This window comes from Hydra vulgaris, chromosome 03 (assembly GCF_038396675.1).
Source record: "Hydra vulgaris chromosome 03, alternate assembly HydraT2T_AEP".
NCBI classification, from domain to species: Eukaryota; Metazoa; Cnidaria; class Hydrozoa; order Anthoathecata; family Hydridae; genus Hydra; species Hydra vulgaris.
The window spans coordinates 48,853,010-48,925,098 of NC_088922.1; the positions used below are offsets into that span (position 1 = coordinate 48,853,010).

The window sequence follows — 72,089 nt, forward strand, 5'->3', positions numbered from 1 at the left end:
ACCAAACCAATTCAATTACATAGGTATTATTAAATGATAAATTTGATATTTAAATTTATAATCCAAGGTCAACTAGAGGTATTGATATGTAACTTTTAAAGTGAAAAAGCCTTGAACTGTAACTTTTAAAGAAAAAGCCGTGAATATGTAACTTTTAAAGTGAAAAAGCGGTTTGAGCAGACGCGGCGCAGTGGTTAGAGTTCTGGCTCAGAACCCAGAGGTTCCAGGTTCGATGCCAGCTCCAGCCCGACAAACGACATTGGCACGGAAGGAGGCGTGAACTTCTTGTTTAATGCTCTCCCGCGGTGCTCTGTGAGAAGACCGTAAGGACTTCTGGGAGCACCTAAAATATTTTCAAAAAAAAAACAAAAAAAACATAGCGGACATCTTAACAAAGATAAAGAGGAATATGATTTCAAAAAATGGACTTTAAATAATATTGTATAAAATGTACTTTTAAAAGTATATTTCATTACCGTTTTTATAAGAAAAAATGTTCTTCAAGTCCATCTTTATATTAATTTAAAAAAAATAATAATTTTCAGGGAACAGGACATTTTTGAACAGGGACAGAGATGGAACATTTTTTTATGTGTTAGAGATCTCCAAACATCTATATGTTTATACTAATGTCAAATAAAGATACTGTACAAAAAGTTGAAATGATTGGAGCCCGAGAACAAAAAAATAACCTAAATTTTCTCCCCTTGCCCTAAATGTGAGAGCAACAAGTTGATAAAATTTTTTTTTAATTCTCGACTAAATTTATACTCATTGATAAATTTTAAATTTCTTTATATGGTCATTATTACTTTATATTACATATAAAGTAATAATGACCATATAAAGTTTAAACCCCCCTCAAATGAGGGGTTATAAATGTTAGCGCAACTTTTATAAACATGAAGATATTTAAATATCAATTATTTCATATCAAACGTCCTATAAATAATCATTGATAGGATGTTACTATCATTTGTTAGAATTTATATTGATATAACGACCTCTTGATGCGAAACTACTTATTTTTACCAGAGTTTACTTTAAAATCATAACCTTTTAAAACCATAACTTTAAAATCATAACCTTTTAAAACCATAACTTTAAAACCATAACCTTTTAAAACCATAACTTTGAAATCATAACCTTTTAAAACCATAACTTTAAAATCATAACATTTTAAAACCATAACTTTAAAATCATAACCTTTTAAAACCATAACTTTAAAATCATAACCTTTTAAAACCATAACTTTAAAATCATAACCTTTTAAAACCATAACTTTAAAATCATAACCTTTTAAAACCATAACTTTAAAATCATAACCTTTTAAAACCATAACTTTAAAATCATAACCTTTTAAAACCATAACTTTAAAATCATAACCTTTTAAAAAAATTTTAACCTTCAAACAAAAAAATGTAACTAAAGTTAACTGTGTTTTGTTTTGATCTTATTAAAACTTTTTCTTTCATGTCTTTAGCATATTTCAAAAAAAAAACACAGTAAAACTGGAATATTTTTGAAGCAGATGTCAAAATATAAAACGCATTTAAAATGGAAATTTATAAAGGTACCTAGTTATATCTAACAGTTTTCTTTTTCTTGCTGACACTTATTCTTTTTTTCTTTGTTTTTCGTCTCTTCTTGTAACTTGGCCAGAACATATTTAATGCATTTCAAAATATTTGAAATATTAGAAATATTCCAAGATATTTATAAATGATTATGTTTATAGAAAATCTAAAATCTGCAAAAAATGTTAATAAATATCAAATATACTTGTAATCTTATTAAAGAAAAAACAATGAAATAAAGAAACTTTATTATTACTTTCTACTGCAATGAGAAAGTTAAAAACTCAACAAATTGCTACAATTGATTTGTTTAAAATACATTCATGAATATAAACCAATAAATATTGAACCAATGTAAACCATACTGCAAACCAAACCAAAAAAAACATAAATTTAATTTTAGCACTACACAGTTTCCTGTTTTATTCATGTAACAGATGTACCGCACCCATATAACCTATTCCAGTCCACATATACTTGCAAATCGTTAATTGAAACGCTTGGACGAATCTGTTTAAGCGCACTCTCAAAATCATCAATATTAATCGGGCGAACCTAAACAAATTTATATATATATATATATATATATATATATATATATATATATATATATATATATATATATATATATATATATATATATATATATATATATATATCAGGGTGTTCACTCAAATTTTAAAAAAATTCCAGCACTTATTACTTCATTTGGATTTTGTTTTTTCATTTTTGTTTTTCCAGGATTTTGGTACTTAAAACCATATCTTTTTCCAGCATCAGTATTAAAAAAGTACTTAAATTCCAGCACTAATGATATTTCCGAAGTGATACAAAAATTATATTAAAGACAACTACTGTACTTATAAAACAAAAGCAAGGACTTAAATAACACATTTTTTTAAATTTTACTAATTTCAGAATTACTAACAAATTAAACTTAATGAAACTCTGAAGAGTCAGTCATAACAATGACTGAGGCACAAATTTAAGCAATTAACATGAAAAAAGCTAAAAACAAAAACAAAATATTCATGACAGCTAACAAAAAACTATTTAAAATAAAGAACTACTTGTAGGCTTACCAAGTTTCTAGTTATTATATCAAAAAAACTCTTATGGAAGAAACAATCCATTTAAAGCATTTTTTTATCTTAGTTAAGAATAATAAATTGCAAGATTTCTCAATAAATCACAAAATCAGAAAACTTTAAAGGAGAAAAACTTAAGATATTAATAACAATAGGATATACTGAAACAAAATAAGACAGTCATTTGTTAATAAAAACTAACTTAACCATTCTTTTTATTTTTAAGTTTTTTAATTTGTTTTTCTATAAACTCAACCTCTTGTTTGGTTTCAATACTTTTTCTTTTTAATCCATTCCCTTTCTTAACATAACTCAGGTCACTTTTTTTTCTCTGCAAGTTCCATACACTCGTTTTTAATCATTAAAATAGCTTTTCTTGCAAACTTTTTTCTTGCAAACTTTTTGATTTAATTTTTTGATGTCGGCTGTGATATGCATTGCTTTTTGTTCTTGCTCTGTTTCCTCTTTCTCTTTTTTAGCATTATCCAACTCAATTATAAATTTTTGATGGGCTGATCAAAAACCTTTGACCAATGGTGCTATGATTTGGACTGTGTGTGATTTTAAATCATTGGCAATTAGACGATTAGATTGACTATTCTCAGGGAGATTATATTTGAAGGTATCATGTTTGTTTTAACAGAAGAGTTGTTTATGCTAAAACCACATTCAACAGCAGCCTCCTCATGACTAAGTGTTAAAATTAATTTAATGACAAAAGATGATTTGATGTAATTGCTGACACAAGCATGTTAGAAATAAAAATCAACAAGACAATCCTTTGGGTGAAAATGCTTAAAAGATTTTTTGCTTTTTTGCTTTGTCATCATTATCCATAAAATCTTTAAACTGAAAAACACCAAGTCACATTGCTGTGGTGAAAAAATCCTCAAACTCATGAATCATCTAGATAAGGTTTTCAAACGATCAACCAATTTTAGTTTTGTCAACTCAATCAAGACATTAGGGTCAAAGATACTGGATGTTCTTATCAATAAATAATTCAATGAAGATTTGTCACAAAAGCTTTTCACCATTGAAACAACAAATTTCTTGGCCACCTTAAAGAACTTTTTGCTTTGAGACAATGTTATCAAATCATTCTTTTTCAGATGATGTAGTTCTTCAGAAACAGAAAATCCTGCGTTAAGCTTTTCATCAGGTAACAGATTATTAGTAAAAGAAAGATCCAGATCTTTCGACGTTTTCCAGCCTCTGCATTTTTCAAGGACATCTGGTTTTGCAATAACTTCAAGCAACTTTATTATTATTTCCTTTACATCAAAGTATAAAAATGGAACTATTGAACAGTCTGTCTGGTATTTGTTCAGAAAAGGTTCTATATTATTTCTGAAATCTCTATGAAATTCTGGTTCTTTTTTAAGACACAGGTTGATATACTTTTGAAGAAAAAAAAATCACTGATATATGGGAGCCAGTGTGTAATCAAGGGTCACGGTGGGTGACCTTTTTCAAAAATTAAATAAAACTAATGGCTTTTCACTTACTTTCAAACCAAAGTTCATCTGTTTTTTATAGAGGAAACTGGAGATACCAAAAATTTACCAAAAAGTCAACACCCTAATCTATATAGATTAGAATTAAATGAAATTAAATTGGAGATAGCCGGTTTAATTATTATGAAAATAATAGACAAAAAATATACAAGTTTCTGTGCGTGATTTTGAAATGCCCTGCTTCTGGTCAGATGACACCAAAATTGTGAAATTTTTTTGTGTACAACCTAGTTTACATATCCCAACGGTAAACTTTAATCCCAAACTAAAATTGAAGGCTGTTTTTAAAAAACACACAGGAAAAACTGGAGAATTAATGATTTAAGCAACATTTATGCTGGAAAAACTCGAATTTTTTTTTTAATTGTTGTTTAGTAGCTTAATTTGTGTTTAGTTATTGATTTTTGAAAGTTATTTTAATTCTTACTAACAATATTTATTCCTTTTAAAGTTTTATATTTTTAATTTAGATTAGTATTGTTATTTTAGTTAGCATAAATATAAAATGAGTTTAAAAAATGAAGCATCAATGGTGATTTAAAGATGACTGGTTGAGCAATCACTACTTTAAAAATTGACTAAGGAAAGATTTTGAAGATGATACTAAAGTAAGATGTGTGGTTTGCCACCAGTCAATAAAACTCTCTTAAAGTGGGAGCTCTGCCATGACAGATCACGCAAAAGGAGCAAAGCACACTATAGAATTAAGAAAAGTGAAAGGATTTTTTGCAAAACCAAAAGAAAGTTTTTTACCATCTTTTCTGCCTCTAATGAGTCAATTACAGAAAAACAAAAGTCATTAGACTCGTGTGTCAAAAAACTAGATGTTACTAAGGCTAAAATTATTTTGATGCTTAAAATGTGGATAGTGGTTTTTCTCTACGCTCAAATCATGATTTAAGCTATATTTTTACAGCTATGTTTCCGGACAATGCCATAGCTTCACAATTTCAGATAGGTCAAAGCAAAACTTTATACAAGTTAAATAATGGTTTAGCTCCTTATTTTAAATCAGTTTTGTTGAAAATTTTAAAATTGTCAGACATCCATGTCTATTCTTTTGATGAGAGTTTAAATGAGGTCACTCTAAATTCTGAAATAAATATTTATATTAGATTCTGGGATGTTAATAGAAATCGTGTAAATGTCCATTATTTTAGATCAAATTTCTTAGGTCACAACATACCAAGACTTGTTAACTTATTTCATGGATATTGTTAAAAATTTGGAAATAAAAAAGCTATACTAAATATCAATGGATGGTCCAACTGTCAATCTAAAATTTTTTGATAAATTCAGTACAAAATATTAATTTAAATTGTTTTAGTGCACGATGACACAGAGTGTCACAACAAAGTGTAAAGCCAAACATAACAAAGTGTTGCAATAAAGAGAAACACGAAACCCAGTAACTGTGTAGATATCTACAGATATGCTTGTTTTTTTTAAAAAAAAGGTACCAAAAAAAACTGAAAATTTTATAAAAATATTTAAAATATCAATATTAAACCTCGTTTGCATTAATACTTCTAATATCCCTGATAATTCTTATAGGACCAAGAGCAGCTTCTCTACACAAGTTAGCCATATCTGCACCTGAGAATCCTAAATAATTGTAATAAAATAATTCTGTATTTATGCTCTTTAGACTTCATTACAAATGCTTTACTTCTTTGCTTCAACTATTATTTGCATTTTCTTTATTTTAATTATTATTTATATACTCTTTATCGGGTTTCATAACTTAACAGTAGGGTGGCTCTTAAAACAACATTTTTGAAAAAAACCTGTTCTGACCCCTTTACTTTGTTCTACATAATACTAAAACACTGGGTTTAAAATTTTTTTGAACAAAAAATTATTTTAGGGGTAGCTCAAGACCCTTAAAAATTTGACTGGTCCCTAAAATTTTGAAAATAAAAGTTCTTCTAAAGTATGTCAACCTGGTACTCAAAAGAAGCGAAATTATATAAAAACTTCAAAAACAGTAATCACTTTACAAAAAAAGCATGTTTAAAAAAACTATTTTTTTAAAACTTGAAAATAATGACTTTTTTTATTTTCAGCTTAAAAACAATAGTTTTTATGAATTTATTTAAGAAAAAAGTTATTTTTTTGTAAATTGATTATTATTTTTAAAATTTTTATATAATTTCGCTTCTTTTGAGTACCAGGTTGACATACTTTAGAAGAACTTTTATTTTCAAAATTTTAGGGACCAGTCAAATTTTTAAGGGTCTTGAGCTACCCCTAAAATAATTTTTTGTTCAAAAAAATTTTAAACCTAGTGTTTTAGTATTATATAGAACAAAGTAAAGGGGTCAGAACAGGTTTTTTTCAAAAATGTTGTTTTAAGAGCCACCCTACTTAACAGTTTTAACATTAATCTGTAAAAACAAAAACAAACAAAAATTTCATACACGGTAAAAATATGAAAAAATACCATTTGTTTTTTCACGTATTAAATCATAATCAGAAGATGTAAGCTGATGAGCGTGGTTATTCATAAGATTCTCTACAATTTGCTGTCTTGCACAGCCTTCTGGGAGAGGAATATATAAACGTTTTACAAGTCGTCGCCGAGCAGCTTCATCTAATTCTTGGGGTCTAAAATGGTGCCAAAAATAAAAAATAAAAAAACAAAAAAAAATTAAACACGAGAAAAAAAAATTACTAATAATAATTAAATAAGACATGAAAAGTTAAAAAAATGAAAATGAAACAAATTTTTTTATAAAGCATTAGTAATACTTTCCTGAAAATATCTCATATTAGTAGATAGATGTTTAGGATATTTTTGTTAATAATATAGGCAAACCTGTTAGTAGCACCTACAACAAGTATTCGATCATTGTTTGAGCATGTTGTTCCATCTAACTGAACAAGAAACTCTGTTTTAATACGTCTTGATGATTCATGCTCACCATCAGAACGACGAGTAAGTAAGGAATCTATTTCATCAATAAATATAACGGCTGGTTGGTGAACACGAGCAACGCCGAACAAAGCACGAACCATTTTTTCTCCTTCACCAACCTTTAAAAAAATTTTATTACCTTATGTGAGTAATATGAGATAAAAAGTAATCTAGGGATAAAAGTTATGGCCTCACCCACTTTGAAGTTAGGGAAGATGCACTAATACTGAAAAATGTTGCATTAGATTGACTGGCTATGCATTTTCCTAAAAATTTATAACAGTTTATAAATGAGAATTGAATTATTAAAAATATAAAAGAATAAAGAATAAAAAAATAAATAATATAGAAGAAACTAGAATAATTATTATTATAGACATTTTTTTATTTTTCTCAATATTCTAATTTTCAAATTATGAAATGCTTATATTTAAACCAGTATAAACTTTATTTCTATTTAAATAAATGTTTGAAGAAATTTAATTTAGAAAATAAGCACAACAAAACAAGTATTTAGGTTCATTCTTATCATATTTAGGTTGATTACCATATTTAGGTTCATTCTTATCATATTTCAGTTTATTGTTACCATATTTAGGTTCATTCTTACCATATTGGTTCATTTTTACCATATTAGGTTCATTTTTACCATTTTTACATTCAATCTTCCATTTTTACATTCATTCTCATCATATTTATGTTCATTCATACCTTATTTAGGTTTATTTTTTATCATAATTAGGTTTATTTATACCTTATTTAGGTTCATTCTTACCATATTTACATTCATTTTTACCATATTTAGGTTCATTCTTACTATATTTAGTTTTATTTTTACAATATTTAGGTTCATTCTTACTAAATTAGGGTCATTTTTGCCATATTTATGCTCATTCTTACCATACTTAGGTTCATTCATTTTTCCCTGAAAACTTACATTATTTTGTTTTGTAAAAACAATTTTGGCAACAACATAATTATAACAACATAATTATATTATTGACATAATTAGATTTTGCTAATTATTTAAAGGCCAGCAAATTTATTTTGATCAAACAAAATACAGAAAGAAAGTAACTATCAATAAAAATAAAAATTTATTTTGATCAAACAAAATACATAAAGAAAGTAACTATCAATAAAAGTAAAAATTTATTTCGATCAAACAAAATACATAAAGTAACTATCAATAAAAATAAAAACTAAAAAAGACATAGACATGAAAGAATTAAAACATAACACAATTTAATTTTAAAATAATCATAATTTAAATAAAAAGTTTTCACATACCTATTAAAGTTTTGCCAGTTCCAGGGGGACCAAACAACAACAAACCTTTTGGCGGTCCTCGCAACCCAGTAAAAATATCTCTAAAATTAAAGTCTCTCATTGTACAACTTTGAACTTAGTGCTCCTATTCTTAAAACAATGAAGCAATGAAGAATGATAAAATACTTTACGGCCTAAGCATCGGCCATATAACAATTTCTTGAATAGTTGCTTTTGCAAACTCAAGACCAGCAATATCTTCCCAATGAACTTCTTGACCATGATCCATGATCTATCGAAAAAAGAAAAAAAAAAGATTTTTTGTTTATTACTTCATTCTTATTTACTCTAACAGTTTTTTTCCAGTTAAGGTAAAAACCTCCTTTTATATAAATATATATATAACCTCCTCAGTTCTCATTTATAACCTTTTCAGTTCTCATTTATAACCTCCTCCATTCTCATTTATCAAACCCTCTGTTCTTTGCTAAAATTACATATAACCAAAATAACAATTTCATTTTAACATAAACTATATCTACAACTTTTTTTTACCTCATTTTCAATGAGTTCAATTATTTTTGGATCAATGTTCTTCAACCAGTCACACATCTCATATTTTGGATCTAAATGTGTTTCCTTGGTTGAACTATAATTGTTTCTAAACCGACAAAAAAAATGTTTATGTTGTAATGTTTAGCTGATAGTTATCATAAGCAAGATTTTTAAATGCTCCTTTTTATAAATTTAAAAACGGCAGAAAATTATTTGAATATTGAATATTATAACATTATACATTATGTAGCGTTTGTATATAAATTTGTTTGTTATATGCTTATTTGTTTGATAAAATTTTTTGTTCTCATAATAAAAAATAATTTGTGCACTTTTTGATAGTATTTCTTATTTTATTTTATATTAATTTTTGTTCTTTTTTTGCTTTTATTTCTTAAAATTATTTCATTATTTGAAACCGATATTTTGTTATTGGTTTAATTTAATGTACATAATTATCAGATTTTACTTGAATTCTTCATCTGACAAATATTTATATAAAAACCAACAACTGTCAAACTAATATTTAAAAAAGAAATTTTCTAGACTATCTTTTAAAAATGAACTCACTTTTCTTGATCTTGGTTGATTGGAGGAACAAACCTGCTATTTGCACTTCTCCTAAACATTTATAATACATTATATAATAATAATACATAAACACAATATAAAACTTGTATAAATTCTGTAATTTGAAGCAAATATAAAAATAATTTTTTTTTGTATACTTCAAAATGAATAGAAAACAGTATGTATAAGGTGTATGTTAGGGTGTTTCAAAAACAGGACTTAGCAAAATTTCAACTAACATTACTTCTCATATAGCGCCCCACTGTAGATATTACTATACAAACTTTTTTATATCACATTTAGACCACTCTATTCATCCCTTCAATTTTTGAGCCTTTTTTCAGTCAAATCACAAGGGACCCTTCCTATGAACCAATTTTGAAAAATTTTCTTTTTGTGGGTAATTTTATGGATAAGAATTAAATTGAAATGTAATTTTAAGCTTCCTTTGTTTAAATAATGGGTCAATCAAATAACTACATTTTCAGAAATGTAAATTTTTTTCCTCTTTTCACTCTTTAATATGGTCTAAACTTTTTCCATATCTCCGATGTTTACAGTCAAATTGTAAGGTTTAAAGCGGCTACAGAATTGTCTCAAAAAATGAGCATTAAACTAGTTACAGGCCTCTTATTACCATGCAGACATCATGTGTATAAAAGACTAAGCATTAAACTAGTTACAGGCCTCTTATTACCATGCAGACATCATGTGTATAAAAGTCACATTTTTCACTGATGGAACATCTATCCAAGCAGTAACACAAATGGACCAGACAATCCTCTGTTTAAAACCTTACACTTGTGTGGAATTATGTATTAAACAGAATGACGATTGAGGACATCACTGACAGCTGGTTGCAGGGTCAATTCAAGAAAGCTTTGGAGTTCTCTGGAAACATTATAAAGATGGAAACGATGATGAAGATCAGTACTTTAAACTATAAATTAATTTTAATGCAGTTTAAACAGCTGTAAAACAACAATAAGTTCATTATCTTTAAATAGCAGTTTATAATTACAATAACATGTTAAATGTATGTAGCTCCTAGTACCATACACTTCTGGAGTCATGGTAACACAATAAGCAAATGATTAGTAACATAAATCAAACTGAACTGTAAAGAATGAATCTTAATTTTTTGTGACAATTTTAAGTGTTGCGAAATATGAAAACATTATGTAAAAGTTAAGTTTAATTAATTACTTTTTATTAAAGTAAATATTTATATTTTGAATTGATTCAGGTCTGATTATCTTAAGTTGGCCAAACTCACAGTATTGGTGCTGTCTGGAGAAATGCACTTTAGACTCTGAAAGCCTGGTCCTGCATGTCATACTAGATTTTCGATAAAAGGAATATACTTTAAGAAAAATGTTCCTCTTAATGTATAATATCACCAATTTCAGGGCCTAAGAGAAAAAAAAAATCAAAAACATGGCTTTGCAGTGCACAACACTGCATTGTTTTTACACTGAAATGGTTTGTTTTTACACTGAATGGATTGCTTCTCCTTAGATTTTTTTACTGTAATTTTTAATTCCTTATTATTCGAAATGTTTTAAAGTTTAAATAAAAATAATGCTTTTTAATATTTTGCTATTTAAAGTTTATTTCTTAGGATATGAAAGCTATATGGCAGATGACAAGGTACTATGATATCAAACCTGAGCAGGTAAAACCTGTTGTCAACTCACTGAAGAGACTCTCTTGGTACATTGAAACTACCACTGTTTTTATGGCTCTAGTTGATGAAAAGGTCCATGACCATGGTGAGATTGCCAAGAAGCTGCCATGTTAAGGTCCAAGAAGTATGTTGTACAAAGGCAGAAGGTGGATATTGAAAAGCTGAGCAACCTGGATTTTCATTAGGATAATCCTCCTAGCTTGGTTTTACTGGTAACTAAACAGAGTTTGTTTATACTTCATCTCTTGAATAATGGGACAGCAAAGTTGCAGTGTTAAAAGACACACGTTGTGACATGGAACCTAAATGATTATTACCTGGAGTTTTTGTTAAAATCTGGCGGTAGTTAATGATTGCAGCGAGAGGACTGCAAAACTTGTTTAGACATATTTTCAAAAAATTTATTAAATTTAATTGGAAATACAGTTTGTTGAAATAAAGTTACTTTCAACAAATAAATTACATAACTTATTTTTTACTTTCAACAAACATATTACATAACTAGAAGCTGACCAACAAATCCCAAAAGAAAAGAAAAAGACAGGACACTTTTCTTGCAGACAAAAAGTTCATGAAGAAAGAGACAGAAGAAAACTGATTTTGAAAATGTTTCTTATTAATCTAAAACTATTTTTTTATGCTCTGGCATTATTGAAAGATAATAAATGCTGCTAAACATCAAATATTTTAGAAAAACAACCTTATGCAGTCACAGTAAAGATAGACAACCCAAATGCATTTTTGGAGACAATTCTGTAGCCTCTTTAAACATTAAAATACAATCTTAAACACCAGAGTAATGGAAAAAAGACTGTTTAGACCTTACCAAGAGTGAGAGGCAAAAAAAATTTTCATAAAATGTAGTTGTTTGATTGACCCATTATTTAAACAAATAAAGCTTTACATTGGATTTCAATTTAATTCTTATGCATAAAATTGCTTAAAACATTTAATTTTCAAAATTGGTTCACGGGAAGGGTCCCAGCAAATTGACTGAAAAACGGCTTTAAAATGAATTTTAGGCTCATAACAAGGACTGATAGAGATCTAAATGTGATATAAAACATATTTGTATAGTAATATAAAAAGGTAAGCACCATATGACAAGCAATCATAGATGAAATTTTGAAAAGACCTTTTTTGGAACACACTAATATATATATATATATATATATATATATATATATATATATATATATATATATATATATATATATATATATACATATATACACATATATATATATATTTATATATAAATATATATATATATATACAAATATAAATATATAAATATAGTTATATTTATATATAATATAAATATATAAACCTAGAAACGAGGTTGGCAATTTTTTGCCGACCTCAAATATTTTAAAGTTGGCAGTTAGGTCGACATTGCCGAATTCAATTCCAAGGGTTGATATATATATATACATATATATATATATATATAAATATATATATATATATAAATATATATATATAAATATATATATATATAAATATATATATATATATAAATATATATATATATATAAATATATATATATAAATATATATATATATAAATATATATATATATATAAATATATAAATATATATATATAAATATATATATATATAATTATATATATATAAAAATATATTTATATATCTACTATAGCGTATTTATAATCAATACAGCCTTTTTAGAAAAAGAAGAAAAAAACAAAGAATAATGAATTAAAAGATTGCTGCCCCATGCCAAACCTTCAGTTGATGTAGTAGCACTGCTGCAAGTCAGGCTATTTGTCAGCCAATATATGTACTAAAGCCCCCGGCAGCATGCTATTTCAGTATAACGTCAGACTGCTCACCTAAATCAGCAGTATAAGATATATATGTATATATGTGTATATATATATATATATATATATATATATATATATATATATATATATATAAATCAATCTCATGCTTGAGCAGGGTCTTGCTTATCTGCAACAAACTTGTCTGTCACATTTTTTCATGCACAGAAAGCAGACAGTTCGTTATCGTTAACTTATACTGTTTTGAAAGTTGTGATGTTCTTTTTAACATTTTAAAGACAATTAAAAAAAAAATTGACAAAACTTTTAAAATCATTTGTTTCAATTTAGGTGTCAAACTTTTTTGGCATAAATATCATTTTTTTATGGAGTAATCAATGTCAATGCATATTAGCGTTGATTTCTGCATTAACATTGGTCAACAATTTTTTTAAAACAACTTTATATAAATCAAACAGAAAACGTTTTTGTCCTTTGTTAGTACATTAACTAAATCAATGACACATTAAGGAAAAATCTTTTTGCAATATTTTTAAAAATGTGACTATATACAGGACTAAATAGGTAAACTTTAAAAACTAAAAACTTTAAAAACTAAGCTTTTATGACTAATTTTGATTTTATAAGAAAATATTTTATGGTATTCTAAAAAAAAAAAAAAAAAAGAATCAAGTTGCATTAAGTACCGTAAAAACCCTTAATTCCGGATGGTTTAGGACTTAAATTGTCATAACTAGCTCAATATAAAGAATTTTGAAATAATTTTTTTAAATAAATAAACTTCATAACAAGACAAATCAAACGATATAAAAAAATATTATTTTTGCAATATAAATCTTTCTTTTATTTTATTTTTAAAAAATATTGTTTTTATCCGGAATTAGGTGTTTATGTCCCTAATTCCGGATGCGTATAAAATGCAGAAAAACACATACACAAATAATACTAACATTAAAATAATTATTTTAATCCATTAAAAAAATGAAATCGTTTAATAAAAAAAGAATATATATTATTTTATACACATTCGATACAAATAAATTCCATGGTTGGACGATAATCAAAGACACATTCAATGCATGACCAATTTGAACACTGCTCACACGCAAGCCATTGGTTATCTAAGTTATTTGTCCAATTAATTTCGCAAGAATAACATAGAAAATCATCAGATACTAAAATGTTATTTGAAGCTTGAGGAAAATGAGGGTCTTCTAATTGATTCTTTGTCTTTATACCTTTTTTACCTGGTATTTTAGACAACTGACTTTGTCTCAACTTTTTTTTTCTTCTCTTTTCTGTGCATTTTTCGCTTTTTGAGTAGCAGTGGAAATCTTTTTTTGTTCTCTAGTAAATTTCTTTGCAGCTTGTTTATCTAATTTTTGTTTTTTTGATGCTTGTTCAGCTTCATCGTAACCTATGGCATCCGTCAAAGACATATTATAATTAGCTGGTCGCTTTATTCTCTCACTTTTTTGAACGGTGTGTTAGGTGTATTGGTAGTATTTTAATAATGCGGTAGTGGTGTAGTGGTAAAGCACTCACTTCATAAGCGAGGGGTTCCGAGTTCGATCCCCACCACGTCCCTGGTAGTACTGCGCTCAACTTGTTTCTCCATGCAGCGGCCTTGTTTGTCAAGGTTCATGTTTCGGAGTTATAGAGTTGAGAGAGGGTTATAACCACTATAAAGTAGCCTCCTCATCTGTAGTGGCCTTCTCGGCCTTGAGGAGGTGAATAACAAAAAAAAAAAAAAAAAAAAAAAAAAAAAAAATTTCCTATAACTAATGGACTAGATACTGTTGAAGAATCAAATAAATTTTCAATATTGTTGTTTTCGACAGCTTGAAACACAGCACCAATGGAAGTTTTTTTACCACTATTTTTGAAACCACTCCGTGCATTTTCAGGTTTAAACCCACCATTTTGGATGAGATCCTTAAACATGGCCGGAAAATGTCGATTAGTCAGGCTTTGAAAGTGATTTTTAGTCAAATAACTTTCGACAATTCTCTTCTATGCACCTTTTACTGTTTTAAAAACGCCAACATCTAGTGGCTGTAAAAAATTGGTGGTATGAACATTTTACTATAAAATTTAATTTTCTAAAGTTTTTTTTTTCAACTCTAAGCTCATATGTGAAGCATGGCCATCAAGTATTAGAACTTTAAATTCTGAAAGTTTGTTTGTGTGAGGCAAAAAAACTGTTTTAAACCACGACAAAAAATGTTTGGATTCCATCCAGCCTGAACTACTACTGTTATAATAAACATTCTGGGCACCGCCTTTGCACCAGTCTTACATAACATGTTTGCCTTTACAAATTATTTGATGAGGAAAATAATTACCGAATGTGTCACAACAAGTCAAGATCGTCGTCATTTGCTTTTTATTCGATGGTGCTAGCTTTTTAGGGTTTTTTGTTCCTTTTCTACAAATAATTTTGACTTTGCCTTGATCAAATTGCAAACCAGACTCATCACAGTTAAATATTTGAAACAGCTTATCGCCTAAATTATGTTCATTATATGCTACTGCTAATTGCTCAAAGCAATTGTCAATTATAGCTGGTTGTGTGGCCACAGCTCTAATAGTTTGCATACCGCTTACTTTTCTTGGGCAAATTTCTTTACGATATTTATTCATAAAACCGGAGTACCATTTTCTAGTCCGTTTGCCGTCTTTAAATAGACTACATTGGTTTGATTCTTTTAAATAGTTTTCAACAACAATAAATACGTCTTTTCTATTCAAGCTGAAGCCTATATCACTCATAAATTTTAATAAATCAACAATAATAGCATCAGTGATGTTGCTCATCTTTCTTGGCGCTCCTCGATTATTAGATGATCCTTTTGTTTTGTCAAAAAGTGTAGATTTTGCCACATTATAACACTTAGCAGCTTGTACGTATGACTTTTTTTTTTCAGTAATAGCTTGAATAACTAGCTGGATTTGACTCTCTCGCTCTTCTTTTTGTTTAAAATTATCCATATTCTTTAATACAGTAATACAATTAACACAAATGTGTTAACTTTATGGATGCTAAAAAAAATAGCTGTATCTGGATTAGTGTCAATTATTTTTTCCCTGGTGGCTATTTTATTTTTTATTACTTTCATGAACATAATATATTATATTATGTGCATGAAAGTGATAAAAAATAAAATAGCCAATTGTAATTAACTGTATCCGGGACTCAAAAGTGTATTTGTTTATTGCTGCTGGCTAATTTGTTTATTATTTTTTTTAGGTACATAAAATAATAATTACCTCTATCCGGAATTAGGTGCCTTTTTTTTTTGGCTGGTAGCAAATTTGTTTTTCATTTTTTTCAATTATTTCAAAAGGTAATTTAATTTTTTTTTGGCTAAAATAATCAGCATAAAATTCTGCACAAAATAGTGTTTTTACTTTTTTAATTTTTTTGTTGCAAGTCAAAGTTATTTTTTTCCTTTTTTTTGTTTTTTTAGTGATGAGAGATTTCAAATTGAAATCTTTCATGATTGCATTAGTTTATATAATTTTTTTATATTTTCGATTTGTCTGGTAAAGACGTGTATTAATTAAAAAAAATTATTCATAAATTCATTATATTAAGGGAGTTATGAAACTTTTTACTAAAACCATCTGGAATTAGGTTACATCCGGAATTAAGGGTTTTTACGGTAAGTATAATTCAAAATAAAAAACAACCTTGTTCCGAGACATTTCTTTGAGTTTCCATATCCTATTGAGCTACTTTGTACATTATCACTTTTTTGTTGGTCAAGAAACTGTTAAAATAAATACTAAAATACAATATATTATTATAACAAAAAAATAATTTTAATTAAAAATAATGAACTTCAATTGTAGACCCAGAGGTGTATCTAATTTACTCTAAGAAGTTTTTAATGAATTAATTATCACTTTTATTAATTAAATTTATTTAACTTTTAACATTGCAGTATGCAATCCCAATATATATCACCCCAATAGACATTTATCACCCCAATAGATATATATCACCCCAATAGACATATATCACCCCAATAGATATATATCACCCCAATAGACATATATCACCCCAATAGACATATATCACCCCAATAGACATATATCACCCCAATAGACATATATCACCCCAATAGACATATATCACCCCAATAGATATATATCACCCCAATAGACATATGTCACCCCAATAGACATATATCACCCCAATAGACATATATCACCCCAATAGATATATATCACCCCAATAGACATATATCACCCCAATAGATATATATCACCATAATAGACATATATCACCCCAATAGACATATATCACCCCAATGGACATATATCACCCCAATAGAGATATATTACCCCAAAAAAACTTAAACTTGTTGCTTTCACTGTTTTTAGTTAAAGCCGAAACTGAAACTCTTTAAATTTTCCTATTACTATTTGCATCTGCATACTACCTACTGTTGGTAGGTGTTGGTCATTATTATACTCTCATATTATACTGTTACAAATATTCTTAAAGATGCTGTTTGAGCTTTTCGAAATCTTAGAGTAATTTCTGAAATTTTAAGGAGCCAATAGATACAATTGAAAATGCAGATAAAAAGGACTACATGAGCTACAAAAATTGCTACATGATCCACAAAAAAATACTTGGGTGTGGTCCATAAAAAACTACATGAGTGTGGTCCAAAAAAAACTACACGAGTGTGGTCCATAAAAAACTATTTGGGTGTGATTGACAACCTGGCATTCTAGTTAGACAATTTTTGGATACCTCCATCATGTCTTTACATTTTCTTGTCAATTCTTTTGTACAACCTATGTATATGTCTCTATTTTGTCATGCATTAATTAAATATCTTTATGTTATTGATATAGCATCTGAAAGAAGCATCAAGTAAAGAAAAAGAAACAGAACAATCTCTGAATGATTGCACCAATATTATCCAAAGAGTGGTGAGTAGTGAGTTTAAGAAGTATATTACTGAAGATTCCAGTTGCAATAAGAGTACTGTTAGTTGTGTAAGCATTTTCGAGAAAATAAAACAGTCCATTGCTTACCTGGTAATTGGAGATTACCAGAAACTTTGGTCTACAGACAAGTATATTATCTTTCAGTTCAAAAATCAGCCATATATTAATCAAATAGATGTTGCCAATGATTTGAAGGTTTCATGCACCTTTATCTCTAGATCTTCTGTAAGTAGATGCCTCAAAAAAAAAAGAAGACTCAAGTGCAACAACTCCAGTACCCTCACTTATGGAAACCAAATATCCTTAGGCATTGCCGTTAGGCAAAAGCCTGTCAACACTGAGGACTTTTTTTTAACTTTAGAGGATTCGTCCAAGTATATAAGAAACTAAGAGTTGCCTGTAAAGACCTGTCAACATGTAAAGAAGACTTGTTTCCGACCATACAATATTTAATATAAAAAAATTTATATCTGTGGTACTGTCAAGCATCAAAAAGATATTATGATTTGAAGATTTTTTCCAGAAGTGGCATATGTCGATTATATAAAATTGAAAATATTTATTAATTGTACAATTGTACAAAAAAACCCTTCCATCAGGTTGCATGTTGTTTGGTGGTCAACCCTATATTTTTAAACAGAACAATGATCTTAAACACAAAGAGAATGTTGTTGTCAAATACTTTGAGAATAAGTTTCCTAGTTGCCCAAGGCTTAGGTCAGGACTTTAGGGAGTTAAGGTAAAATTTTGGCTTGAGGGTATACTTACGCATTATTTCACATATTTGTCAAGAAATCAGGCTTAAATCCCTTGATCATTCTTTTATGTGCTTCCGCTTGGTACCTCTTCGCTCTATCAACTTTCTCTTTGTTCTTAATCATTCTCCTTTTTCTCAAGACTGCACTCTTTTATATGTAATTTCTGATCAAATTCATTGTGCCCTTCCTCTTTACCACTCTGCAAATATTGTTGTTATTGGTGACTTTAATGTCCATCACACTGAATAGCTTGGCTCTAACACTAGTGACCCTGCTGGCACTAAAGCCTTTACCTTCTGGATTTCTTAATCTCTTACTCCAATAATTAACTTTGTGACTCATTTTCCAGATAAACTAATCACTTACCTTGATTTGTGTCTTGTCTCTGTCCCTTGCTTGTGTTCAGTTTCTCCTTTTTCTACCTAATGTGCAATGATCTCTAAATCTTTCATTGTGTATTTCTTCTTTGAACTCACCCTATCATCACACTACTTAAGACTACCCTAAAGCTGACTGGGATTCTTTTCCGTTATATTCTTTGTGACAGCCCTTGGGCTGATGTCTTTTCCCTTTCAGCTAAAAAATGCGCCTCCTACATAACCTCCTGAATACAGGCAAGAATGAAAGCTTTTATTCCTTCTTGTTGAATCCAAGTCAAGCCTCAGTCTATTACATGGTTTTCCCCTTCTTGTACAGCTGCTATATTTCATCATTTTTTGAGCTCTATCTGCCAAGCTTGAGCCTCTCTTCCATCGCTGTAAAGTTGCATTTTTATCTCTTTTCTACAAAAACTATTATGGTTGTTGCTTAAAGAAGCTATTATCTCTAGTTCAACCAATTAAAACTCATTCTGATTCATAATTGAGCAAAGTCTCATTCTTTACGGTATTTGTTTCTGCATCCTCTAAAAACTTTTATCTGTCTAGTTTTTTTTCCTGCACTTCAATCCTTTGAAACTCTCTCCCAACTTTATGTTTTCCTGAGCCATACAACCTACAACTTTTCAAGTCTTCTGTCAACTGCTCTTTAAGTTGAATCTTTGATTTCTAGTAACTCCCAACTTAATAGTTGCTGCTTTCTTTGTTCTTTGTCTAAATTCTTGTTGTGAGTGAATTAGAATAAATTAAAAAAAAAATAATTGAGAATCTATGAGCATATCAGAAGCGCCAAATAAGGAAACATTAACCTAAAATACATAATTTAATATGGTGAACCATAATTTTAAAGATTGCATCAAAAATGTTTTTTTATGAACAAATTGTTAAACCTATGAATTTTAAACAATAAATTAATTTGTAAATAAAATTGGCAGCAAAAAAATTACTAGCACAATAGCAGAATTGAATATATAAATATATTTTTTCAGCAAAAAGCCATCAGGAAAACAATTTTTGTTTCCATCAACAATTTGGTTCATTTGAAAAATCAAGATGAAATTTACCACATTGCCGTAAATTGTTAAGAAACACTATCTGATGGAAACTATTGTTGGTGAGGCTAAATTTTTTAACTAAGGTTATGACCAAATGAGTTCCAACTGAGAATAAAAAAACTTTCTACTTTTATAAATATTACTAATTTTTAAAAAATTTGCTTATTTTTTGGTCAAAAATGTGTTAGTAGGTTGAGAGAGTTGCAAATAAAAAATTAATTTGAAAAAATAAAAAAATGAGTAGCCTCCTTGGCTGTAGTATGTTGGGTAGGTCTGATGTTTTTGAGTTTTTATAGTCACTCAAGTCTTTAATTTCAAATTCTGATGGGTTAAACATTGGCCAGATTGGCATACCCTCTTGTTCGTCCATCCAGCCATCAAGAATTTTAAACGGATCAGGTATCTGCATATTGTCTAATTTCTGTTGTTTTTATTGGTAGAACATTGTTTTCTGTTGCAGCAAATACACCTGCAGGCTTTGTAATAACTATGAGTTAGTATTATGCAGCGGACATATGTATACTTATTTTTAACTTATTATGTATATCAACTTATGTCCTAGAAACAATAAAAAACGATTAAAACTAATAAAAAGCATCAACTAATTCTTTCCGCGATTGCACAGGCTGTCCTACTAGTATATATATATATATATAGTATATATATATATATATATATATACACATACTTAAACCAATAGAATAATATTCTCTTCAATAAAAGGGTATGAGTATTGTTCTAAAAATTCAGTCAAGTCCTCATTCAATTATCCTTTTCAGGATAACTCCTCTAACAAGATACTCATATACAATATTCGGTCTTGACATCAAAGTAATGGCAGAGAACTCAACAATTACTCACTGTACCAGATGGGAACAAGCTAAACTTTTCCTGTCAAGGGTAACTTTTTTTTATGAGAAAACCCATATTCCAACAATTACAGAATGTAAGGTATGCAAACAATTAGCTAAACTGCTTGATAACAATGCTAAAGTGAGAGCAATTCCTTCAACCATTGACCAGCCCCAAACTTCCTGAACAAGCTAAAAAAGATGGATGTTCAGACATTCCTATTGCGGCCTGCAAATGCAGAGCAACTCATCAAAAATCTAGATGATGTCTATTTCCAGCAGTCAATGAAAACCAACCATTTGGCAACATTTAGATCAAGTTCAGCATCGCAAATGAAAAAGAGTCACAAAAACATGGAAGCAAGGCAGCGCAATTTTTTTTCAATTTTACTAAAAAATTCCATAACAGCAACATTAGCAACAGTGATAAAGATGTTGTTACTGATGGAGATGTTCACTCTTATTGTTGGAGATTTTCTAACATTTTAGTCTAAAAATAATTAAAATGCAATTTTATAAACTGGAAATTAAAAAATAATATCAAATTTAATTCAGCTATATAAAATATTTACTAAATTAATTTATTAATCCAATATATTATATTAACTTCAACAAAATTATGCTTTGATGACAAAAGAACAGTCAAATTTTATTTACAAATTTTTTACTATATACGATTGCTGATCTAACTGTGGGGTTTCTCTCATCATGAAAATGTACTGAATGTGTTGTGAATTTGACATTTGATGAAACATTAACTAATGCAGGTCACATAACTGTAGCCAGTGTGACAGTCCAGATGCAGCGTAGATGATCTCTCTTTTGGTCACTTTTTGTTACCATGTTGGTAAGGTTAACATGCCATATGTTTTCAATGATCTGAAGATTGAGGCATCCAAGTCTTCAGACATCAACTAGTTTACACAAATTTAAAGAACAAAGCCACTAACTTAAGTTTCTATCAAATAACTACCCTTGACTTTTAAACATTGTTGAATGTAGAATGCATTTAAATATATTTAACAATTAAAACATTGAACAGCTCATTCAGAATTGTTACTCTCTATTAATTCATTTAAAGAGAGAGAAACTTTTGTCTCTGATAAGTTGAAACATATTAAAAGATTTTTTATAATAATAATATAATATAATCCAACACCCATTGTGTAAAGTTAACAATAACATCATACATTGAATAAAATCAAATCAAAAACTGATTATGCATTTTCAAAATATTACGATATCTACTATCAGCTCTGCATGCAATATATTACAGGAGAACATGTTTAAAACTAGTGGGAAATCTGTAAATATTTGTTGAATGGCAAGTTTTGATATTGAAAAAAAATTCTATTGATTAGCACTCATGTAAATGTACTTCAATATATATACATACATATATATATATATATATATATATATATATATATATATATATATATATATATATATATATATATATATATATATATATATATATATATATATATATATATATATATATATATATATGTATATATATATATATATATATATATATATATATATATATATGTATGTCTGTATGTATGTATGTATGTGTGTATGTATTTATGTATGTATGTATGTATGTATGTATGTATGTATGTATGTATGTATGTATGTATGTATGTATGTATGTATGTATGTATATACAAAAATAACTTTAAATGTATTCTACAAAATAGATTGCTCAATGTTCTTAAATAAACAGAGCAATAATATCAAACTTTTTTCATTTTACATTATGTTTTATCTATGAAGACTCATCAGAAAATAATGATCAAACTAATCAAACTTCAATTTATACCAAAAATTAAATTTCAGAAAGTCATAAATGTCTTTACTACTGTAATATATCACACATTTGTGGAATATGATATGTTGACACTTTAATAAAAAGAATTAATAAGAATTGTTTACTTCTGCTTTTTTTTTTTTTTAATTTATATTTAAAGGAGAATTTATTATAATTATTTTTTGAGCTCATTTATTCTTTTTTAAGAAAAACTTATTTTCATGCCTGCATTTAGAAATCAATTTTGATTTTTTATTTAATAAATACTCTTGGTTCACACGTGTAATTATTTCAAACTTTTTTTATTGACATAATATGCATTTGTTGAAAATATTATTTAATGCAGGTGCTGTTTACTTTTTTTTTGAAAACAACAACTTTAAATAACTTCAATAAAACATGCTGTCTCTTTATAAAAATTTCCTATAAAATCAAGTATTAACATACCAATTGATCTCGAGCTGTCCTGAATGGATTCACTTGTGATTCGTTTTCTTCTGGTAAACTCTAAATTCAAAGGAAAACCATATATAAGTAGTTGAAGTTTGAAATCAGTTAAAAAGATAAAATGTTGAAACTTGTTTGATGCATAAATCATCTTTAAAAGTGAAAACTTTAAAGTGAAAATTTTAAAAATTTTTTCAAAATATTTAAATCTTAAGCTATTCTACACATTTTTATAATTTCAATATTGTATAAAAGTTATTTATTGCAAGTAAAAAACAAAAGCAACCTGTTTTATCATTTGTAGAAAAATACCCAGAAAAAACACAACTATGGTATTTTAAATCACACATTTCAGAACCACCTTATTAAATACCAACCAATTAGACAGCTTTAAGACATTACCAATATCTTGTCAGCTTTATATCAAATCAATTTAAAAGCATATTTAAAAACTTGGTGTATGCAAAAGGAAAAGGTTTTGATATAGTATCAAAAAACAATATCATAATACAATGCAAAAGTCAGCAAAAAATGGTATGTTTCATTCATTGCATGGTGTTTGCAAGTGATGGATGTGTCTATCTAACACTTGATAACAAGAGAAAAAAAAAGAAATTATTTAAATAATTTATCAATATAGTAGTGATACAATTTTTCTGGTAAAATTTTCCGGTAAACTTTACTTTCACTACAGTACAATATAGCAGTCAACAAAGGTTGCAAATAAAAATCAAAAAAAAACTTTTGTCTGAAATAATATTAAATAAAGTGATAAGGATTGAATGCAGTGGAATATATCTACTTACAGATAAGGATTGAATGCAGCGGAATATATCTACTTACAGATAAAAAAGAAACAAAAAGTAACAAAGAAATTCGAATTCAGACAAAGAACTTTAGAATTCAGACAAAAAATGACATTTAATGAATACTTGAAGAAGTTTAAGAACCATTAAAAAAGATTTAACCATTTATATTTGTATTTACTTTAACTGTTTTTACTTTTTTTCTTTATAACTATTTAATTTTTTAACTTTTTTTTACATATTTATTTTATAATATTATAAATTATTTTATTATTAGCTTTATTGCTGTATATTTTATTATTGAGTGTTAACCATATTTATTGTATTGAGTGTTAAACATATTTATTGTATTGAGTGTTAACCATATTTATTGTATTGAGTGTTAACCATATTTATTGTATTGATGTTAACCATATTTATTGTATTGAGTGTTAACCATATTTATTGTATTGAGTGTTAACCATATTTATTGTATTGAGTGTTAACCATATTTATTGTATTGAGTGTTAACCATATTTATTGTATTGAGTGTTAACCATATTTATTGTATTGAGTGTTAACCATATTTATTGTATTGAGTGTTAACCATATTTATTGTATTGAGTGTTAACCATATTTATTGTATTGAGTGTTAACCATATTTATTGTATTGAGTGTTAACCATATTTATTGTATTTTTAATTTTACTACTACTATATATTGCTACTATTACTATTGTTATTGTCTCTTTTGCTGTATTATTGCTATTGGTGTTGTATTATTGGTATTGTTGTGAACGTTATTATTAGCATTGTTATTATAATTATTATTGTTAATATTATTAACTTCGTCATTATTATAGTATAATTACTACTAATATTATTATTGTTTCTGTTGTAATAATCTTATTAGTATCAATAACTTTATTTATAAACTAAACTATTAAGTCTCAACTCTGCAAAATTTATTAATTATATTTATTATATTCATAGTTTTTCCCTTTAAACTTTTTTGTAAGTTCAACCCATAATAAATGTAGTTTTTTGAATAATATTGATTTTAGATTATCAAAAAACTCTTCCATCACTTTTTGGCTCTGTATTACATGCAATAATATCTAACTGATAATATATAACACCTCAATGAACTCCCAAAGGAGTTCATTCATTTATAGCTCTCGAGAATCTTATACTTTTAATTAACTCAATAATTTCTTTATATATCAGCTAAATGATAACAATATGATAATGATATGAACATAGTTCCAAATCAATTAAAAATATATAGACATGAAAAGGTTTTACTCTTCAAAAATCAATAATAATTGTTTTTTCTCTGTTTTATTTGAACATTCCTTCAATAATTCATAAGTTCGGAATAACAGAAAGGTGAAATATCCAATAAATCTTAGTGGATATGTAAATGAACATACTCTAACAAAAACTTCATTCGCAAGACTCTACTATATATTTCTGATAAACTAATTTATAAATCTAGAAATGATTTACTTATGCATCTTAGATACATAATAATGATATCTTATGTTCTTAGAGTCTGTGTTTGTTGGATTTGGTTTCCCTAAAATAGATATTAATGAATTTAATTTTTCATATCTAACTATTCTATTTGAAAAATTTGCTGTTAAAAAGAATAAAAATATTTATTTGAATGGATGATTTTATTATAGATCTTATAAAAGCAGACAATTTAATATCAGAGTATTTAAACACGATTGCTTCAAACAACTTTTTCCCTTTTATATTCTTACTGAAAAGATTTACAAACCACTTAAATAAAAATAGTAATAGTTTTGGAGCTACGTGAAAAGGTATTAGAAGTCTTTTGAATATACACTAGGAAGTTCTCATATCCATTTTCTGTATTTTCAAAAAAACACTACTATACATGATCCAGTAAATAATTTGGAAATTTTTAACTTGTTCTTTATTTTAATCCTTGAAGAACTGCAAAATTTCAATCATCCAATACTTTTATAAGTACATAAAAAGCATTTTAATGTTTATTCTTAAACTTTGTGCTTATGATATTTCTTCAATACTTTCTTAACTACTTAATTTTGCATTGATTATTAGTATATTCCATAGTATTTTAAAAACAGCATCTGTTAACCATTCTGTGAAAAGAACTCAAAACTTGCAATAACTAAAGACTAATATCATTTTCAAGTATAAATAAATTCTTGCAAACCTCATGTCGTATCTAATACTTTTTTGATAATACTAAGTGTTTCTATAGCTGGCAGTTAAGTTTAGATATCACTCTACTTCCCACACTCTTGTTAGCATTACTGAAATGATTTATGGTGCAATTGATAGTAGTTCTTTTGCTTTTGGCATCTATATTGATTTCCAAAAAGCTTTAAGCCTGACAGTGTTGATGGCTTTGGTCTGCAAAGACTCCAATAGTCACATGTTTGGCCTGGGCATATACACTACTGACCATAATTATTCAAATGGTTTTTATAAGAAATGCTTTAGTTTAATAATTTTTTAATGTTTACTCTTAAAATGCTTTGATAAAAATGATAAAAATAATAAAAATGCTACACTGGGCAAAACTACATAAACAAAGTAAAACTTTGATATCTGATATTAAAAGTATGACTATTCAAATAATTGTTTAAGGATTACGTATGTAACTTATCTATTTGCTGTAAAACCTTTGTCTATAATTTTTGTTTGAATCCTTTGTCTATTATTTTATATATTTCTGTTTAACACCTCTTCCCTCAATCACCTTTACTTGTTGTGTATCATTCTCCTTCTTCATAAAACTGCACTCTCTTCTTGTTATTTCCAATCAAACTGCCCATTCCCTTTACCCCACTTTTCTTTTTATCTGTAAGCTGATTTTCTGTCTTTTCCCTCTTTTCTTTTCGATGGCACTATAGCTCATAACTTTTGTATTTCTTAATCTCTTACTTAGATAGTGAGCTTTCCAGACAACCCTAATCACTTACCTTAACTCTTTGATTTGTATCTTATTTCTGATCATTTAGTTTTTTTAGCTTATATTTAGTTTCTCCTAGCTCTTCTTTAAGTCATTTGGAATATGCTATGATCTCTCTAAATCTTTCATCTCTTACTTCTTCTTCTTTCACCCTACCATTGCACTGCTTACCTTAAAGCTGACTGGGATTCTTTTTACGATTTTCTATGCAATGGTCCTTAGACTGATGTCTTTAAGTGATAATTGCGTCTTCAACATAATATCCTGTATTCAGACAGGCATGGAAGCTTTAATTCCTTCTTGACAGTTTTAAGCAAAGCTTTACTCTGCCCCATGGTTTCATGTTTCCATGGTTTCCATATAGTTTAACCTTCTTGTGTAGCTGCTATTTCTAATTGTTAAAATTTTTTTCACAAGAACAACTCTCTTGAGAATAAATGCCTTTTTATTATTGCATGAAATCGATGTAAAAAAGTGCTAAGCTCTAATGCTTTTTAGAGACTTTTGGAAAGTCTTCAACAGTGTCATTAACAAGGATAAGTCTAACATTCCATCTCTAATACAGGCCTCAGCAGGAATGGCGACCCATTGCCTGTAAACGCGTCTACACCTGTATAATTCAGTTAACAAGGGCATAATAACACTCATGCAAAATACAATTATTATTTTTTAACAACAAAATTTATAAAACTTTTGTTAAATCTAATATTTTTATTAACTTAATGTTTTTTTGGTTGAGTTGTATTTTACTTACAAAAACAAAAATATAGCTTTAGTACAATGTAATTACGCATTAAAAAAAAAAAGCAAAAAAATGATTGTTTCTTATTACTTTTTTGCAAACATCGTTAAAGTAAAAAAGTTCAATATTGAAGATTTTTTTTAAATGTTTGACATAATTACTTTTAAATCAACTTAACAAGCCCATACGGCCAGTATAATAATTTCATTAAAAACAAAACATTAAAAAAAAAAAAAAAAAAATATAGAGATTTAATAGTTTTTTAAATGCTATTTAAATTTTTAATTTTATATTTTCAATTAAAAACATTTTAAAAAGTATAAAGTGTTAACTATTTAATCTAAAAACAAAAAAAATTTTATTATGCAATACTTTTATAGTTGCATTTTTAACTTAGTATGTAAAATACGACTCTAGGTGAAAATAATAGATATAATAATAAAATAATAAATATACACGCATATTTAATAACTTAAATAAAATCTTTTTCATAAACAGTTATAAAAATAGTTCATTTAAATTTCAAATAAATAACACAAAAACAATTTAAAAAAAAAATGAACTCATTCATTTAAGTTTTAATTACAAAGTCCTTTTCTTATAATTACTCGCTCTCTAGCTTTCTTATAATTACTCGCTCTTTTTCAGTGCGATTTTTAAAAAAAATAATATTTATAAAATAATGAACTGTATTAATAAAAAAGCAAGCTAAATATATACAAAAACAGTGCTTAAAAAATTTGGTCAAATGCAATGTTCTTTTAGACAATTTTTCTAAAAAAACATCACAATGCTTGAATAAACAAATATCATAAAAGCAACTGTTACTGACATAGTCATTTTATTATCTCCATGAACTAATAATAATTTTTACAACAATTTTTTTTTTTTTACTACTATTATATTTATATAAAAAAATTTTTTAATGATAAACTATGCTATAATTATTTCTACTATTATTTCTTTCATCCTTCATAATTTATTATATAGTTATTATACAATGTTATTTTTTATCATTAAAACTTATATTATCATTATATATTATACTATTTTTCACCTCTTCAAATTTTTTTTTAAATTATTCTTGCTTTTAATTCTTTTTTGTTTTCTTTAATGTGTTTTTTTTAATCCTTACTCCATTGACTAGTTTTCAACAATATAAGTTTTTAACAAAATAAGTTTTTAGCAATACAAGTTTTTAACAATATACGTTTTTAGCAATATAAGTGGATCTCAAACCAAACTGATGTATATAACTTCATATTTTTATGGTTAAATAAATGATTTTTAAACAAACAAAAAAAATTTTAATTCTGGGATTTGTTGCCTAAAACTCCTAATCCTAGATATTATTATGTAAAGTGAGTGAGGCCAATGTATAGTAAGTGAAGCCAATTAAATAATAAACATGAACAACTTAATTTTTAATTTTGCTATCAAAAAAAACATGACAACAATTATAAATACACAACTTACACTTCTCTCTCTTCTTGACTCTTTTGGATTTTCTATAAAATTATTTCCATTGTGCATTACATTTTTTGTTTTAGGAGAGTAAAATGTTTTCTTATGAAATGGTTTACTGCTCTCATCCTGTTCATCAAAAGACTTATGTTTACCAGATTTGTAAATAGTAATTTGTTTGTTTTTTAAAGGTTTATTATTTTCATAGCAAGATAAATCATTAGGCTTTGTGTTAACAGTTGTACTGCAAGACTGCTGATAAGGTCTTAATTTTGCACTAACTGCTGTAATATCACTGGAAGATATATTACAAGGTCCTAACTTGGTATCAAGTGATCCATTTGAGCTCAAACTTGTGTTAGTCTAAATGAAAAAAAAATTATAAAAGTAATAGAAAAATCACTAAACAACTTTTCTTTTTTTTCCAATTTTTTTCTATTCCAATAATATATTACCAAAGAGGTTTTAAACATTATTAATGGAATAATTTTTTGGTCTTAAAAAAAGATGAAATGTTCATTTTATGAAATGTCCACACTTCATTATAAGAGGACAAAGTTTGTTTGTACTATATCTTACTCTATCTTAATTACTTTTTAACAATAATTTAATTATCTAACATTGCCAGCTCACTTAAAACAATTTACTTTATAAGTAGAAGATTTTTTCAACAAAATATTTTTTTAAATAAATGGTTGTTTTTTTTTCAATTGTTTTTTTTACTAATTTGCTCCCAACAAAGCTGCAAGCAACCACTATCAAGTTAGGAGTTACTGAAAATCAAAGAATAGTCTTAGAAAGCAAGAAAACGAAAAAATACTTAAAAAACTGTATGAGTCATAAAAACATGAAGATGAGTTCCATAGCATTCATGTAAAAATCTAAAAAACTAATAAAATCTTTTAGAGAATCATGGGAAAGATACAGTAAAGGAATGCAACTTTGCTGAATGACGAATCAAGCAAGAATGAGTTTTGCTTGATGGAACTAGAGGTTGAAATAAAAGTTAGAATAAGTCCAACTACATTTACAATGCGTTTTTGAACCTTGTCTAGAGTACTCTAAACAAGGACGAATAAAAGATTTGTAGAGGTAGAGAATAAAATAAGCAGTAAGAAAATGGCAAGCACAATAAAGAGAACCTTAGCAGATGCAAACTTTGCAATGGATTGTATATATGGTTTCTATGAGAGATCAGTATTGAATGATGATCCAAGATGATGTAAAGTAGATGACTTGGTGAGAGGGTTGTTATTCATCAATAAAGGAATTTCAACAATGCTGCAATAGTTGTTTGCAGTAAATAACTGAGTTTTGTCAATTCACAAACCACTGCAAGCCCTAAGCTGTTACAGAAGAAAGATCAAAATCTTAAGACTGACTGCCTGCTCTAAGTGATCAAAAAGTTAAAATTTTTTGTCAAGACAGGAGTAAAAAGTTGAGTAATAAGCAAATATAGGTACTTGAGATATAAGATTGTAAGGAAGATCATTAATGTAGATAAGAAACAATACAGGACCAAAGATAGAACCTTGCGGTAACCCTGAAGTTATTGGAAATGAAGAAGTGTTGAACTTCGAAGATGACTTTAATACTGTGGTTAAAAAGTAATGATTTCTAACCGCAGTAAAATCATTCAGTAAGATAATATCTCAAAATAATCCATATGAAGATAATCTCTAAAAACTTTTCCAGACCATATGAAGCAAGCTTATGGAAAAGACCAGCATGTCAAACTTTATTGAAATAAACAAGAAAAATATACAAAAAATATTTAAATATAAAAATATAATAATAACAAATATTAATATATAATAAATATAATAATAAAAATAATGTTCAGTTTTCTCTAAAAGAATCAGATATAGATAGAAAAAAACAACTATATTTAAAAATTAAAATAATCACTTTAAAACTTGTCTGATTGTTGTTGTTGGTTATATTTGTTTTATAGTTGTTAATATTGTTTGTTCCATTGCTGCTGATGTTATTGGCATTTAATCCAATATGGCCTATCCCAGATTGACAAACTTTAGTCCTCTTTGATAAGTTAATTCTCATTTGTACAGGTTCACTCTAAAAAAAATGTTATTATTTTGTTGAAAATTAATAAACAGTAAAAATACAAAAAATATTCTCTTATTTTTGAATTTTATAAAGTGTAAAATCTATATTATATTATTTTTTTAATATGTACAACTTTACAAATGATGTATATTAAAAATGGCATGTATGCCTTTTTCTTACTTTCATAAAAAAATCTTTGTCCTTTTCAAGTCTTTTGTCTTTACCTATCTGTATTTTTATTATTGGTGACTTTAATGCTCATCAATAAATTTGCTACAGTTTCTACTGAAACTGATATTTGTCTCTTACTAAGAACTTTGTAACTCATTTTTGACAATCCAAATCATTAAACTTCCTTGATCTGTATCTCGTCTCTTTTATCCTAACTTGTGTTTGATCAATTCTATATATCAAGTAATACCAGTAAGTTTTGATCAAGTGAGCATAACTTGTGCTTATTCTCTCTTTGCCTTCCTTTAGAATCTCATTACTGTTTAGAGCTCACTAAAAATGTTATCTTATACTTTTTCCACATCAGATTCACTTACATCACACATCTTATAATTATCTCAAGACGAACTGGGATTCTTTTTTCAATTTACTTTTTATTTTTTGTAAAATACTTTCACGATTTTGAATTTTGAGAGGCATGAAGTTTTTATTCAGAAAATCAAACCAATAAGGTATTGTATAACACTATAAGATATTGTAAACACTATAAGGTATTGTATAACATTAAATAAGGTATTGTATAACACTAAATAAGGTATTGTATAACACTAGAATCAGACTCAGATTAATAGATCTTGCACTTTTATCTCAGAAGAAAATTATAATAGCGTTATTAACAAAGGAAATTCTAACACTGCATTTCTTATACATAGATCTAATCTAATTAACTCTTCTAAGGATTAACCTAAAATATTTTTAAAAGAAATATTCTTCTAATTTATCTCTTGAATCTACTGATCACAGTCAGTGCGATCAGTAGATTCATAAAACTTGTTAATCAATTATTAGACTTTCTAATTATTCCAACTTCTAATTGTAAATCCTAACTTAAACTTTTACTGGCTGTGGTTGTGTATTCTCAGAAACTCACTAAACTTTTCAAGAGTAAACTATTTACTTTTTAAACTATTTAACAAGTAAACTTCACTAGTTCTTTGAATTTTAATAAATTTCTAATATCTCATATAGACTAACATAACAATTTTAATAAATTTCTAATATCTCATATAGACTAACATACTCTCTGAAGATCAATATAGATTTTAAACTGGGTGTTTTACTACTTGTTTGTTATTTGTAATAAAAAATGTGTTTTATGAAAGCAGCAAGTAAAGCACAGGACATATTGGTCTTGACATATTGAAGACTTTTAATAAAGTCTGACAAGATGGTTTTCTCAATAAGCTCTTACCATTTGATGTATGTAGAAAATTTAAAATTATTGAACTATTCCTTGTTAATCACAAAGTTATATTAGAATTGTCCTCAATAGAAGACGTTCTTCATTTTCGCTTTCCAGAAACTCTTATATGGGTAATACAAATTTTTAAAACTTGGTCCCATATTACATCTCACCTATATTATTGATCTTCATGAATATATCACCTCTAGAGATATGCAATCTTGAATCAGATCTCTTTTCTGTGACAACTTGGGGCTTGCAGTTGTTGGTAAATTTTTCTAATTCTAAATTTTCTGTTTCTTTATAACAACTACTAATAATACAATAAATGTTGCTGCCTAATCTTAATCTCATCTCTCCTTATCTTTTAATCCACCTAGTAAAATGTTGCATTTTGATAAAACACACACAGATGTGTATGTATATATATATATATATATATATATATATATATATATATATATATATATATATATATATATATATATATATATATATATATATATATATATATATATATATATATATATATATATATATATATATATATATATATATATATATATATATATATATATATATATATATATATATACAGTGGGTTGCCAAATTATTAGGGACAATTTACTTTTTAAGTAATTTTAAAGTTTAAATGATTTTTGCAAGCAAACAAATTGTTTTTAAATAATTAAAAAATAATTTTTTTTTTGTGTATTTTAGTTACCAATATAACTATAATTGTTTTTAAACTGTGGCAATTGTGTCAGTCCACACTACCTGTCAAAAAGTTAGTTTATTACTCAATTAGCTGTCAATTGCTGAAAAGTGTGGTTGGAGTAAGTTCAAAATTGATTTCAATTATTTATTTTTGGAACAATTTTCTGCAAGCTTTTGGAGTTTAGAACTATTGAAACCCAAGTATTGGTTAATAGTTCAATTATTTATAGTTAAAAATTTATTATTTTTGTTAATTTTAATGCATAAGGCCTGACTTGTAACCATTCTCACCTCTCATTGATTTTTTTAGTATGGGCAAGTCTCCAGACTTAACCCCAAGAAAAAGTAGGGAAGTAAAAACCTTATTTCTTCATTCTACACATTTTCAGAGAGAGGTATCAACAAATGCAAGTGTTTCAAAATCATTAGTGAGCCAAATTAAAAGAAAAATGGATACAAATGTGCCTCTAGAACCAGACCGTGTCGGCAAAAGTGGCAGAAAAAGAATCACTACTCCACATTGTGACAGTAAAATTAGAGACGCCTGACTTTAAAACAGAAAAAAAAGTGTGGCTCAACTAGCTACAATGATAAACAATGAAGGAATTAACATTTCCAAAAGGACAGTTCAAAGAAGGTTGGCTGAAGAGAATTTAATGGGTCGTCATCCAACCGAAAATCCACGTTTAACTGAAGCCATGAAAAAAAAGACTGGAATGGGCTAGAAAACACCAGCATGACTATTGAAGACTGGAGTAGAGTAAATATAATTTATAATATTGTTAGAAACCAGAAAAATTTAAGGTTAATAATTTTACAATATCTTTGAAATGTTTTACAGGTCTGCTTCTCGGACGAACCAACATTTCAAATTTTGATGGACAAAATTTCATTTGTTATATATATATATATATATATATATATATATATATATATATATATATATATATATATATATATATATATATATATATATATATATATATATATATATATATATATATATATATATGATATATATATATATATATATATATATATATATATATATATATATATATATATATATATATATATATATATATTAAAAATAGAGTGCTCAATGTTCTTAAAGAACAGAGCAATAATAAATTAGAAAAAAACACTTTTCTAACTTTTATCTTCCTGATGATCCAGCAATGGTGAAACTTAAAGTAGAACTGACTTAAAGTATCTTAAAGTATCTTCTGACCATCTTTATTAAACTTAAAGTATCTTCTGACCATCATTATGGATTTCGATCTTCTCATTCTACAGCTGATTTGCTAACAGTAATAACTGACAGGTTTTATCGTGCATTAGATGAAGGTGGAGAGGTTAAGGCCATCGCTCTTGACATTTCAAAAGCGTTTGATAAAGTTTGGCATGCTGGTCTTCTCCATAAGCTTTCTTCTTATGGTGTATCCGGCAACATCTTTAAGATCATTGAATCCTTCCTTTCCAATCGTAGCATAAAAGTTGTCCTCGATGGACAACACTCTTCTTCTTATTCTGTAACTTCAGGGGTTCCTCAAGGTTCTATCCTTGGCCCTATACTCTTTTTAATTTACATTAACGATCTTCCAGATATTCTCACATCTAAGGTGGCATTGTTTGCTGATGATACTACCATTTATTCTTGTCGTGATAAGAAACCAACACCCTCTGATTGCCTGGAGGGGGCATTTGAGCTTGAAAAGGATCTCACTTCTGCTACAGCATGGGGCTCACAGTGGCTGGTGAACTTTAATTCAGATAAAACTCAATTTTTTTCAGCCAATCGTTATCGCAATAATTTAGATCTTCCTATATTTATGAACGGTGATGTACTCGATGAGTCACCTACTCTTCATCTTCTAGGATTAACTCTTACTTCCAATCTTTCTTGGAAACCATATATCAAATCGGTTGCAAAATTAGCATCTGCTAAGGTTGCATCTCTTTATCGAGCTCGCCACTTTCTTACTCTGGATTCTATTCTCTACCTCTATAAATCTCAAATCCGGCCTTGTATGGAATACTGTTGCCATATCTGGGGCGGATCTTCTAATGATGCCCTTTCTCTTTTAGACAAGGTGCAAAAACGCATTGTAAACATAGTTGGACCTGCTCTTGCAGCCAACCTTCAACCATTATCACATCGTCGTAATGTTGCTTCTCTTTCTCTTTTCTACAAATACTATAATGGGCACTGCTCTAAAGAGCTAGCGTCTCTTGTGCCATCTACTAAAATTCATTCTCGTGTTACTCGTCATTCAATTAAGTGTCATCCTTTTTCTGTGACTGTTCCTAAGTGCTCCAAAAACGCTTATTCGTCTAGTTTTTTTCCTCGAACATCAGCTCTTTGGAATTCGCTTCCTTCATTTTGCTTTCCTGATTCATATAATTTGCAATCTTTTAAATCGTCCGTCAATCGTTATCTTGCTCTACAATCTTCATCTTTTCTCTTACAGTAACTTCCAACTTTAATTAGTGGCTGCTTGCAGCCTTGTTGGAAGCGAAGATGTATAAAAAAAAAAAAAAAAAAAAAAAAAGAAGATAAAAGTTAGATAAATGTTTTTTTCTAATTTATATATATATATATAAATATATGTTATATATATATATGTTATATATATATATGTTATATATATATATGTTATATATATATATGTTATATATATATATGTTATATATGTATATATATGTTATATATGTATATATATATATATATATATATATATAAACATAATACCAATGTAACGAAAAACAAAAATATTAAATAACAATTCTAAAAAAAATATGTAAAAAAATAAAAAACTAATAAATATGTTTCTCATTCTCTATAACTTATTTATTATGTGATAGAATAAGATGGCTTATGAACTGTATAGTAAAATATAATACTGTTAACAATCTCTTTAAATAGTAACTGTTCCTTCATGTTCAAAACTTAAATCTTTTTTTTTTGTTGTGAATACTGCTTTTTGTCAAAGTACTGCTGGTCGTTATGCAATATTTTAGGATTCTCTCCCATTATTATGTTTTCTTGCCTACCAACTTTTTTCTTGTTCATTATCACTTTTCTTTTTTTTTCTAATGACTAGTAATGTACACATAAAATGTCCAAATAACAATCTTAAAATTCAGCACATAATGTAATTTAAAAATAATTTTTTTTTTTTTTTTTTGTCTGTTGGTATAAAAAGTAATATAAAAAAAAAATGAAAAAATAAAAAAAAACTAATTTCAAATTTAAATTTAAAGTAAAATCATTTACTTTCTTTAGCATTTTATCATGACACAACTTCTGTAGGTCTGTTGCTTCTACTTTCCAATCTTTGCTATCTGAACAAAAAAACAAATAAGATATGCTTAATTGTGTTATTTAACTCAGTAAAATTTATTTTATTTGTTTCATTATATTTTAACATTAGTTTTAATGAAATATTTTTAACATTTTTCTTTGCTTCCTTAAACATTTTTCTTTTTCATATCTTTTTCACTAAATGTTTTTAAAATTTTTCTTCAAATATTGTAAGGCATAACTTTCTCTCTCTTTTTTTTTATATATACTATTTATGTGTTTTACTGCAAAAATGAGCAATTTATTTTATCATTTTTGCTTTTTTTAGTTGAATTTTCCTAAATATCTTTCAATTTTTTTGTGCAATCAAATAAAAAAAGATTTAAAGCCTACCATTTGAAACTACTTAAATGTCAAAGTAAGGCATATTTGTTTGTACCCTGGCCACATTTCCTTAAACAGAAAGCAATCAATTTTTTAAATGACAATAATTCTCTTTTCGTGACTTAGCTCATGACTTAAGAAAATCTTTTGTTCAGTTTTAGTTTTTTTAAACTTTTGCTTTACTTATAATGAAGTGAATTTTTGAATTTTTTTTTTTTTTTTTGAATAGTAAACTACTTGTTATGCTACTTTTCACTAATGTTTTATTGTTCAACATTATTTATAAGAAATAGTAATTTAACATTTTTTGTAGATAGCTAATACAATAATAAATTTTATTTTTATGTTTTAAATTATAATAAATAAATTATTTACCATTCTATTTATTTTGTGATTTCCTTTGTTAAATATATTTTAATTTTAATACATATTTAAATTTGTATTTCAGAAATTATTTTGGAAATCCGAAAAAACTAAAAGTTAAAAGAAATATTCGGTATCACGGGTATATACAGAAAAAGATAATCCCTGTCTCTAATCCATCACTACTGAAAAGTATAAACTTTGATTTATTAATGTAAAGGACTTTTGACCAATCAGGGTAAAGGACTTTTTACCAATCATTTCTTTTTGTTCTATTATAATAAAATATACTTTGATAACTATATTGATTTCATACTGCATAATTCCACTGAAGATTTGGGTTTGAGCAGGCAATATAAACAAGCATATACTAATAAAAGATTTATTGTTTAAAAATGTCTTTTATATATAGATGCTTCCTGCCCTAACTTTCAGTTAATGAGCTAAAGTTTATGTCTAAGACTATTTTGGTATGTCGTCAAAAATATTTTATGCACAATTATACATGCATGGGATGATATATATCAATAAATGCTGCATTAAATGTACACTGATGTCATCATACTTAAATAGTCATCTGCTGGAGGTTCACTACATACATCAACTTAGGGTTTTAGAAATTTACGAATTTAAAAATACTAAATTAAATTTTTTGTTAAAATCAATTTAATAAAAACTGACATTTTTCTTTAACTTGAAAATTAAATTCTTAACTTAATCAAAAACGTCAATGAAAAAAAATGATCAAAGTTTTTTTTGATCAAAAATTGTTTTTTCATTGACAACCATTTAAATTTATTCCAGAAGCTCCAGAATTTTTAAAAACCGTTTTAAGAAATAGAAAAACTTTTAAAACAGAAATAAATATCACGAGAAAAAAATATGCATAAACAAAATAAGAAAATTAGGCACTTTTTTTGCCTAATTTTTTTTTTTTGATTTACTTTTGATGGAATTTTAAAAAGATTTACTTTTGATGGAATTTTAAACCAATATTAATTTTTAACCAACTTTAAGCCAAAACTAAAAAGAATAAATGGAACTCATTTAGTTTACTAACCTACCAAAACTTTGGTTGCAACCACAATTGAAAAAAATCTTAACCAATTGTTATATGCCTTTTACCCATATTATATTTACCTAAAATTCTCCATGGCCACATTTTTTTTTAAGTTCAAAGTCTTTGACAACTTTCCATAAGCTGTTTTGCAGATCAAGATTGATTTATCTTATATTGATACTAACACAAAAATCCAAGGTTTATAAGCTCTTCTTCCTCTAACACACAATTGGGATTTTTATGTCAGAACTTTCCTTCTCTTAGGTAAGTTACCTCAACACAGTTAAAAACCATTACCTGCCTCATACAAAGCAAGTTGTATTGAATTATATGTTACCAGTTGCAAGACTGACCATTTAAACCTAACCTCTAAACCATTAATAAGGTTTCAAACAAAATAATAAAAATTACAATAATACTCTTATAACTATCAAAAAATACAATAATTGCAATTGTTGTTTAATTTCTTCCAAAAATTGTTGTCATTTTTTTAAATTTCTTCCAAAACGGCTGCAAACAACAAAGCTACAATTATAGGACAGGGCTCTGTGTTTTTTTTATAAAAATATTTAATAAAAAAAAAAATTTAATAAAAGTGAAAAAGAGCAAAATCGAAAACACATATTGAAATCACATATTTTGATATTTGGCCCTTCTTTTTTTATAAACATACATAACTGCTACATATTTAATGATTTTATTATCTAAATTTAAACTTTTCTATTGGTAAAAGAAAGAGTGGGGGATGAGCGAATTGTGAACAAAGTTTAGAATTCTTTAAAAAAGCTATAATATATAAACAAAATAATAAACATGTCAATTTTCTCTCTCTATTTTATCTGCACTACATACCATTTCGTTTTCCAGATATTAAAACATTGATCATATCACCATAGTTATTTAGACCTAAAACAACAAACAAAACATATCATCATAAATAAACACCTCCACCAAATACCACAAACAAAAAAAAATTGTTTTTTAAAGGTTAAATTTTTTTCCATACAAAAATATATATATATATATATATGTAAATATATTTTTTTATAAATCACCTCCCCAAGGCTGAGAAGGCCACTACAGATGAGGAGGCTACTTGTGGTTATAACCCTCTCTCAACTCTATAACTCTGAAACAAAAACCTTGACGAACAAAGTTGCTGCGTGGAGAAACAAGTTGAGCGCGGTACTACCAGGGTTGTGGTGGGAATTGAACTCGGAACCTCTTGCTTATGAATCAAGGGCTCTACCACTACACCACTACTGCAGTATATATATATATATATATATATATATATATATATATTTATATATATATATATATATATATATATATATATATATATATATATATATATATATATATATATATATATATATATATATATATATATAAATATATAAACATAAATGTATACATAAATCGATACATACATGCTTGCATACATACATTCATACACACATACATTCATACATACATGGGCAAAACTAAAATAATAAAATTCCAATACTTTTGTAGGCTTTTATTTAATTTTTAAAAATGGTAAATAAAAAAAGTATTTTTTAACAGGCAGGAATTTTATTCCTCTAAAAAAAATTGTTTTGAATAAAAATAACAAAGCGAAAATATACAAGTTTAGCTGTCAAAGAAGCGCTATTGCATGCAGTTGAAGAAGACAGACAAGAGACATAGCAGATCAATTTGATATAGAAAAATCGACAGTTGCAGATGTATATAAAAGATAAAAGGAAAGAAATAGCAATAGAATCTCACTAAAGTCAGGTAGAATTACATCTAAAATCAAAATAAAATTTGAATTCCTGCTACAAAAAATGATCCATGCAAAAATCCTGTCTTGTTGAATGCTGAAATGAAAGAATTTTATAATGTAAAATGTAGTGTTGACACAACCAAATGCATCTGAGGTCTGCAAATCTATTTGGAAGATGTCCTGCAAAGAAACCTTTTTCATTCTATCAAGAAAACACGCTTGAGATTTGCTAATGAATGTTTGAATTGGGCTAAAGAACAGTGGTCGAAAATACTTTTTAGTGATGAATCTAAGTTTATGTTATTTGGATCTGATGGTATTTTCATTTAATTGATTTCTATTCATTTAATTGATGGCATAATGGACAAAAATATGTACAAAGATATCATTGAGGATTTTATGCAACCAAATACTAAAGCAGAATGCCTGAGGATGGATATTTTAGCAGGACAATGACCCAGCGCACACTTCAACTCCGAAAAAATCATGCGTTCAGATACTTTTGCACACGAAAGAACCTGGGCATGAAAAAATTCAATAAGATGTACACTTAAGATTAGATGGCTTTGATTTAATAAAAAATCATTTGTTTTTAGATTTGTATCTCAAGTTATGCAGTTGTTCAGTTACTTTTGCACATACATACTAGGGTGCATCACAAAATTTTTTTTTTTTAATTTCAGTTGTCTGCTATTTTATTTTGTTTTACCAGCTGACATAAGCATTATGTTGAAAAAAAAAAATTTGGACAATATTTAGAGGTTCCCCAGGCCCTTGATAGTTTTGCAGATTTTAATTAACAGAATAAGCCCTAAATAAATTATTATAATATTTAGTCTTTGGTTTCTATGTTTTTAATCTTTGGTAGCCATGTTTAATTTTGATGTTTTTGTTTTTCTTTCATAGTTTCACGAAATGGATTTGAATGATAATGCAATATTAGACAAAGCAGTAACACCTCCTAAATCTAATAAACTCAACAATTTAATTCTTTCTTCACCGGTGGCAGTCAGTCATCAAAAAACTCCAGAATCCGGGTCAAAAACTAAATGACAAACTCGACTAGCCACGGACATCTTTGGGTTAGGAACCTCAGTTTGTGTTGATGATAGAACAATAACTGGCATTCGGCTGCAAACATGTATGCAGGTTTTGAGGTGTATGATGTACCACACAAATGTTGCTACAAAATCTCAGCGACCAGGGTCTGTCGGTGCTCCTGCTAGATTCACAACTGCAAAGATCGTGCTAGACCAAATTAAAAAATTCTATGAAAAAGCCAACATTCCAATGGTTACAGATCGTAGAGCCTGCGAAAAAATTGTCAAACTGCTTGATGATAACAACAAACTTCGTTCGATAGAAAAAAGTCGACGTGACACTCCATCCATGAAACAAAAACTGGAGGAAATGCAGACTATGTTGGCATCAACTTTTCAGCTCTGGCCTCCAAATGTGGAAAGTCTCATTAAGAATGCAGAGGATCTGGCATTTCTTGACTCAATGAAAGGTGACAGAACTGCCAGTTTTGGGGCTTTTGACAAGACACTTGCAAAAAAAATATCCAGACGCCATTGTCGAAATGTCGCAGAAATTGAGCGTATGAAGCGAGCACATCGTGAGATTGAAACATCATCAGCCATGGTATCATCTGAAGTCAGGTTAAGCAATGGGGGCAGTAGTATCCGATCTAACAGTTCCGCTTCGGAAGACGATGTAGATTTCGAAGCTGCAACAAAAGAAAAAATTTCAAAACGGCAAAAACTTCTACTGGAAACAACAGCATTCATACCTACAAATGTGCTTAGCTGACCAAGTCTTGTGTCACTGGCAACTTGATTGAAGATGACGCCAACACAACAAGCAGCATTAACACAAGGATTGATAAATGAGTCCGGAGGTGATGTTTCTATGGTTGCTGCTTCTTATGCAACTGCGGATCATTCACGACGCAAGGTAGTAAGTGCACTATCAAATAAAATCCACGATGATTGGGTACCACCTAAACTGTGTTCCTTGCATTGGGATGGAAACATAACTTCAACTCTTAGGAATCATCGTATTACAGAAGAACGCATGACTGTGATTGTGGGCAATGCTAAGCAGATTAAGTTGCTGGGGGTTCCAAGTTATTTCAAAGCCACAGACCAAACATGCGGACAAGTCATAGCTGAATTAACAATGAAGCTGATGACCGAGTGGAATTGTAATGATAGAATTGTGAATATGACATTTGACACAACAAGCTCAAACACTGGCCACTTGACAGCTGCTTGTATTGCCATACAAGATAAATTGCAACGTGCTGTCCTGGTCAGGCTGTCGCCATCATATTGGTGAAGTAATTCTTTCACATGTTTTCACGGATCTAAAGATTGAAGCATCAAAATCACCAGATGTCACATTATTTACAAGACTTCGCAGTAATTGTGATTTGGTATCACATAATTCCTCTCAAGTACTTCCATTCCGTCCAGCTGATCATGGCATGCAGACTCAAGAGCTCCTGGCAATGATAAAAGATGAGGTGATTGCTCTAGTCAACGAACAGGTTGAATTTCTACGTAATGACTACCGAGAATTTTCCGAGCTATCACTAGTCTACCTGTCTGCTTCCAATGGTGAAGTGAATTTTAGAAGACCTGGTGCTCTGCATAAGGCTCGCTGGATGGCCAAGCTTATCTACAGCCTCAAAATTGCACTTTTAGAATCACAAATTGCAGAACTTTCACTGGGAACAATTACCAGTTGCCACCAAGTTACAAAAATACGTGCATTTACAACATTCGTTACTCATATTTACATCACGTGGCGGCTCACATGCAAGAAAACCGTAGATGCGCCTTGGAATGATCTACAGCTCTACAAGCGCTTACTGGAATATGAGGTTGTTGACAAAGTTATTTCTCAATCAGCAGTTCGAGCATTAAATTGCCATCATTGGTATCTAACTGCAGAAATGGTTCCTCTCGCACTGTTCAGTGATCATGTACCTTTGTTGGAACGACAAGCTCTAGCAGATGCTATACTCAAAGTCAAACTGTTGGCTGATCTGCAAGCACCACTCAATCGATTTAGTAATGGATGGGGCAAACCACAATTTTCATTGTCCATTGAACCTTGTTCAGGTTGATTCATGGTTCACAATTTATCGTCTTCATTTGGATACCAATTTTTTACAACTTCCTGTAAATGAATGGAACAAGTCTGCTACTTATATATTGAGTAATGAAAATGATGCAGCAGTGAATGTTGTAAATGATGGTGTCGAGAGAGGTGTCAAACTAGCATCGGACTTTGTCAAAACTGCTTGATCGGATGAACATTTTCAAAACGTTCTTCAGGTAGTCGAAAAAAATCGCAAAGACATTCCAAATCTGCGCCTCAAAAGAAAAAATGTCACAACAAAACAAAACTAACTGGCATTCTGATAACTGCATTATATGCAAAAATGTTAATCACAGTCAAACTATTTCAGATTTCAATAATTTTAACTTTTACATTTTAAAGTTTATATTTAGACTAGAGATTTAACAAAATTATTGGATAATTTCAAGTAAAATTGCAGATTTTTTTAATGTGGCTTTAAAACATTGAATTTTGAGGTTTAACATTTTTATAGTCAAAATAGAAATAATTATACAAAATTTTCTGTGACTGTTTCTGTGATTTATTCAGAGTCGCACATTGGTGGTTATTTGAATAAATGCTTTTCTTCAGGGACCTCTAAATGTACTTAGATTTTCAAAATCTTTTGCCTAAGTTATCTAAGTTAACAAAATAAAAATATTGACAGCTCTGAATTAGACATTTTTTTTCCATGCTGTTGTGATGCACCCTAATACATACATACATACATACATACATACATACATACATACATACATACATACATACATACATACATACATACATACATACATACAAACATACATACATACATACATACATACATACATACATACATACATACATACATACATACATACATACATACATACATACATACATACATACATACATACATACATACATACATACATACATACACACATACATACATGCATGCATGCATTTATTCATTCATAAATACATACATACATTCATTCATACATATATACATACATACATACATTCATACATTCATACATACATACATACATACATACATACATACATACATACATACATACATACATACATACATACATTCATACATACATACATACATACATACATACATACATACATACATACATACATACATACATACATACATACATACATACATACATACATACATACATACATACATACATACATACATACATACATACATACATACATACATACATACATACATACATACATACATGCATACATATAAGTCGTAGTCAAATCGTCAAAACAAAGTATTTTTTGTATGGTCATATAATGGAGTGCGATCGTACACCTTCCTGTGAAACACTACATACATACATTAGAAAGGAGTGGGGAAAATATTTCTCAATATATCTCAGTTGGATAGCTATAAAAACTTGCTAACGCATGCAGCTAGTAATGTGGCAAATATTAGACAAATTATCTTGAGGTTCTTGATTGATATATTTGAGAAAAAAACAAGCAACATATTTGTTATGGTTTAACTTTTAACACTCTACAAATAATACAAGTAGTAAAAACCATATCTTTAAATTGGAAACATATACAAACTGTCTAATGTATTTTAATAGCTACAAACGGTGTTAGACTAAATATGCTAAATCTCTAAATATGCTCTAATGAATTTGTTTGTTTTTTTCTGGACCACACACCACTTCAGATGCTTCTGTAACTATCTTGATACATCATTTTACTGCCTAGGTGTGACAAGGATAACAGACAAAAGCCAGTCTTGGAGTTTCTTCTTCCCATGGTTAACAAAATATCATTATCAATGTCTATTATGATAAGAGGCTCTGTGATCGGAGTTTGACTATTGGCACACAGAAAGTTCTAACTGAACTTGTATGTTTCTGCTTTCTAGATTTCAGTATATGTTCAGATCTAACTAGCATATAAATGAATTTTTTTCAGTAAGCATTACAAGCAACAGGTTTTCTGGATGATTGAAGAATTAGTTGCATGGAATTAGTATTAGGAGTATTCTTTATTTCAAAAAATGCTAGTGCATAAGCTGCCATGATGAAGGCAACAAGTGCCTTTAGTTCATCTAATGGGCTTTCTTGTGGCAACATACAAAGTAGAATGCGATTAGCCATTGTTAACCACCTTAAATGGTTAATAAGACCAGAATTGCAAAATGAATGTTCGTTAGGACAAATGCCAATGCTTAAAGCAGTACACAATTTGAGATATATCCAATCTGTACATAAATTGTCATTATTTAGAGTTAACGGTAGAACACAGTTTTTCTGTATTTAGTCAACAATGGTGAGCTTCTCATAACTTTAACTGTTTTTGTTTGCATGTAACTGACATACAAAACATTGCAACAGTCTGTGCATAGCATTCTCTACTACAGGCCTATTCATCGCGCAACCGGATTTTTTTGTGGAGGCCTACTTTTTTACGGCAAAAAAAAATTTTGATGGCTATGTTGTTACAATATCTTTACAATATTTTAATGAAATACCTTTTTTTGTACTTAAAATTTATGAAAATCTTACTTTTGAAACATTTCATTATGGGATTAAGTGTCACATTTCTAGCTTAACAGTGAATCGAATAATAACTGTTGACACCTGATCTAAGTTTGATGAGATACTTTTTTTTTTAGGGTCCTTGAAAATGGACAACAAAAAAGAAGTAATTATGCAACATATTTCAGTTATGGGACCAAAAACAGTTGGAGATAAACTTTATACTGAAATAGTTATACGCTTTTTTGTATATTTTTCTACATCAAGGGCATTTTATAATCGCTTAAGAAATGACTATCAACTTCCATCTATTTCAACACTCACTCGAATTACTTCAAAAATTTCTAATATTAATAAAAACAAATTTATTTATTTAACTTTTAACTCTCTTCCAGATAAGCAGAAATTATGTATCATACTACATGATAAAATATATGTTAAAAAAGCTTGCTTTACCATGGTGGAACTAATTTTGGTAGATCAGAGGATAACCCAGTGGAATTGTCCTAAACATTGTTAGGGATTATGGCTGTTTGTTTAAACGGGGTCCAAAGGTGTTTATTAAAATGATAGCAATACCAAAATTACAATCTGATTTTTTGTTTGAACAGATTAATTTAACCAATCAAATAATTGATTCAGTCAGTGCAAATGTAAAAGCTATTATATGTGATGGGAATCGTGTCAATCAGGCTTTTTTTTAAATGTACACACTCGTTCCGGGAAAACCATGATTAACAGTAAATGAAAAGTATTTACTTTATGATTTTGTACACCTCATAAAAAATATTTGTAATCTTTGGTTAACTGAAAAAACTCAGGAATTAATATTTGATGATAACGGAGTAACCAGAATTGCAAAATAGACTCATTTAAAGCACCTTTACAATGCAGAATCCAGAAGCTTTATAAAGTTATCTGACCTGAATGAAACTTCTATTTCTCCTAAACCTGTTGAACAACAGTGTGTATTCGCAGTTTTAAGAGTATTTTCTGAAAAACTTACGCTGCTCTTTTGCAACATCCGGACATGATTCATAGTGATGTTAACGACACTGCTATATTTATCAATAAAGTTATTATTGGGTGGAAAATTTTAAATGTCAAAGCTATTGGTGCTGATACAAGACATAATGATCCTTTGCAGGCTGTTATCAATAATCCTGATGACAACTGTTTAAATTTAATACTACAACTTAGTGATATGGCACTTAAAATGGCAGGTTTCAAAGGTAAATGAATTAAACAGCTTTCTAAAGATACTGCAACTTGTATACATCAAACTTGTTATGGACTAGTAGATTTATGTAGATATTTACTTAACACTATGCAAAACTATGAACTTCTTGGTCAATTTGCATCAGATCATCTGAAAAAAGAATATAGTATACTTCGTCAAGGTTCTGGTGGTACATATTTTTTTAGTGTTCAACAAGTTATTGAAAAATTACGTATCAAACATGCATCTTTACTTTTGAAATTAAATGTAGATATTGACATATGTGAGGTCTGGTCATCAATAAGTGTTATGTCATTACAAATTGTCTAAAGACTGCTGCAAAATTCTTGATAACTTGCAAGATCTTCTATGTCATCTTCTATGTTGATGATGTCAAGAGGTCACTTATTCACATTGCTGGTTATGTTACACGAAATTTATAAAGAACAAACTGATTATGAACTTTTAGATCAAACAACATTCTATTATCAGAAATATGGTCAGTTTTCTAAACTTTTGGATCGTGGTGGATTAAAAATTCCAACTGATAATTCGTGCCAATGGATATTTTTTTGTTTTGTAATTTTTCATATAATTAAAGATCATGTTTGCAGAAAATCTTTAAGTAGTATTTTTATGACTATATCAGACTATTATTTATTGGATATGGAAGAACATCATTGTCAAATATTGAGCAACATTTTTTTTATAAATCTATGTACCACTGTCACTCCAAAATCTGGCAAAGAACCTGCACTAAAAGTATTAAAAATCTCTTAGAAGTCTACTTAGTTGTCTACCATTTATAATATATATATAGTATACTTTTTTATAAAAAATTTATAAAAGTTTCATATAGTAGTTTTTTTTTTTTTTTTCTGATTTTGTTAACAATTTTAATCAAAATTTATCTAATATTCTTCGTTTGGTTTAATAATATTTCTACTCAATATAAGAAAATATCAATTTTGTATTTAGATGTTAAAGCCAAAACTAAAGGTGAAATTATATAATTGATAAAAATGTGTGAATTTTTGATTTAAAAAAAATTTCTTTGCGTTTTATTTACATTGTTTATTACTTAAGATTATTTTTTCTTTCTTTTTTTTTCATCAAAAAAATTATTAGGCTATACAGAGAATTAAAAATACTTTTTAGTTTTAAAATTACAAATTTATCTCTTTTGCCGTAAAAAAGTAGACCTCCACAAAAAAATCTGGTTGCGCAATGAATAGGCCTGTAGTAGAGAATACTATGGGTTTGTGTAATGAAACTTCAAGTAATCAAAAGATGTCTCTTCAAATGTATTAGTGTCTATCCCAACACAACCAATCTATTATATTGAATATATTAGTGGGTATCCCTGTTCTACTAAAGTTGGTGAATTAAATATGATACGTATACGTGGTAAAAGTCACGTAGATAAAAGTGATGAAAGTCACACATTCATTTATGGTTTTTAATGACTATTGTAGTTTTATAATTGTCATGGGAATTATAACTTTGTATTTATATACGACTTTATGTAATAGAAGAGGAGGTTGAAAAACGCGCAGATAGTTGTATTTGATATATATATAAACGAATACGAGAATGCAACAACCTATTTCGACCATTATGCCACCAGTATTTGATGGCAACCATCAACGGTTTATCCGTCAACTGCGAACATATATTGCAGCAATGGACATTGACGAGGCAAAGAAAAAAACGATAACATTAACATGTTTTCCACCACAGATTTATTCTGCGTTAGAAGATCTATGCTTGCCGGCATACCTAGAAGACAATTCAGTGACTTACAAAGAGATTGAGGAAAATATTATGAAGCTTTTTAAACCAAAGTCATCGTTAATACTACGCTTTGAATTTGCAACAAATAAAAAAGCAAGTAACGAGAGTGTGTCAGAATTTTCACGACGGGTTGCAAGAGCTGCTGAAGGATGCAAATTTACAGATAGAGATGACAGGATGCTCAACCAATTTATCACTGGCTTTAACGATGGAGCTACGATCAAACAGCTATTACTGGAACCTGAAGAACTTACATTTGCAAAGGCTGTTGAGGTTGCTGTTACATTGGAACAAGTGACGCAAGAAGCCCAACATCACATTATCGGATGGTTCCGATAATGTGATGGTTGCAGCAACATCGCTACTTCCCCAAACAACTGGTTTTGCCGGAACAAATAAAATAACATGTTTTAATTGTGTGAAATTTGGACATTATGCACGGGACTGCGAGATAAAATGCAAGAACTGTTCATACAATCATCGAGCCAAAGACTGCATCAAACGATTGCAAGGTTTAAAAGGAAAAGGGAGAATTTGGAAATAATAGCATCCAGTATTCTCCCTGAAACAGCGTTGCCATCATTAAAAGTTAAAATAAACGGAATGTTCCAAACAGCATTAATTGATTCTGAATGTTCAATTACAGTAGTTCATGCTAAATCTACACGTGGACTTGTTTCAAAAAGTGAAATTTGATTTTTGGAATGGATGCTATTGAAAAATTCGGAGGAGCAGTAATATATGGTGATAAGACGGCAAAATGTGGTGCAAATTATATAAGAAGTAAAGAAAACAAAAAGAACGAAATAAACGAAGAGAACGAAGTAAACGAAGAGAACGAAATAAACGAAGAGAAAGAAATAAACATGGCAAAATGTGGTGCAAATTATATAAGAAGTAAAGAGAACGAAATAAACGAAAAGAACGAAATAAACGAAGAGAACGAAGTAAATGAAGAGAACGAAGTAAACAAAGAAAACGAAATAAGCGAAGAGAAAGAAATAAACAAAAACAACGAAATAAAACATCAGAATTTTACGGCAAAGTTTGACGGAAAAAAGTGGACGGCATCATGGAACCGGAATAAAGAGCCCGCTATCAATAATACGATCCGCGAATACAAGATGAGCGAAGAGCATGAACGTAGTTACTGAAAAGAAATAAATGAATGGATCAACTCTGGCATTCTTGTGCCGTATAAGGAGCAAGCATTGGGACCACCTAAAGTATTGATACCGCTGATGTGTGTCGTGCAAGAAAATAAAGGTAGAAAAATACGCCCCGTGGGAGACTTTCGAGCTCTCAACAAATTTGTAAATTGTCACACAGCAAATGTCGACGTCTGTCAAGGGAAACTGCGTCGTTGGAGGAAAATTGAAAGTGGAAAAATTCTTGATCTTAAGAAAGCCTACCTTCAAATTCGCATCAACAAAAAACTGTGGCCATATCAAACTGTGATTATAAATGGGGAACAGTATTGTTTCACCAGAATGTGTTTTGACATCAACGTGGCTCCAACAATAATGACTACAATTCTTCGTCACGTGCTCAATATGAATTCTACTGTGAAGAAAGCATGTGATAATTACATTGATGATATATTTGTCAATGAAAGTGTAGAAACAGCTAAAAATGTAGCGAAGGGTCTTGAGAAATTTGGGTTGCAGTGTAAACCTCCAGAAAACCTAGAAAAAAGACGTGTTTTAGGTTTGAGAGGCAAACGAAATAAAAAATGGGGAACTGATATGGAAGTGGGACAATGTAGTACAATTTGAATCTTCAAATGCAGTCACACGATCACAGCTTTTTAGCAATTTAGGTAAACTTATTGGACATTACCCGGTGGCAGGAAGTTTGCGTTTACAAGCTTCATACATCAAACGATTAGCTGGAAATATTCCATGGAATGAGTATGTTTCTGAAGATTGCAAAGAAAAAATGAATGAGTTGCTTCACCGTTTGGAAAAAGAGGACTTGGTTGGTGGAAAATGGCTGGTACCAGTGAATGGAAAAGCTGAGCTTTACTGTGATGCATCATCCATAGGATTGGGTGTAGTTCTTCTAATTGGAGGAGTAGTTATTGAAGATGCAGCATGGCTACAACCAACGAGTGATATGCACCATATTAGTATAAGTGAACTAGATTCGATACTTCGAGGGTTAAATTTAGCCAGTAAATGGAATATAAAAGAACTCACAGTATACAGCGATAGCAAGAGCACCGTGGGATGGTTAAACGCAGTTTTAAAAGGAGAATATCGCGTAAAGACTCGGGAAATTTCTCAATTGTTAGTACAACGATGGCTGAATACGATAAAGGAAATAACAAAAGATATTAAGATTATTGTACAATGGATTCCATCTGAACTAAATCTGGCCAATCGACTTTCACGAATCCCTCAAAAATGGTGCAGAACAGTGTGTGCAACCGGATTAATCCAACAGAAAGACATATGGAAAGTTCACTCAATTGGTCATTTTGGTGTCGATCAAACATTGCAACTTTGTTTACAAAACAACCAGAATGTATCACGTAAGGAGGTTTCAGCAGTAATTGCAAGTTGTAACCAGTGCAACTCCATTGATCCTTATTCCGTAAAATGGAAGCATGGTCAGCTGAGTGTAGAGCAGAATTGGAATCGGGTTGCCCTCGATGTAATGCATGTAGGTGCAGAACTATACTTATCAATGATTGATTGTGGCCCATCACGGCATACAGTGTGGCGTAAACTGGTAACCAAAACAGCGGCTGAAATTATTGGAAAGCTGGAAGAAATATTTTCTTTATTCGGACCACCAGTTTGCCTTCTAATGGACAATGAATTTCGTTCACACACGCTAACAAGGCCGTATTCCAGACTCTCATAATAAAAATGACTCATTTAACGATGGTCTTGATATACCAAAAGATGAAGTTGGTAACGGTAAAGGAAGATATAACAAGGATGCCGTTCAAGTTCGAAATGATTCTCAAGAATGCAACGAACAAACGATAACGCGCTCCGGATGAATAATAAGAGCCCCACAACAATTAGACTTATGAGTTAATTCACCAAGAGGGCATGTTCTATTAAAGTTGGTGAATTAAATATATTACGTATACGTAGTAAAAGTCACGTAGATAAACGTGATGAAAGTCACGCATTCATTCATAGTTTTTAATGACTATTGTAGTTTTATAATTGTCATGGGAATTACAACTTTGTATATACGATTTTATGTAATAGAAGAGAAGGTTGAAAAACGCGCAGATAGTTGTATTTGATATATATATATAAACAAATACGAGAATGCAACAATCTTATCACAACCGAATGTAATATGTTGAATGTATTAATGCATATTCCATCACAACCTATAGTTTTATGCCACTGGTGTCAACCGGTTTTAATTCAAACATGCAATAAACTCAGTTTAACTTTGCTTGACCTTGCAGTTGGTGTAATGTGACCAAAATGTGTAAATTCTGGTTTGGCTACAAGGAGCCAATTAACTCAAGTTTACCAGATCATGAAAATTTTTGCAGAAAAAGCAACAAATTTACTGCTATTATGCTTTAAATATTATTTGTATAGAACAGATGTTAATTCAGGTAATACAAAAACAAGATATAAGTACTTATTGTTATATGCGGAAACTAAAAAAAAAATAGAAATGAGGTAAATAAAAGCTTGTTACTACTTAAACCAACTTTAAAAGCATATACAAACATATGAAGTTAAAAGACAAGCATTTCTTGGTGATACTTGAAGTGCAAAAAGTACACACGTTAATTTTAAAATTAGCTTCGCCTGAGCTGAGGAAAAAATAACCAAAAGAAATATTTGTCTGACTTTTAAGAGTGCTAAATGGTTTTGTCCTATTGCAACTAGCGATTCCTTATCGCTTGAGGTATAACCAATATATGTTCAAATATTATTTTTCAATAAAATTTACCATTGCATTTTTAGTTGGGGTCATTGTATTGACTTTTTTGACATCAAAATATAACCCAATGATTGTGTTACTGACTTTGGCACAATGCTCTAAGTCTTTTACAATGTTCTTGTTGTCTATCACTTTAGGAACATAATCTTTGTTTTTCAATTCTGCTTATTAATTCCATCTTATTATTCGCATCAGATACATCATGTCGATTACAACAACAGTAGCTTAACTCTTATCTGCTTGTTATTAGATTTCCTGTTGTTTATTAGGATCTATACAATGGTTATTAGAGTCGCCATTGCTGGTATCAATTTCCTTATGCGTAGAAGAAATCTTGTTACAAACATCCAACTATTTGTCACCAATGTCATCTATGGCAGATTTGCAACACAAATATGCCATAGATGACATTGGTGTGTCAACTCCTTACAGATATATCGCTTTTGTAGTCTAATGAGCTTGACCTCATTAACTCCAGTTTTGATCATACAGTATGAGACCATATGGTCTTCTAGAAAGTCACGCTCAATTGTGGCAGAGATGTCAACAAGGCCAAAAATAGCTAGGGCAAGGACAAAACCAAGGCCAAAAGTTTCAAGACCAAGAGTTTTAAGATTAAGGACAACAGTTTTAAAGCCAAGGTCTACGCAAATATTTTTAAAGCCAAAGACTTAAATTTTGACCTTACATTAAAGCCATTGTTTACAAAACTGCAAGTAGCAAGAGCTGTGGCAATAAAACCACAAGTTATGAAATTATATGTTATGGACAGAATTTGATGAAGGTTATGCAATGAATTTGCTTTAATTACCACTATATACTCTACAAGTCTTTGTTACATTTAATAAACATCAAAATTTCAAGCACATACATGCTCTATGAGAATGCATTATGAATCCACTTTGACAAAAGATACACTTGACAGGAGCTGACATTGCAAGGGCACAGAAATGTTTGTCAAATCTAATACCTAATTTTTGAATATTTTTTCATTGAGTACAAATTTTTTAAACAAAAACTCTTTTTGATTAAACTCTAGTGATTTATTCGTTCAAGATAGTTTGTCAAAACTATTTTGTTTGTAAAACATGATTTTTTTATAATTTGCAAAAAGGCTTTTTTTTATGGTAAAAAGCTTTTAAATCTGATGTGTAATACTATTTTTAGTAGATGTCAAAGCAATTTCTGGTGTTGTTCTTAAGCAAATCTTTGATCGTTAATTGACCTAACTATCAAAAAAGGATAGTTAAACTATTGCTTATTGGTTCAAAGTTGGATTTTATAAATAAAATCATTTTTAAAAATATATTAAAAATGAATTACTAACAACTTTTTTGAACAGATTTAGATAAGTTGAATTAAAAAAATATAAATTCAGGCTTTTTGGTTAGGAAGGCGTGCGATTTCACGTCATAATATGACGACACAAATACTATTTGATTTTACTTAACTTGACCACTGCTGTTAATAAGTTTTAAAAATTTGTATGCGTTTTAAAAATGTGCTATAAAAATCTTAACTCAACTATAAAGAAACTTAAAAAAAACTTATCGTTAAAGAAGCAAATAAATTTTCGTAAAAAAAATAGCGAAAAACAAAATAAAAATAACTTTACTAAAACTAAAATAGCAAAAATAAAATTAAGACTTAACTAAAATAAATAATAAATTATAACGATAAGATTATCTAAATTAGGTTTGGAATAAATAACTTTGAATAGTTGTTTATCTTTACTAATGTTTTAATAACTTTATTTTATGCGAAACCCTTTTTAAATAAAGTAACAACTTACAACTGACTATTGTTTAATAAACGCGAACATTTAAAAGTTTAAAAAAAGATTCTTAACAATTCTTCACACAAAAAGTAAAAAAAGTAAAAATAATTAAATTGTTTATTTACAAAATTGTTATAATTTTTTTTTATTTAAAAACATTTATAATAAAAAATAAATGTTTAAATAAATATAAAAATACATATATTACTCATTAATGTTTTTATAAAAAATCATTAGCAGTGATTTGTTACTTTATTTAAATGTGTTTCAATAATATAAAAAACTAAGTGAAGATAAAAGTTATTTAATTCAAACGGCTTTCAAAAAAGATACTTTAATTAAAATCATATTGATTTTAATACTTTAATATTATAATTTCAATGATATTTTAATTAAAATCATTAGCTACTTTATTTAAAAGCATTTCGCTAATAAAAAAACATTAGTAAAGATAAACGTGTTGAAATTATTTATTTTCAAAGTAATTAAAAACTAATTATTTCAGCGCATTTGTTTAAAACCGCAGTTAAATCATCAGAACAAAATATTATTTGCGTGGTCATATAAAGACTTGAAATCACACGTCTTCCTGACCAAGCCTGAAATTATAATTTAGATACAATAAAAATTATTTTAATTCAAAAAGCCTTTACAATTCTGTTTTTAATTTTAAGAAAAATTCACATGTTTAAATCTTATTTAAATTTCAAAATGTTTTAACTAATAAAAAATGTTAAAATAATCATGTGGTTTAATATGTGAATGTAATAAATTCCCATTAACCAATCATGCCATTATTTGTTGTTTAAAAATGGCAATTTAAACTGTCAAATATAAGTTCAAGTCAAAATGTAGTTCTAGTCAAAATATAAATTCTAGTAAATATTAAAAATATAAGTTCGAGTCAAAGTAAATTCTAGTAAATATAACAAAATATAAGTTCTAGTTAAAAATGGCAATTTAAACTGTGACATAAAAGGCAAAATTAAGTTCTAAAGCTTTCAAGTAAACAAAAATAACACTTGCAAACTAAATTAACTGTAATGAAATTTTTTTAAATGCAAACACAAAAGAAAATTCTGAAATTAATAAAAAAACGTGGAAGGCCAAGGCCTAAACATTCAAGGCTAATGCCAAAATGTTCAAGGCCAAGGTCAACAGTTTCAAGGCCAAGGACAAAGCTTTAATTTTTGGCCTAAAGGCAAGACCAAGGAATAACAACTCTAAATTGTAGCTATCTTTCTTAACTTCTTAAACTGATATTGAGATATGCAAGAACACTCGAAAGAGCAAATGTCAAAGAGTTTAATTGATTAATCTTTCAAATGAAATATTTTCTCATTGTGTGATTCTCATTCCTTCCTATAATTATATAGCTTTAGCAAACTCGTGAACTTTTTGTGGCACACATTCAACAATTCTTGAATACAACCATGGCTTACATGTGGTGTGGAAGCTTTGTCAGGTTGTAGGACTCCATAGCAACTGCATAAGTTGGTAATTGATTGTCAAGCATCTCAGAGGAAGCACAAAGATGACACAAGACACTTTCAAATGAAAAAACACCAGATAGCAGATATATTATTGACATCTTATAAATGGTTAGAATTTAAAGTTGCTTGTGTAACCTCAAGACAATATTTAAATTAATTTTTTTTTTTTTACTGAGTACTTTATTGTACCTCAGAGAAAGTTTTTATAACTACCCAAAGTACCAATTTAAAAGTAAAAAAAATTTTGATTGCATCCTAACATACATACATACATAAATTTACCTTTATCTTCAGTCATTGTATCAACGACTTCAAAGTAATCATGTGCAAGTTTCGAATTAATTTCATTAAAAACTCCATTACTCAATCGATTACTGTTTTAAATAAAAAAAAGTACCTATCTGCATCATTTAACAGAAACTTATATAAAAAAAACATAGTATAAAAAATATAACACGATATAAAATAAATAAAAAACTTATATAAAATAATTTTTCATATAATTTATTTCTTAATATTTAGTTTTTGATTTAAAGACTAGTAACAAAAATGTTAACAACTCACTAAATTATTAAAGTATCTTAATTTGACATTTTTATCTGTGTGTTCTCCAAGCAAAACACCATAAAATACAAACAATAAACAATTATTTTAATAAGTTTTATTTCAGTGTTATAAATAATCATTATTTATATATTTAAGTATAAATAATAAATAAGTATAAATTATTATTTTATATTTAAGTATAAGTAATAAATAAATAAGTATAAATTATTATTTCACGTTTACAAGCAGATTCAAACTGAACTTAAATTTCAGAGTCTCGTTAAGTAGTGGTTTTCTTGTTCAATTATTATTATATTAATACTAAATTCATGTTTTTTTACTTATATACACAAATGTTTATGGTGTATTATTTATGATTTTGTTTTATGTCAACTATTTATTTCCTGATTTTTTGTGAATTTGATATTCTTATCTGCGTAATGTTGCATATTTTAACATCAATAATATAATTGATGCACATGTGACAAAATTTTTTTTTAGTTTTTAAAAATGTAATATCATTAAAAAAATTTAAAATTTTCAATACTTTTTATTTATAACAAAGAATAATTTTAAAATGTTCATTAAAATTATTTAAGTATCTTTTTATATTTTAAAATTAAAACTGACATAATTTGCCAAATCTTGCACAACAACTTTACATTTATTTGGAGATTTTATCAGTGCTTCAGTTGGTTTTGATAAGCATTTTTAAAGGTCTGACTGAATTGGACTGCAATTATTTGAATTTGAAGCAAATCATTAGCTTCAAGTTTAAATCTAAAGATTAACAAATCAAAATATTTTGATTAGATTTAAAAAATGCAAAAAAAGTCTTTGCAAATTATTAAACTTAAATATCAAAAACACTTTGAGAATAATCCCTGCAACCTGAATTAATGATTAACAAAACATGGGACCAAAATTAACCATAACTTGTACTATCTACACATATAAAAAGGTATTCTGAGATTTTAACTTCTTAACAACATTTTAAATTATTATTGAAACTTTACTTTTTTTATTAGTTTAGAAGATATACCTTTTAAATAGTTCATTTGTAAATGTCATTAGTAAACGAAGTTGGTCAGCTTTCTCGCGACCTGAAGCACTTTCTGCAGAAAACTTCAAACTAGACCAGAAATTACTCAGTAAAGACTCTATGTGGCTTGCCATTATTTGTTGCTAATTTTCTGTAATAAAATTAAATGTTAATTAAAATATAACATTTCTATGACTATCTCCAATAAAATACAAACCTAATATAAAATAAAATACTTATAAAATATACTTATAAAACACTTAGTAGATATGTTGAATATTTTTAGGTTTATCATTTATCATATATTACACAGGTCAACAAAAACAAAATTCTTCTGGTGCCGAGCAAACAATTGTATAGCATTTCTCATTTTGATTTCAAATATGCAACTCTTTTTTTACCATCACGTCAAGTTGTAAAGATATTTAGGTTCAAATCTTAAGTATTTAGGTTAAAGTCCCTAATATTGTCGAAAAAAAAGTTATTCAAAAGCATATCACCTGGGTCTCAAAAGAAGCGTATTTTCATAGAGATTTTAGAAAACATAAATATTTTTTCTTAAAATTTATTGACAAAAAAATTATGCGAAAAAATGCTAAAGACTCTTAAAATTTTCAACAGAATGTTATTCAGCAATAATACAAAAAAAATTTATTTTTATTACAAATGAATAACATTTTAAAAATCTCTATGAAAATACGCTTCTTTTGAGACCCAGGTTGACATACTTTTGAATAACTTTTTTTTCAACAATATTAGGGACTTTACCCTAAATACTTAAGATTTGAACCTAAATATCTTTACAACTTGACGTGATGGTAAAAAAAGAGTTGCATATTTGAAATCAAAATGAGAAATGCTATACAAAAAACAAATTGTTTGCTCGGCAACAGAAAAAAAATTTTGTTGTTGACCTGTGTTATTTATATATATAAAATATATATAAAATAACATATAATAAATATAAATATGATAAATATGTTATTAATGATAAAATAACATATATGCTATTTCTATTTTTTAGAATTTTTTTAAACTTTAACTTTTAATTCATTACTTTAATCATTTATAATTGTTGCAGTAGTGCAATGGTAAAAATTTGCTTCATAAGGAGAGGTAGAGAGTTCGAGTCCCACCATATCTCTGGTAGTACTATGGTGGTTGCAGCCTTGTTGGTCAAGACTCAGAAGTTATATTGTTTATTGGGTAATAGCAAAATTAATAGGGAGAAAAAAAGAACATCCTTCTTGACTGTGGTAGCATAACTTTAGGAAAAGTAAATGTTTAGAAAAAAAAACACTGGGATAAGTATATAAGTTGACAAATAAAAACTTATACTTTTCTATTTTTTCTATTAATTTAAAATATATTTTCAGTAAAAAAAAAAAATTTTTTTAAATAAAGTTTTTTTGTTAAATTCAATACAAAAATAAATATTGGATTTAATACATAAAACATCACTGATGAGAAAATATGTGTGGAGTTCTACGAGCAATAGAGACAAAGCCAATTAATGGTTTAAGTTTTGGCAGGGACCATTGAAGTGTGATCCAATATAGCAAAAGAAATAATAATAATAAAAAAAAGCTTTGCCAAGATAAAGATAAATCTCCAAACCCTCAGTTTATGTGTGTACTGAACTCTCACAGATGGCTATATGAATGATGGCTTTATTTTCTTTTTCAATTTAATATGGCTGTAGTATCATATGGTCTCCTAATCACTATATCAGTTCAAATATTTTTTAATTGATGATTGGAATAATTTTTCCATTTTTTTTTTTGTGTGTGTTATTTACCTCCTAAAGGTTGAGGCAGCCACTACAGCCAAAGATATTACTTTTTTTTGTGGTTACAACTTTTTCTCAACTCTTTAATTCTGAAACACGAATCTTAAAGAACAATACTGCTGTACAGAGATACAAGTTGAAGCAACAAAACATGCTGCTGGGTATTTTAGTAGACAGTATACATAAATACACAGTAGTAGTAGACATTAAATTATCTAATTTACTTTTTATCTGAGAATAATTGACAGATAATTATAAGTTGACATTGAAATAAAATTTGAAATTTACATAAATAAAGTTAGATGCCACTCATGTAACTGAAAATAAAAATGGAATGACATCTGTTTTTTTTTTAAGTTTAAGAAATCTCTTACAGAATTTAAAAAGTTTTTTCTTTTTTTAATTTTTTTTTTTTTTTTTTTTTAATTTAGAGTAAATTAGCCTGATTTTGGTCAACTTTTAAAAAGTTCTCATTTGAAACACAACTTTTCATGGGTTTTTTTTTTTTTTTTTAATAGATAAAGATTTTTATTCTCAACACAATAACTAAAAAAATAAGAGGTTTATTAAATATTTATTATTTATTTCCAATTTATATTTATTTGCAAAACCACAATCACCATGAATTGTTTTTACATTGAACCATTGAATTATGAAACCTGGTTTGGATTTTTTACATTTAAGTACATTTAACTGATAGTAAGCGACCGGTTGAAATTTAATCAGGGCCGGGGCCGGGTTTGATAAAATATAGCCGGGGCCGAAGCCGGGTTTGAGACCAGGTCTTCATAAACATACATTGTACAGGGTGACCAGAAAAAAACGGAGAAAAACATTTTTAATCATTTTTTATTAAACCAGCGAAAATTAAGTAAAACGACGATGAATAACAACAATATGGACCTTCCGCAATAATATACTCAACCGGTTTCGAAGTGACCTCCTCCCGCGGCAACACATAAGCCCAAACGCGTCTTGAAATTTTCAGCAATGGGCCGCTGGTTTTCTGGCGAAAATCGATCCCACTCCCGGCGCAGCGAATGCTTTAGCAACTCTAAACTTATGTGGCGTGTAGCACATGCCCTGGCCTCCAAAATTGACCACACGCTGTTATCCATCGGGTTGAGATCTTGCGAGTAGGGCGGCCATTCCGAAGACGCTGATGAAGTCCGGAAAATGGGTCTGACACCAATATTGAGTCATTATCGCCTTGTGAGAAGGGGCAGAGTCCTGTTGGAACGTCCAATTCACATCGCCGAAGTGCTGTTGGGCCCACGGAAGTACCACAGTCTCGAGAATGTCGCATCGGTAGGCTTCTTGGTTGATTTTGACTCCTTTGATCCATGAAAACGAGGGGGGTCTTGCCGCTGGTGCAGATTCCGCCCCAGACCATGACGGACTGCGGATTTTGGCGGTGTTCGACAATGGCCGACGTGCTGGGAGCCTCAGCGAACCAGTTCCTGTCATTTTGGTGATTGTGCGCCTGCTCGACGGTGAACAGCTTCTCGTCCATGAACAGGATGCGCTGCCATCTCTGAGCAGCGGCCTGACGCTTGAGTTAGCGACATCTCTGGAGCCGCACACGTTTGTTTTTATCGGTGAGCAATTGAACTTTTTGGAGCTTGTAAGGCATGAGGTTAAGCTCCCTTTTTTCCATTTGTTGCACCGATTCACGTTTCATTCCGGTTTCACGGGCAATTGAGGCCCTCGAACTTCGCTTGACTCGCTTTCTGATGATCTGACGGTTGGCAGACGTGTTGACGATGTCTTCCACCACTTCCTGGACGGCAACCATCGTGGCCGAGCTCCTTGAAACGATTGACGGCCTTGGACATTAATTTAAAAATTGCACTAAGTTTATTTGACATTTTAAAAATATAATATACTTAGAGATATCAAACTAAGAATATATATGTACTAAACATAAAAACATGGAGAATCCGAAAACCAATAAAATGAATTGGATATCGTAAAAAACTTTATGATCAGGATATATTAAATTTTGTCTCCGTTTTTTCTGGTCACCCTGTAAATTATTTTTTTTAATTCAAAATTCTAGTGATATTTTGTAGATATATCCATGTACTAACATCATTATGATCATCATAATCATAATTATCATTATGAGCATCATGATCTTCATTATCATCATCATCATCATCATCATCATCATCATCATCATTAGGCTTTAGCCTTCCTCTTTTATGCTGTTTCTCTAATATAAATAATTAAGAGAATTTTTGTCTTTTAAGCTCACTTATACAATATGTAAGACACTCTCTTCAAGTTTTCTTACTTTTACTACTACCATTTTCTCCTGAAGCTGCTACCTCTCTACTGGTGATATCAATTACCTAAATCAAATTTAATCTTCTCGAACAAACGCTGTTGGATACAAAAAATTTTTTATTCTCTCTAAGATTATGCCTCCTTTTTTTGTCTTGTTAGAGTCACAAAACATATGTATCTGATCATCTTCTCTTTAGTCAAATACTACACCATATAAATACTAAAGTTTTTATAAATATAAAGGATATTGTATGCCAGCATCTAAAAAACGAGCAAACATAGATGTTTATATCCATATTATGTCTGCATAAATGTGCATCTTGGAAGCTTTTTTTCCGTCTCTTCAATTTTAAGTCAAGCCTCATTCTACTCCACATTTTTCCACATCTTGAGCAGTTACTTTATTACAACGTAATCATTTTTTCATAATTTTTACAAGCACATCTCTCTTAAGAACAAATGTCCTTTTATTATTGCAAGAAGCTAATGTAAAAAGGTCCTGTCCAATGATAAACTCTGTTATTTTCAGTTTACTAAATTTTGTATCTTATTTCAGATGTTGGGTTCTAAAGACTTTTAGAAAGTCTTCAACAGTGTCATTAACTAAAGTAAGTCTAACATTTAGTCACTCTATCGGTCTGATCTTTTTACTTCTCCCTAGAATAGGTTAGAATTATTTGGAAAGAACTTTTCCTCTAACTTGGCTATTGAATCTAAAGGCAATACTCTTTCTGTCGTACCAGGCTTTTAATTTTAAAATTAATTTTCAATTACGCACTTCTACAGTTTGTGCTTCCGACAAGATTTCCATCATAGTCTTAAAAAGTGTTCTCCAGAACTTTCTTCAATTTTTGCTAAATTATTGAAATGTGCTAAATAAGTGGTTTCAATTTTTAAAAACTCTAGAAAACAATTTGACCTCTCCAACTATCCTACAATTAGTCGCTCTGTAATTACTTTCTTTATATAAAGTTTTTGAGATTATTAAATCATTTCTTTCTAACTCATCATCGACAGGTATTAAACGTATCCGGCTACTGTCTTGTAGAAGGCCTCCTTGGCAAATACTTAAGGGGTAAACAGGTTCTATCTGTTGACCAGCGTTGCACCCCTTCTCCATCTATTAGGCTGGCGCAGATATATTTAAGTTAAGTTCTCTTACAAATTTAAAAATGGCTCAAGTGCTAATAACTGTAAAACACAAAAAACCATCATCATAACCAAGTTCTCTAAACCTATCTAAGTTAATCTAATCTACTTCTCTAAACCTATCTATAAACCTGTTCACTAATATTCGTGGTCATCGAAGCAACTTTTCTTCTGTTGAATCTTATTTCTTGCAAAGTTCACCAGACCTACTTGCTCTTTCTGAGATTAATTTGAGTTTGACAGTCTCATCTTGGAAAACTAGGTTTGAATCCACCGACTAATCTTTTATGTGCTTTTGTTCAGCACCACTTTACTCTATCGACTTTCTCTTTGTTCTGTATTGCTCTCCTTCATCTCAAGGCTGCACTCTTTTCGATTTTATTTCTGATCAAATTAGCCATGCCCTCTCTCTTTATCCATCAGCCAATATTGTTGTTGCTGGTGACTTTAATGTTCATCACACTGAATGGTTTAGCTCTAGTGTCAGTGACTCTGCAGGCATTAAAGCCCACAACTTTTGTCTTTCTCAATCATAAAATATAATAGTCTTTCTCAATCATAATAACATAAATAGTCAACTTTCTAACTCGTTTTCCAGACAACCCGAATCATTTACCTTCTCTACTCAGCTTATGTCTTGTTTCTGATCCTAGTCAGTGCTCAGTTTCTCCAAAATTACCCATAGGTGCTTCTGATCACGGTTTGATTTCTCTAAAACTATAGTCTTATTCCTCTTCATCATCAGAATTCTCCTATCATTGTACCTCTTACAACTACCTTAAAGCTGACTGGGACTCTTTCTGTGATTTTCTTCGTGATGGCCCTTCGGTGGAAATCTTTCGATTAAATATCAGAGCATATGCACATGGAATGGTCTCCCCTATAGGGGAGACCATATATTATAATATATCCCCTAATAATTCCTACTAATACTTGCTCTTTCTTAACTTTTTCTCAAGTTAATATTATTTTTATATCACTATTCTATTTCAAACTCTCACTATTATAAATATTGCTATTTTTATAATTGTTATTATTGTTATTGTTATTATGAATAGAATTATTATTTTTATCGTTAGTATAGTTATTATTTTGATCGTTATTATCAATAACTGGAGTTTTTATTATTATTTCCTATTACTGATATTACTATTATTACTGATATTACTATATTATTTGTGATGTTGTTACTGTATATTATTATAATCTACTTCTCTTTATTGTTATATTTTAATTAGGTATATAAAAGCCTTATATTCTAGATAGATGTATAAAAGTAAAAAAGTCCTAATTTTATCAAACTTCTTACTTATTATTCCATAAAGTTTCTCGTTTAAGTATTGTACTATTTTACGTTTTTGTTTTTTTTGGTTTCTTACTATGGTGTTTACTTAAAATTAGTACTTGTACTGTATGTAAATATTCCATGAAATTTAAAATCTATTTCAGAATACATTTTGATTTGATTTTGATTTGATCAAGGACGTAAAATAAGATTATTTTACGTCCTTGATTTGATTTAATTTTCTAGACGAATCGGAATCGTTTCATACGTGAATCTATTCCGTCTGCAGGAGCGGTGTTTTTAAAAAACAAATTTAAAAATTTCTAAATTGTTTTTTTTTAAATCTATTTTTTATCAGTAAAATCTAAATTAGTATTTTTTTCATAAAATGATTATTGTAATTGAAATTTTTATGTAATTTCACTTCATTTGAGATAAATATATTTGAGATGAATTTAATTTTTATTAGAAATTTAAACCTTTTAACTAAAAATGAAAAAAGTGCATTTTTATGCTTTTTATTATGATTGATGTTTTAAAATGATTATTATTTTTGAAATTTTCATTTGAGACCCAAAAAGACATAATTTTGAACAAAAGTATGTCTTTTCTTTTATTGATATTAAGGATTCATTGTTGAAGGGTCTTGAGACACCCCTTAAAATTCTTATATATATATATATATATATATATATATATATATATATATATATATATATATATATATATATATATATATATATATATATATATATATATATATATATATATATATATATATATATATATATATATATATATATATATATATATAATAAATATCAGTTAAACCAAACTAATTAAATATATATATATATATGTATATATATATTCATATATATATATATATATTATAATATGTATATATATTATAAATATGTGTATATATACTATATATTTTCTATATATATATATATAAATATAAATTAGTGAAAACACTTATCTATCTTTTATCTTCAACATAACGTTTCACCATCAGTAGGCTCATCAGGAAGATGAGCCTATTAATAAACCTTACTTCCTGATGAGCCTACTGATGGTGAAACATTATGTTGAAGATAAAAGATAGAAAAGTGCTTTTACTAATTTATTATTGCTCTGTTCTTTAAGAAAATTGAGCACTCTATTTGTAGAATACACTGATATAGTTTATATATATAAATATATATATATATATATATATATATATATATATATATATATATATATATATACATATATATATATATATATATATATATATATATATATATATATATATATATATATATATATATATATGTATGATATTATTAGGGTGGCTCAAAAAAACCACATTTTCGAAAAATATATGCAGCATGCATCTTAGTGTTTTATATGATTAAATATATAAATTTTGTATATTAAATTATATATATATATATATATATATATATATATATATATATATATATATATGTATATATATATATATACATACATACACATATATACAGGGTCGGCGACACTGGGATGCCCCTTACTGTTTTTTCTAAAGGACCATTTTTTTTTTTTAAGAAAATTCTAGATATAGATGTTTTTTTTCAGAAATTGATGATTGTGCTACTCCACTTCGAAACTCATGTCGTTGGCCATGATATATATATATATATATATATATATATATATATATATATATGTATATATATATATATATATATATATATATATATATATATTTATATATATAAGCCTTTTTTGGGGTCATAAAAACTGTTTATTTGGCGGGGGGGTTTTTTCTTTGTTGGTGTCTCTTTGCTTTTATTTATCAATTTTTAGTTTTCTTTGGCATAATTTTTGGAATAGTTTTTTTTTATTCTAGTATATTTTTAGTATATGATCATTATAAGCATATATTAATGTATCAACACCAATTTAATTTTTTATTTTAATAAAATCTAAATTAACTGTAAGTTAGTAATAAATAAATGTACAGTGCATATATATATATGTATATATATGTGTATATATATATATATATATATATATATATATATATAAATATATATATACATATATATATATATATATATATATATATATATATATATATATATATATATATATATATATACATATATATATATATATATATATATACAGGCGCTGATCCAGCATTTTTTGATGTTTGATAACTTCCTGACATAGAACAAACTCCAAAAGTTTATAGTTTATACTTATGTCCAGGGTTGATAGGTTAAACCTAAAAAATATCAGTTAAACCAAACTAATTTTTTATTGAAAATATAAAAACCAATTGGAGTTGCTCTAGATAAGTTGCAAAGAGATCAAACAAAAATAAGTGCCACTGTTGAAATTTTTAAAGAGCTGATAAACATGTTATCATTTTTATCAACTGATAAAAAAATATTGGAAACTAGATATTTTCAGACTGTCAGTGATGCTCATTTCCTCGTAAACATTCTAGATCTTAGATATTTTGGATCTAATCTTTCTGAAAATGAAAGTGAAGCTGCAATTACCTTTAGAGATAAAGAGTTTAAGAACTTGGTACCAATAATATTCAAGTTGAAAGCCAAATTTTTGGATTGCAACTTTATCATGAATATTGAAGGTTGTTAAGCGCACCAGCTTCTAGTGTTGGAATTTAAAGAATTTTTTTGACTTTTGGACTCGTTTATTACAAGTTAAAAAGCAAGGTGGGAGTAAAAAAAAGCGGCAAAGTTTGTTTTTGTATACAGAACATTAATTAAAGATGTATCGGTTGAAGAATTACAGCAGTAATGTTAATAGAAAATATAATTTACTCAAGTAAAATGACTAATGCTTTTATTTAATTGAAAAAGTTGACTAAACATAGCAGAGTTGCAAAAAAGGTTTTTTTGCAACCCTGCTTATGTCAAATAAGGATGCTTTGCAAAAAATTGCAATGATTGAAGTTTTGGAACAAAAAAGCCCTTAAATTTTGGCCAAAACTGCCCCAAGAGAGCTTGGGGCAGTTTTGGCCAAAATAGTTGACAAAATAGTTTTTGTATTATTCTTAAATAAATTTATATTGCGATAATTTATAAATTTGACACAATCTCTTGGTGAATTTATAACAATACAAAGTTTGAATCCCCCTCAATTTGAGTGGACTACAAATTTTACGTCGTAATTTTTGAATGCTAAGAGATTATTTTATGAAATATAGAATTTATCAATGAATATGAATTTATTTAAGAATAGTTCAAAAAGTCAAAATTTTAGGGCTATTTTGTTCCCAGACTCCAATCATCACAATTTGTAAAGCATCCTTATTCGACATAAGTACAAAAATATATGTTTTGGGAATTTGTTCCATGTCAGAAAGTCTCAGAAATCAAAAAATGCTGGATCCATGTCTAATACACACACACACACACACACACACACACACACACACACACACACACACACACACACACACACACACACACACACACACAAAAGCATGCAGAAAACTATTTTAGAATAAAACAGGCGGGCGAAGTTTTAACCATTTGCAGGATATTGGCTAAGTTTGTTTGGATTGTGTGGAGTTGATGCTTGCATAGAATCTATAAATTATTTTGGAATATTGTAGCAGATTTATGTTTTTTTTTCTTTGTCTATGGAAAGATGGGTTATTCTACGAAAAATATCTGAAAAATCATTAAAACCTTTATCCATGACAAAATGGAATGCTCAAGCCAATTCTGTCAAGGTAATAATGAATAATTATCAAAATATAATGGATTCATTATTGCTACCTAATGTTGACTATACCCAAAGAAGATATCAAATTAAGAAAAGATTTTATGGCAATTCTGAACTAACTAAGAATGTATATGGGCCTGAAGAAAATTTTAAAAAACATGTGTTTTTAAAAATTTTGGACACTATTTATTCAACTTTAAAACAAAGAGCTGTGGCATATGAAGAAGCTCATATAGCTTTTGGGTTTTTGATTGATACTAATATTAACAATGAAAATTTGAAGAAAAGTTTTGAATACCATGGAGATATCAATATTTTTCAAATCCACTTTAAAATTAGTTATCCAGAAACTACTTTGATGAGTTGATTATAAAAAAAAGGAACAGAATTTCCTTGAGACAATTTTGAGAATTTTTGCATGCTTGATGATTACTTATTGCTTTAGTGTAAGAAGGTAAAATTAGTTGAGAACTATTTAATATCAACAATGTTACAAGACCCTTTAAATGATTTTGTTATATTGTTTAGTAATATTGATTAAAAGCACACAACTTTTATTAATTCTATTTAATTGATTTCTCTTTTTAAGAGAAAAGTGCAAAAATAAAATTTTATAATAAATTAGTTTTCAGTACAAATATTCATTTGTTTATTTATTTTTGTTAAACCAATGAGTTTTTAACTAAAATATAATAAAAAATAAAAGTTCTTTGAAAATCTTAGTTTCTTCCATAAGAAATTATAAAAATGTTTATAGAGAAATGTAGATTAGTTATTAGTTTTCAAATGATTGTATATAATTTATGTTTGACAAAAAATTTAAAAATCCCGAATCATAGCTCTGTCTAGGGCCTCCTACAAGATAAAGTTCACACCCCTGTATATATATATATATATATATATATATATATATATATATATATATATATATATATATATATATATATATATATATATATATATATATATTCATATATATATATATATTCATATATATATATATTCATATATATATATATATTCATATATATATACATACATACATACATACATAAATACATACATGTATTGTTTTTTTCTTTTTTTTTTCTTTTTTTTCTTTTTTTTTTAGAAAATAGAAATCAATTCTTAAAACATGGAGCATGAAATTGGACATATTTTAATAGAATTTTCTCAAAAGTTGAACTTTAAAAATTTGAATGATCTTATTAATACTGCAGAGGAAATTAAAGAAATGCATATTACTATGGATTGTTTTGATTGTAAAGCTTCTGAAAATAACTTCTTAATTTTAAAAACGCATCTCATTAATTTAGAAGATGAACATGGAAATGTAGCTGTTGTTAATGTAAAAAAAAAGTTTGAAAAAGTAGATTTTGTTAATGCAGAAAATGAGCCAGGAAAAGCAAACTCTATTTGTGCAACAGATAAGCTTGAAGAAAAGCATGGTTCTCTAGATTCAACTTTATCTGAGAAATCTTGTTTTGAATCAAAGGCAAACTATATTAATATTTCTGATGTAAGTGAAAGTTGTAGTTCCTCCCCTGTAACTCAAAATCAAAGTTTTTCTTTTCCGAAATTTGTTTTATCATCAGAAAGTGATGAAGAAGAAATTGTCATTATAAGGAAGAAAAAAAGAAAATCTGTTTGTGTTCGGAAACATAAGATATCTTCAGAGAGTAGTCAATGCTCAAGTGATGAAGATTATATTGGAAAAGACAATAAAAAAACAAATGAAAATGATAACAGTGATAGTGAAACTCAATCATCACAAAGTATAAATTCAGATAGTTCGATAGAAATAAAAAAAAACTCAAAAATCTTTAATGAAAAACATGATTCAAAACAAAAGACTGATGATTTTGAAAGTGAAAGTGACTTTGATATGTTTGTTAACCAGTCAGAATTGTCATTAAAAAATAAAAGTAATTCATTGTTTGTCCCCGTGAAACATGATTATAATCACTCTGTATTAGAATTGATAGATTCTGATTATGATGACAATACCAGTGTTTTTGAAATAAAATCTCCCTCGTTGATAAATACTTCAAGTTTTGTGAACAAAGTCTCTCCAAAACTTAAACCAGTTTATAACATATGTTTTGAAACACCTAAACAAACCACGGTTCCTCAAAAAAAGGTAAACTCAGTATTTAAAACGCCCAAGTCTGCTGTGAAAAATATTTTTAATCAATACGCTTTTAAATCTGTTCCAGGTACACCTGCTTACAAGCGTGAATTTTGCAAAGTTAGAGACCAATATGTTAGTGAGCTTTTTACATTGTTTAACAAAACTGTATTTGATAATAAATTACCAGCCGATTTGCCTATAACATGGAACAAAAGGATGACCAAGACTGCTGGATTTTGCTATTACAAGTCATCAATGGGTGTTAGATGTTCGTATATTGAACTGTCTGATAAAGTTGTTGATTCAACAGATAGAGTAAGAGATACTCTTATACATGAACTTTGTCATGCTGCTGTTTGGTTAATAGATGGAATGAAAGGAGGGCATGGTCCACGTTGGAAATATTGGGCAAATAAAAGTAACAGAGTGCACTCTGATATACCCGTGATATCTCGGTGTCATCAATATGACATTAACTATAAGTATATATACAAATGTGAAGGTTGCGGTGTTGAAGTTGGACGACATTCAAAATCTGTTGATTCTAATAGACACACTTGTATTCGCTGTAATGGTAGTTTTATATTGACTAATTCATCAAGCACAAATAAACGAACTCCAAATGCTTATGCGAATTTTCTCAAAAGTAATTTTGCTATTGTTAAAAAAAATAATCCATTATTGTCACATAAAGATCTGATGTTGAAAATAGCAGAGGATTTTCATAACATCAAGCTAAATAATGAAGAAAACTGACAGTTATTAAAAAAGACAATCTTTATATTTATTATTTATCTTACACAACTTCTTTTTTAACATATTTGTTTTAACAATTTTTAAAATCAAAAACCTTTAAACTTATTAATTATAATTGCTTCAGTTAACTGCTTTTTAAATTGTTAGATGGAAATTTTTTTTCAACATCTTTAGTGTGTAGATCACTTTAGTTTGTAGGCACTAAATACTTTAATTCAAAAAAGCGTGTAGTGCGTTAGTAGTTTTAGACGTAACTGTTTCTAATTTTTTTAAAACATTTGTTTTCAAAATTGTTTCCAAAACATTCAATTAAAATGCATGTAAAAATATTTCAAAATAAAGAAACAAAAAACTGTTATGAATTTAAACAGAGATAAATATTTTTCATTTATAAAAAATTACAATAAAAGTTTTAAACAATCTTTATTGAGCTTTATGCATTCTAAACTCCTATGGCGAAAGTTAATTAGTAGGTCTGAACTGAACATGACATCTTCATAAGTAATTTTAGTTAAAAGTTTAATGGCTTTATTTTTGCAAACATCTGTAGCTCAACAAAGATTGTATAAGGCATTTATTGCATTTTTTTAAAGAAAAAAGTATATCTTTTTTTTAATTAAGCAACTTGTACTATTATTTTCTAATCCTAAAGCTTGTATTATAAAATCTTGCATAATTTAACTAAAAAAGGTTTAAATGAAAAGACTTATTTAAACCGCCAGGAACTATGATCAGTGCTGGATTAGGGGTAGGGGGCTATAGGCCCGGGCCCCGATTCAAAGTAAAAGATTTTTCATTAACTCTAAAAATTAAATCTTTTATTAACTTAAAAAAGCCAAAGTTAAATATACTAAATTGTCTAATTGAAAACAAAAACACAAAAATAAAAAAAGACAGTCAACAAAAATGCTGCATTAAAATTTCTTTTTCCGGTCTTACGAAAGGAACGCTAATCACTTCTACGAAAAAAATTACTTGATTGGTAGCAGCGCCTTATATTAAAAATTGAATGTAATATTTGTACAAATTGCTACAAAAACAATTCCCTTTATAAAATTAATAATGACTTGAATATTAGCTTTGAAAATGTATAAATGATTGCAACTATGCAATTCTTTTGTACTTCTGCACAAAGGAATTCTTGTGTGAATGCGTATAAAAGTTATATCGCTAAACTTGCGAAAGAAAAGATGTAAGAGAAAAAGTGAATAGCT

At 28.3% G+C, this 72,089-nt stretch overlaps 2 protein-coding genes across 2 annotated transcripts; one reads left to right on the forward strand and one right to left on the reverse strand.

Moving 5' to 3' along the window:
* Nucleotides 1-1,813: 1,813 nt before the first annotated feature.
* Nucleotides 1,814-57,899, reverse strand: LOC100212287 (fidgetin-like protein 1). Its single transcript, XM_065793512.1, has 17 exons — nucleotides 57,742-57,899; nucleotides 56,436-56,527; nucleotides 39,383-39,436; nucleotides 36,697-36,764; nucleotides 31,130-31,297; nucleotides 29,234-29,584; nucleotides 23,261-23,320; nucleotides 16,682-16,761; nucleotides 9,494-9,544; nucleotides 8,924-9,029; nucleotides 8,560-8,660; nucleotides 8,390-8,469; nucleotides 7,295-7,365; nucleotides 7,001-7,218; nucleotides 6,626-6,789; nucleotides 5,693-5,787; nucleotides 1,814-2,132 (listed from the first exon to the last, which is right to left on the reverse strand). Exons 1-17 carry the CDS (start codon nucleotides 57,873-57,875, stop codon nucleotides 2,004-2,006), a joined length of 2,022 nt encoding a protein of 673 aa, XP_065649584.1. The 5' UTR covers nucleotides 57,876-57,899; the 3' UTR covers nucleotides 1,814-2,003.
* Nucleotides 57,900-69,062: 11,163 nt separating this feature from the next.
* LOC100209980 (germ cell nuclear acidic protein) lies at nucleotides 69,063-71,015 on the forward strand. Its single transcript, XM_065793511.1, has one exon. The coding sequence runs from the start codon at nucleotides 69,124-69,126 to the stop codon at nucleotides 70,873-70,875; it is 1,752 nt and encodes a 583-aa protein (XP_065649583.1). The 5' UTR covers nucleotides 69,063-69,123; the 3' UTR covers nucleotides 70,876-71,015.
* The last annotated feature ends 1,074 nt before the right edge of the window (nucleotides 71,016-72,089 follow it).

Excerpts from the sequence above, each read along its gene's own strand:
- LOC100212287 (XM_065793512.1), bottom strand. The coding sequence starts at position 57,875 with ATGGCAAGCCACATAGAGTCTTTACTGAGTAATTTCTGGTCTAGTTTG. Across the intron at positions 56,528-57,741 it reads ACAAATGAACTATTTAAAAG|TAATCGATTGAGTAATGGAG; the intron begins GTATATCTTCTA and ends TATTTAAAACAG. Across the intron at positions 9,545-16,681 it reads AAGAAATGTCTCGGAACAAG|GAGAAGTGCAAATAGCAGGT; the intron begins GTTGTTTTTTAT and ends ATAAATGTTTAG.
- LOC100209980 (XM_065793511.1), top strand. The coding sequence starts at position 69,124 with ATGGAGCATGAAATTGGACATATTTTAATAGAATTTTCTCAAAAGTTG.